We start from the raw sequence: 70,063 nt of genomic DNA on the forward strand, positions 1-70,063 counted from the left end.
TTGCAAGCAAAGAAAATTAATTGGTTGAAAGCAGGTTGGACCTCCCCGTCGCTCTTGCACACACGACAACTGACAACTCATAATTATTTTCGCTGTCGATTAATGCATCGATTTTTTTTCTCTCATTTAGTTTAAGTGTCAAAAATAATGGCAAATCATCATCAGAAATTACTGCACCCCAAAGTGATGTCTGTCTGCCAAAAAACTCAAAGTATTAATACGATAATGACATGAACAGAGAAAAGTAATAAATCTGAGCATCTTAGGGATGTTAGTGAAGCTGGAATCTGCAAATACTGGGCAATTTTACTTGACAAATGACAAATGATTGATTATCGAACTTATAATTGATGAGTTTTATGTTAACAGGCTGATCCTTTAGTCAGCGTATCCCTCCTGCACAACACAAATGCCTGTTTTATGTTGTGGTCGCTTTAATATTGGTGCCAAAGTAAGCAAGACGCAAACTAAAGGGACAAGAACTCTGTGTCCTTTCTGCAAAACTAAAGTGTTTTAACTCGACTTGGCCGCTCGTTTTTCGTGAAGGGGGATGACTCCTCGGAGTGTGATGTCATTGTTTCTTCAAGATAAGAATAGCATTTGCGTTTGCATTCAGCCTTGTGCCACGAAGGTGCTGCAGTATGCTTTCATGAGCGCTGCAGCTCAGATCTGCTGCCGCCAAGCGAGGCCCCTCTCTAAATCCCGACACCTAACCCTTGTGCGTGTTTACTCACACCACTGTTAAACATTTACATACCCTTCCAAACAGTGTCAGAAAGAAAACTGCATCACCCCGCTCTGTTTTACATTAGCATGCGGGCAAGTAGTTTGCCTCTTCCTCTAGGAGTCAGAAAAAGTCCCAAAACATCCATAGTAATCAATCTGATGAAACCAAACAGCAGTATACACCGAGGACATCGGGGTAAACAACTTTCAACTCTGCTCGGGTTGGAGTCTCATCTCTGTAACGTCAGCAAATCAGACGTGACTCCACGACTCACTAACTTTTTGTCTTTTATTTCACGCTTGGAACCGCAGACAACCGTGCGTCTCTTTTGCGATGAAAAAACAGAGGGATAATTCACGAAACGAAGCCCATATATGTCCAGTGAATGCGGCCTATTTACAATAACTGAACGCAGTCCAAACGCATGCACTTCTGTTTATAATCCATATAAGCTATGTACAGTACATGCTTGTACCACATAATCCATGTTTGCACAAGCAAGTGTGCAGACAAAAGCCAAAGTCACACGTGGCAATACAAGTCTCCCGGTCTCCACTTTAACAAGTCTCACTTTATTTAATGGACATATCCTGGTGTTAAATACCTGTAATGTGTTTTCCCTGGCTGTGACGGGCGCTGGGCATAAACATGCTATTCTTGCTCTACCTATAATTGTTCTATTAATAACACCTATAAGGTCTGACTCTCGCCGGCTGCGGTCTGGACGGAGGGGGTGCAGCAGTATTTATTGTGTGCAAACGCGACCTGTTTCCAGCTGCCACACGTTGTTAATCTCTGGCTACACCTCTGGCATTCAGAACTCATTTGGGTCAGATTCTCTTAGCGCTTGGCAGTCACAGGGCAAGCCGCTGCTGTGTTGCCACTGTTGACGTCCCTTGTGGTCGGGGGCACCGCTGCACATTTGGAGCCCCACCCTTTCGGACAAAACGTGACACCGGGCCCTGCACCGTGACACATAAGTCTGGTATCACCTCACTTCTTTGAATCCCCTCAACTTTAACCCAAAAAGTGCCCCCCAACCCCACCTTTACCCGTGTCTGATGGCGCCCCTGCTTGAGAACATGGCGAGAACATGGTTCCCACAGGCTTCAAACCCCTTTAAAGTTTGTGGATTTGAGAAAAAAAAACTCAGAAACTAGAGCCTTAAAAATGTGTGAAAATGAACGGTTGGCCTTGAAACGGGTTGATTTTTCACTAAAATATTGCACCCAAATTCACCATTATACCTCAGCTCTCTGGGCCTTTTTCCATTCTAGCATCAACGCTAGCATTAAACCCTGTGATGGAGATTTGTGTTGACACAGCAGCGATTTTAAAGCAGTTTCTCAAGGATTTCTTGACTTGATGAAACAATGAAGCAATGAAAAAAACACACCAGAGGCCTCAATGATCTCTAATTTTGTGTTGTACCAATTTCACTGGACAAGACCTTGAAAGTCAGGGAAAAAATCCTTGGGTTTCATGTACAAGTGAATGGAATAACCCAGTTAGGGAATCGTTCGGTGAACACAACAAACCCTGTCCAGGTATGACTCAGAAAATGATCCACAGATGCTCAAACTATCAACAAAATATCCACTTGGAAAACATTGATAAAGAACATCCAAGGGTAGGTTCAAGGTAAGGTGAAGATAGGTTCTGTCGGGACATTGTCTGACTCTCATCTCGTCTTTCTTCTAAAGGCCACAGCGAACTTGGAAACAATTTTCATGCGGAAACAAGTTTCATGCAGTTGGTCCAAAGAAAAGGACACGTTTGTGGAAAGACAAAGCGCTGCAGAGACATCAAATTCCACTTGCTTCAGGATATCTGCACCTCTATGATTTATGGAAACGCCACCAAATCCTCAATTTCCTCCTGCCACCACTGTTTTCAGAGTTTTTGTCACTGTCATTTCTCATCTCCCCAGGCTTCAGTTACTGTGTCTTTTTAATTGCCACGTGCTCCATCTGGTGCAGAGTGTAAATAAGCAAACAATGCAAATATACTGTATATGAGTGTTTTTGCATTTCAGGCACTTCAGGCACACCTTTATGCATATAGTAGGTCCACATGCTATTTAGCACAGGGGAGATTTTGTGTATTTCTAGAGGCCTAAGATACTTAACAGAGCCTCAAAAAATGGTGGAAATCTAGTCAAGTCAAATCAAGTCAAGTTTATTCAGAAAGCACATTTAAAAACAGCTACAGCTGACCAAAGTGCTGTACAAAGCCAAAAAATAGAATAAAATGATATAAAATAAGAATACAAAATAATAGCAAATCAGTAGTAAAATCGTAGTAAGTCACAAAAATCAAACACCAACATGAGAAATAAACAAAACATAGAAAATATATACAGAATATACAAGTAGCCAATCAGATCAGGAGGCTTGAACGCTCAAGGTGTGCTTTGAGCCAAGACTTGAAGGAGTCAACAGAGGGGGCGGATCTGATGGCGAAAAGCAAGCTGTACAGTTCTAGGGCCCGTGACGGCGAAAGTGTAGTTAACTCTGAGTTGATATTTATAACAAGGGACAGCTGAGTCAGACGACCTGAGGTACCTGGAGGCAGCATAAGGCCTTAAGAGGTCTGTGACATGTAGGAGGGAGCCAGTCCATTCAGGGCTTTAAAAAACAAACAGCAAGACCTCAAAATCAATGCTAAAGCAAACTGGAAGCCAGTGATGGGAGGCCAGGAGAGGACTGGAACCAGTCTGAAGCCTGGCTGTGGCATTTTGGACCAGCTGCAGGCGGGACAAAGACAACGGGCTGATCCCAGTCCACAGGGAATTAACATAATCAAGCTGGGAGGAGATGAAAGCATGGATAACATGTTTACAACAGTAATGCAAAATATTCAACTAAAGTTTTTTTTTGTCATAGATGTAGCAACATGTATCTCTAAACTCAGCATAACTTCCTCAACTGCAACCATAGTGTTATGCAACATCAGTCAAATGCATGGAGCTACATATCGCAGACTATACAGTTTAAATGATATTTGCTGTCCATAGTATGTCTTGAACTGATTTGGTCCCACTCTCCTTGTGCAATGTGTCTCAGTATTGAGTATGAAAATCAGTGTTTCTCTGTGCCAGTATCTCCACAACTCATTCGTGAGTATTTAAGGAAATGGGTCATTAGTGAAAGTGAAGTGATAAGTGATAAGTGTAGTGATTCTGCTCATCCAAGTCAGGATGTACCAATTTCTCAATGCGGGAACAATCAGTAGAGTTTCACTCTGGCCCAAACACCATGCTTGTTGTTTCCTCTGCATGCCAGCTGGTGGCTCCCTGTGAGGATTCATTGGCAGGGCAGCAAAAGAACATTCTCAGGTGCTTTCGCTCTTTTAGTGGTGTTGATTACAAGCTTTCAATAATAGACAATTACAGGAAAATGTGACCGAGTAACTGCACACATGTGATGCGCATGTGTCACAACAATAGAGACAGAAGCACATTGTGAAACAGCTGTGTGCGATTTACTCGTATATCATAAAGCAGTAGATTATTTTCAAGACAGGTAAACAATAGTTGCAGAGGAATATGCACTGCATGGTTTCGTACATATGTTTTTCCAAGATTTTATGGCTTTTCCATAATGAATGGGAAGCATGCCACCAAACTAACTACACACCAAGGCCCAGCCGTGATCCTCTGGTGGGAGGGGAACAAGGAGAGGAATCCAAGCTCCCATCCTCAAGGAGGTTTTTGGTGTCTGTCGATAGCGCTCCCTGTCTGAGAACAGAAAAATAAACTGAGGCTGAACATGACCAAAGACAATAAACATAAACCAGCTCAAAACCTACATAATTTACAGCGTGAAAAATGAATTCAGGAAAAATACAACCCTCTGCTTCTGTGTCTCACCACCAGTATGACGTTTTTATTTCTTCACATCTTAAGGGTCAAAATTATGTCTACAGGGTGTGAATCTGACATATATATAAATCACTATGAAACCGGTAATGTGTTTTATCATGGCTGCTTCCTCTATGTCTCCGGCAGTCCCTGTTCCTCCAGCTAAATTTCCTCTCTCTTTCTCTCTCTCAGCTTTGCAGAGACTGAAAAAAAGCCCACTCTGCATCATCTGCACTCAATCAGAATAATTATCCCAAGAAATGTACTGCAGAGCCTGTGAGAGGTGAGGGGAATGAAGCACAGAGGCTATTGGCAATCACCTCCCTCCAGTCATTATTAGTCATCTCTCTGCTGCTTTGGAAGAGCACCCGGACGGCTTGGGAGGAAGCCATGTACAGCCGACAGACAGAGAAAAGGCCTGATGTTACTCCAGTGCCCAAAAAGTATCAGCGGTCTCTGAAGGTTCTGGCAGTACACCAGCTCCTCTGGGGACTGGCAGCCATCCGCAAAGGAATATTAGCCCCATGTTCTGTCTGTCAAGCTTCCCCTATCCAGAGATTTAAAACACTGAAGTTGTCACCGTAAAGATAAGGGATCTTCTCAAATTTGAAGACAGACAATAGACAGACACTGCTGGACTCCTCACTAGAAAAATATTCCAAGAGGGTTCCTGGAAGACCCTCTATACGTTAAAGGTACCATCAGGATTCTCAGACCCTTCCTGAGTTTTTTTTTTTTCAAGGAACAGTCTCCTTTGATTGCAAAATGAATTGAAAACTGCAATCAAAAAAGTTTATCAAAGAATACACAGCAAACATACAGGGGGAAAACAATGATGAGACTCCGGTGCCCAAGTAGTTAAAAAAGTTTTCTGAAAGTTCTGGCAACACGACAACTCCACTAGGGACTGGCAACCATCCTCAGATGAATATTAGGCCTGTGTTTTGGATTTCTACTATTTCATCCCTGAGGTTTGAACTTGTCTCCGATCCAGAGATTTTAAACTACTGGACTGGCCACTCTAAAGATAGGAGGGTCTTTCTAAGAATCAGTAGAACCTTGGGGTAATATCACACAGCCAGCTGATCTTGCAAGATCACTTGCATTTGATGCCTGAAAACATGTGGGCACAGGCTCTAACCACAGAGTGACTGGAAGCCACCAAAGGGCTGAACCAATCACTGTCCTTTGAGGAGTTACAGGTGTGGTTAAGGTGATGACAACAGCAAAAAGAAACAAAAACAAGAACAGATTGTGTACCAACACACTAACAAGATTGCAATTACCGATATGCTTGCTCACTTTCACCATCACAGCTGCTGCTGTTTGTTTAATAATCAAAAAGGCTCTCATAGGGTCTGATCGGATGAGTTAGCTAATGATAGACAGATGTTTAATCCAATCACTTGAAAAGTATTTTTGTGGACACGCATTGATGTCATCCCAATTCAAAATGGTTTTAACCCAACAGTGTCTAGTGTCATGCAGTGGACAACGGAAATAAAATCAGAGTACAGCTGTGTGGAACTAAGGGGTTCCTCAGGGAACATTAAGGGGTTCCCCTATGATTGCAGACAGGCTGAGTGCAAGCTTTATTAGTTCTTCAAAGTTCTTTTACTTTTTCAAATATATAGCAGAAGGAAAGAGAAAAACACTGATGAGATTGCACTGTCCATTAAGTATCAGAGTTTTCTAAAAGTTCTGGCAGCACAACAACTCATATGGGGATTGGCAACCATCCTCAGATGAATATTGGCCCTGTGTTTTTAATTTCTACTATTTCACCTCTAAGATGTTCACTTGTCTCTGATCCCAAAATTTTAAAACCGAATGGGGTACTCTAAAAATATGGATGCATCCAGAAGTTCTTCTAAAATCTAGGATGAGCCAAAAAACATCTCACGTTTCACCACTAGAAAAGATATTCCTATAAGACAACATCTTTCTGAAGAAACCTCATACGCCAGAGGTTTGTGGAGGCACCGTCAGGGTCCATGAACCATTTATGAAGAGGTTCTTCAAAAAATCCACAGGGTTTTCATTACGGCTACAAAAGGTCTGTCAGCAACCCCTGCACTTTCCCTATCTTTTGGAGACGGCAGAAAGAGAAAACTCCGGTGCACAAGATGTATTCTCACTCTCTGCAGGTTTAGGCTGCACAACTCATCCTCTAGGGAGCTGGCAGCTGTCCATCTTCATTCTTCTGTAATGATTCTCCACTATTTCACTCCTGAGGTTTGCACTTGTCTCCTATCTCGAGATTTTGAAACACTGAACCAGTGAGCTCTAACATATAAGAGAAAAGATTTTGAGGAAGCCTTAGGGGTTCCTCAGACTGCAACTGAAAGATTCCTTAAAGAGTATTTTTTTTATGAAGAGTTTGAGAACTGGTCTTTAAACATATGGCCATCAAGGATACTTTTACATGTATAAATAGATAAATGGACAGACAAACAAAGACTAGATAGACAGATGGATACATAGATAGATACCTGGCTGAGGAGCTCCTCATAAAACTTGTTTGACTCATCCACCTCAGACTGCAGGTCAGCGATGTCGTCTGCATCCCACAAAGTAATCCTGTTTTAGGAAAGGCAAGTTAGTGTAGAAGTGCTGGAAAGCGTGAGGAAAAACACAGATAAATGATGGGAACTGTAGAGGAATTTTCTTTATTTCATGCCCAGTGGGAGAGTGCTTTTAAAACACTCCAGAGCTCATCTCTGGCAAAGGATGTGTAGCTCTGTCATGGCAGCAAGTAGTTTTATATTGTGTATATACTGTGTTTTTGTAATATTAAATTAAAGTTGGACATTTAAAATTGAATTTTATGTTAGATTGATTTGGTGCTATTGCCTGTTTATGATATATTTTTTGGACTGAGGAAGTATTTGATTATTTCCTGATGTGCCTCAGCTTGCTGCTATGTCTCTTATTGTTTTTGTTTCTTTTTTTGTACTTAGAAATTAGATGTCAGTCAGTCAAGCAAGCAAGCAATGAATCAAGCAGACAAACAATTTAGCATTTGTTTCATTCTTACAGAAACATAAAACTGAGAGAACACAGTGTTTGACTGTTTGACTTGTGTGCGGTCTTTCAGTAGCAATGCCACAGATCAATCACTGAATTCCTCAATCAATTAGTAACACAGTCAATCAACCAGTCAAATTAGCATATTCCCCTCCATTAATTTACCCTTTCTTTTTACAGCATTCGGTGTCCTGTAGGGGGCGATGGAGAGTCTGTGTGTGACCGTCACCAAGTGAACTCTCACTCAGCTCCGCAACCTTTTTCTCCAGCCTGTTGACCTGCTGCACCAGAGCCTCCTTCTCCTCTGTCAGGCAGTCTCTGAATCTGTAATAAGGAGTTTTTTGCATGTTCAAAACACTGACGAGGTGACTGATAAGAAGGTTAAGATAATTTATTAACAGAAAAGATGCCACTCACTAGGGTGATATTCCTCTAGTGGTTGATTCAGCAATGTTTCAAACTCAGCTGAGTGTATACCTGACAATGTCCAATTAAAGTCATGAACTGCCAAAAGTGTCCTTAGTTTTTTCTGTGTTTGCACATTTTGATCTATGCAAGTTCAGGGTCAGCACAAACTAGAAAGAGCAGTGGAAAAAAAATCTAAAAAATCCAAAGCTAAAATCAAACTCATAATGGATGACAAAAGCCATGCTCTACACAAAAGCCTGTGTAGGTTTGGTAAGACAGCGAGTGGGCGCTTGTTGAACCGCAGGATACGCAGTGAGCATTACAGTAACTCTTTTATATCTGCTGCTATTAGGCTCTGCAATTTATAGCTTCAAAGCGCTGAAGCACTTTATCTCAGCACCAGCACTTCAGCTCATGTCTTATGTTTTAGTGTCTTGTGAATACTTCTGTGTCTCACATGGCTTTTAGAATATGGATGCTATTTCTGCCAAATGAATTTCCCAGTGGAAGGGATAATAAAGGTAATCTGGAATCAAAATGTGTCCCCTGAAAGCTCCTTCAATCTCCCCAACATTTTCAATTCCCATGTTTTTACTCGTGGAGATGTGTCTAGCAATGTTGTTGCAACATTCACCTCTCGCTGAATTCATTTTACCGGTTCCATAGAGACAATCATGCACATTTGATAGTCAACTATGATCTCTGACGCTGAAGAGATGCTAAAATCAGAGGTAAGTTCCTCATAATGAGAAAAACTTTAATGCTTCATTGCTCTGTACGGGCTATGGTCATTCCCAGTGTGAGAGCTGCTCTTCTCTACACGGTTCACACCAACATGGCAGCGAATATGGAGTGGGACCCACATAAAATAGCTCATTCTAAACCTATAAAACACTTTGAATCTTTTATCCACTTTACACCTGGTATTAACATGCGTCTCGGATAATCGGACAGCGTTTGACCACATCAATATATAGGCGTAAAAGCGCCCAAGAGGCATTGAGGATGAATTGTAAGCTGGTCGCCAAAACCACCTCCGGAGGTGGTCAGGGATGTACTGTGACCACATTAAACAGAAGTATAAATGCAGATGCATCTCCAATCCATATCCAAAAAATACATAGGAGAAAATACATGAAAGTACAGACAGTCATCAGTTTTTTTTTTAAAGCCATGAAGTAGAGCATAGACTATGTAATGAAGGCAGTATAGTGTCATCCGAGTGCAATCAGATGTCATTGAGGACATTGGAGATGCATTTTTTTAGGTGGAAATTGTTAATTGTTGTTGGTAAAAGTAATGATATTACAGAAAATTATTCTCCGCCCTCATGTTGTGATGCATTTAGTGGCCAAACAGACCACCGCCATCTACAATGCAGGCTCCAGTTTTGCCTATTTATAGCAGCTGTTTTTTGTCAGAAACCCATGACTCTGCACTGCCCCCTAGTGTATTAATTGCTTAACATCCATGCCAACAGAAAGGACACATGAAAGCATGTGACAGTCACATCGTTTGAAATGGACATTTATTTTCATACATAAAAGGAGCATAAATGAGCCTTAATTCCCCTTTGAAGTACCAGCCACATCAGATTTTGTATAACAGATCCTTTGTTGTTGTGGTGGTGAAAGACAGTTCGAGGTAATGAGGTAACTTATAAATGTACCGTAGCCGGCAGAAACTGCTCACCTCTTGACACAACAAATCCAGTATCGCTGTTGCTCACACAGCCACTCAAACTGCTCCGCTGTCTCCTGCAGTTTTTTCAGACTTCCTTTATTCTCCCGCTGCAGCTCCCTTACCTCCGGGAGAAGACAAGAATACTTTATTGCCCCTTTAAGCCCCTTTAAAGAGGATGTGATCAAGACAACACACCGAAAAAAGCAGGAAATAATGGGGGAGGTTATGGTGGTCTGTGTGTCTCTGTTTAAATATATATCTGGATGAAAAAAGAAAGAAATTGCCTCATGCACCCGCTGCCATCATCTGGAATGATGAGCGAACCAAATGGATCTTAGACTCCCAGAACTTTTCACAATAATTCACTGGCATGATCCACCACAAAAAGACGTTCTCATTAGGTATTTCTGTTTTTTTGCACTGACATGGCAGCCTGTTGTTTTGTTCCCTTGGACTTCTGCACATGTCTCATAGGAAAGATAATTGTAGACCTGGATTGTTTTCCATTTGATGGACTGGTTGAGTCAGGAGCCAGTGGAGGGGGTTGTTTCTTTGAAGCCAAGTATAAATAACAAACCTTGACAGCGCAGAGGAACGTTTCAGCCATGCCCGGACCCAACGCACACACACACACAAATGCAAATCAAATGCCAGCGAAACTGTGAAATCATGCGCAAATCGTGATGGTTGTGGTTTTTAAAGTTTGGTTACAAAACATAAATTTGAGCCTACGTATTGAGGTTTCACGTTTCATTGTCTCATTAAATAATGCTATTTTTCAAAATGGACTGTAACTCACTGTTTTGCTGGCACACTGTCGTCTTGACCTAAGCTAGCTCGAGTGAGCATGAACAGCTGTGTTAAAGGACTACTTCACACAAAAACTCTGAATTTTGCATGATTTACTCGTTGTCTTGAATGTCCAACAGACAAAAATTTAAATCAGATGACACAAACGCTAAAAAATTGCTCACTAAGCCATTTTTGGAAAATGCTCTTGTGCACGAGCGCCAGCCTCCAGCTTGTCAGTGTAGCCAATGAGTGAGCAGGATTTCTGTCCAATCAGCAAGCTGGTGACAGGTCTTCAGTTTGGAGAAGGTGCAGGCCAGTCAGCACCCAAGCGCTCATGCATGAGGCATTTTCGAGAAATGGTTTACTTAACAGCTTTTTAGCTGAAGCACATTGGTTTGGGACACACTTCACATACGATTAGAGAGTCAATGTTTGGATTATACACTAAAAAAAGAGTTTGATGATTTGAAACAGACATTTTCAGATCCTTCCTGCTGCTGTTTGCAGAAGTCGCCGGCCAAGTCCATTCTAACAGAAATCTCTGCAGTTTTTGCAGTCTGTGAATAGTTTGAGTGAATAAATGATTGCTGGTTTTGGGTGATGTATTCCTTTAATACATTACTCCTGACTGGAAACGCTCTTTAGTTTGAGTTCCCTCACCTTTCTCCGATGGACGCTGCATAACTCCTCCAGCTCCTCTGCCAGTGTTTTGTTGCAGCTTTGGAGTTGCTCCAACTTCACCGTCTTCCTGTTAGTTACAAACACAAGACAACGAGCTACAATCTGCAATAAATAAGAAAGCAATGTGTCTGTGTTTTTACCAACAAGTTTCTTAAAAAAATAATCCTCCTGAAGAACCAGATGGGCGGGGTTTTGAGCATCAAGACGAATTAAAAGATAGAGGATCAGGTAAATAACTAGTCACAGAAATATAAGCTAAACTGGTTTTGATTGGCTTTCTGGAATGTTTTTTGACATCCTACTCTCAGTATTGTCCTCATTTGGTACTTAATTGACAAAAAACTGTATTGTAAAAACTGTACTGTAGTTCCTATAAATAACTTTCATTTCTTTAATTCACACAACTGAAAAGTGTCACACTCTATGATGAATGTTTTATTCTAGTGATGGTAAAAGCTACTGGAAAGACGCATGAAGGTTTTTCACTTGAAAGGTCAAAAGGCAAGAATAGACTGTTTATTTAGTGGTAGCATTGTCCCTAACCCAGATATGGATCTTCATTGTTTAGTGTTTGAACAGGTGCTTCTTCCACAGATCTGTTCATCAAGGTTTACATGTTCGACCCTCCTCGGTCCATGCTGCTCCATTACGCTCCATTCTGCTAAGTTTTGTTATTTCTTCACCTAATATTATTGTGTTATGCAGGACTATTCAAAGGAGTTATTACTGTTTTATGCATGATCAAGGACAGGGGAGTATTTGTGGGATCCGTTATCAGGCCGGCTTTCACCCGTGCTCTGCTCACTTTCAACGTATTGCGTTCTATTGCAAAGTATACACTGTGTATGGTTCTGGATAAGCGCCTCGGCTAAATGTAAAAATGTACGTTTTAAGCTCTCTCGATCAAATCTTCAGTCTTCATCGCCCTTATCGTCCCTGAGTGCTCCCAGAATCGTGATGCGATAACATTTTCTACACCACTCGACACTAAGCCAACTTCTACGTCTCCGCCGGGATTTGAAGTCAGCAGATTGAGGCGCGGCGCAGCTTGGAGGATAACTGCATTTCTGCTGACTTAAAATCACAGATCTGAACTCTGATGTTTTTATTCCGTCTTGAGGCGACCGTACGAGGTGGAGTTCTCTCCGCGTGTTTGCAGAGCAGCTGGTGACAGCTTCACTTCGCTGGAGTTTGCTGGAGATGGTAATCAAAAAGTTAGTGGTTTTCATTAATTTTAATGTTTCTTTGCATAGTACGTGCCCTTATCTGGGTTAATGTTCATTTTGACATTTTGTTCAGTTTGGACAGCTGGATGGGTTGCACAGGCATGTATTTAAATTAAACCACTGCCAATTTAATATGTCTCGACCCAACAGGGGGTATGACAGGTTAGCAGAATCATTTTTTTTTTCTTTCAGACACTTCCTCCACATCTCAAAGCTCTGACAGGCCGTGTTCTAATAAAGTGCAATATGGAGTCCTGTTGCAACCACAGTTTTAATATTGGGCAGCATCGTTTTGGCAACAACAACACTGATTTGAATTATAAAATGGGAGACACTGGAGTCCAACTCCAACGATGCTACAAGCACCAGTGTAGAAAAAGACTTAACATTTCAGATTATAATAATATTTAATTTCCCTAAAACAAAAACCCTTTATAATATGCACCAGAATTAAACTTCCCGCTATAACGTAGTGAATTTAGATCATAAAAATCTCAGCTCTAATAGTTCTATGTGTGTAGCACTTTCTGTTTTTCAAAATAAAGTAAAATGATTCCTGATTCCTGATTCGTGCCATAAAGCAATAACTCAGATGTGATGTAAAGCAGTTGAGGATATATTGGAAAAACTCAGTCCATGTAAAATTAAGTAGAAAGGCAGATTATATTCTCGATGGATTTCTCGGTTTGTGCATCAAAATTCTACTAATATCTCAAATGTGAAGAGATATAGTGGCACCATAAAACTTTATTTCAATATTAAAAAAGGTGGGGAAACTTTGAGTGTATTTTTTACCCTCCAGTACATTTCTGCCTCCTCATTAATTTCCAAAAAACTGATATAAATTTGCTGATGCAGAGGTGGCTGCTGCTGAGGGCCTACCTGCGCAGCTCTGCCTGCAGGCTCTCGGTCAGAGCGGTGCTGCGCTGGGCCTCAGAGTGCAGCTCGTCCACCAGGCCCTCCAGCTGCAGCTCCGAGCCCTGCAGACACTGCAGCTCCGAGCTGACCTGCTGCAGGAGCTCGGCGTCGCGGCAGCTCGCCTCCGCCAGCAGGACGACACGCTGCCGCAGGAAGTCCACCAGCTCCTGCAGGGGACGGACACACAGCTCAGATACTGACACACTTTCACAAACACACACACACACACATGACGAGAGTAAGTAAATCCATACATGTGAATAATCCAGACTCTATCCCAAACTCCTCATGTTGTAGTGTTGAAATTGTTGGCAGCATGAATTTACGTAACTGTTTATTTTCTAAAAGCAATAAAATAGAAAATAAACAATTGTGGGGTTATGTTACTGCTTTTAATGCTTTTTATGGTTCTTTTATTTTTCCCAATTTATTGCGTCTACTGTTTTTATTGCCTATTTTCCATTCTTTTTGCATGCTTATATTCTAGTTCTCCTTTTTTCCACGCTGAATACTAATGCTCTTGCTGCTGCAAAAGACTTAATTTGTCCACAGGCATCAATAAAAGTTTGATCTCATCTTATACACACATACTATGCTGAGTAGACACAACACACACACTGATGCATTTACGCTCACATGTAGCCAATATTGAACGTGTTGTTGCCTTTCTGTGCCTTTAAAAAAAAAAATGTAACCACACTTGAGATGGCTCGATCAAACCGCTATCACTCACAGTTTGTACAAACATATCTATCGGGTCATGGAGTTTGTGGCGAGTGCAAACATGAGTTTAGCCCAGATCAAATAAATCTAGAGTGGGGAAGTGAATGAGACGCTCTCTGCCATCATTCAGCAAATACCACTGAGGTGTCCCAGAGAACGGTACTTAATCAAAATCTGTTCCACTGGAGCTGATCAGTGGCCAGCAGAAGAAGACTGTGGTTGTTCTGGGCAGCCCCCAAGTTAAAAAGCGTGTTAAAGTATGAAGATGAAGCAAGACGATGCTGAAAGCAGTGTCATATATACAGTTTTGTTTTGTTTTTACTTACAAAAAAAAGCACTTCACTGGAACTTCTCAAGTCGTTTCAGAATATGGTCTAAAAGCGCATCTTCAAATTATAATCAAACAATGAAATCATCCAAATATAATGGTAATGAAAGTTGTCCATGTACACAGTGTTAACGCTGGCACTTATAACTGCAGTGTAATTGCAGTAATTGCGGCATAGGTGCCCCACTGGCATGGTCGTGCATGAATAGTTTGAAATAATGAGGCTAGAATGAGGTTGAACACAATTACACAAATGAAAATATCTTTCAAGACGGGGAGGGGCTGGCCACCCACATGTTGCCTAACAAGACGGCGATTACCACACCAAAGTGTTGGGGTTAAAAGTGAGCACTTGTGCTAGGAGTCATATGGCAGGGCTGATTACTAGAATAAAACATTATGATCTTTAAATATTCCCAAAGGCCAATTATGCTTCCAGGCAGCACAACAGAAGTAGTGTTATGAGGCTTGCACTCTTTTAATTGATAAAACAGTTCAAACTAGACCCGGTGACTGTCCGGGGTCGTGAGGGCCATGGTCATAAAATGAATGAAAACTGGAAGTCATCACCAATTTTTTTTTTTTTTTTTTTTTTTTTTTTTTTATTATTATTTCTCTTTGGACAGAGTGCCTACTTTACCATTCAAGTCAAGTCAAGTCAAACTTTATTATAGCCCAGTAGCACGTATGTCTCAACAGGCTGCACATATAATAAAACAATAATGAGCATATATATAAAAATGTATAAAAGTGAGATAAACTACATTCAAAGCTAACTTATGCCCACTGACTGGACTAATGAGATAATGCTGCGTTTATTACAGCTGGAAACAACTGGGAAAAATCCAAATGAACATTTTTTGAACTTGTAATTCTTAGTTTGACACTTGGGGCTTTGTCAGTGCTGCGAGGTTACTGCTTCACATCATATGACCAAAATAATGATGATACCGATATTTATAGTGAGCAGTAAGAATAGGAAATAGGGGCATTTTTAAGCATTTAAGCAGACTTTGAGTTCAAACTGTTTGTGTAGACGTGCATACGATTGAATAAATTACAGCAGAATATTGGAAGCTTTAGGGGTGCATTCTGTAGACTAATGGTAAAACTGTATGGCAAGTCTGGAAAATATGTCTAATTCATATAGCCTTGTGTAACATTTACACCATTATTTAGTCAGTTATTTATGAAAATGTAATTTTCAAGAAATTTAAGGTCAACTGCTGGCACGACAAGTCATGTTGCTAGTGCCAGGCTGAAATCACAAACATGCATGATCCACAACTCCCAAAAAGGACGTCCACCACTTGTAAAAATACAACTTTATTAGCAGAAAAAGCCTCTGTGTTTCAACAACGGTCCTCTTTAAAGCACCGTTGCACTTTTTGGCCAATAATATTGTAATTTTATGAGCGGTGGACCTTTTTGTTGGGAGTTATAGGCCATCCTGTAACATGTTCATGAAAATGTCATCTTTAATGTCAGTTCCAGTGCTGATATCAATACCTTATAACCTCATGGACCCTTTTCTCCTCTTGGAAGAGAGGTGTGAATCGTATTCCAAAGCTTTTGCTGTTATGAAAGCAGCCAATCAAACGCAGCTTTCCTTTTGGGCAACCATTTTGCTCTGACCTCACCTCAGCAACGTGCGGGCTCTGAGGTGGGAAGTCGGACATTTACTGGTTCCTGTTTGTGATTAAAATGGTGTTGTTTCCGCCTCTGTTAAATGCTTGTTTTACTGAAACTAGACTCTGTTTACCTTCTGCTGGTGCAGCACGCTGACAACTTGGTCGTGTTTGGTCCTCAGCTCCATGTTGAGCTGCTCCTGCTGCAGGAGGCGAGCAGCCACAGCTTCCAGATCGCCCTGCAGCCTCCTCTCCCTCTCCCTGGCCACCAGACACTCCCTGTCCAGCACCGCTGAGCCACACAGGAGAGGGGAACACAGCAAGGTAAAATATTTATGTAGGGGAGGATGTACTACCAGCCTTTACTGCAAAATAAACCCTGACAGATAGGAACCGCAGTGCAAATTAACAGTAGCTCTTCAAATAACTGTTGTTTTCTGTTTTTCCTCTTTTTTCTGTTGATAGTTCAGCCTCCAAGCAAACACTTCATGTTCCCTAAAGAGATTAAAAGTGATATCCATGTGTGACCTCTGGGCTCCAGCAGGTGTCGCTGTTAGCAAACTTGATTAAACTGTAGTAAACAGAGCATTCACATGATGGCTCAGGGGTTTCTATGTGGTTGTGTTGACGTTTTTCTTTTTTTAATTGCTGTGTGGAATGTATGAGGCATGATGGGTGTATGCATCACTGATTCAGTTTCTGCTGTTTACTCGTGGTTATATTCTTACACTATGTTGTGTTATTATGCAACTATGTACTCATGTTTATCATTTTGTCTTTCCATGCAAAGCACATTGAGCTTGCTTGCAATTAAATTTGTTATATAAATATAATTGCCTGTTACTCATAATGATGGTTTTTAGTCAGCATACTGGATCACAGAATGCAGCAGTTAACCAATCAAATTTTAGTACTGCACACAGCTCTGTGATAAATAATAACATATAGCAGCTATTTAGAGAATTGTTTAGGACAGATGTTTTGTTGATGCTGTTGTGATTCCCACTGTTCACCACTAGAGGGCATTAGAGGTTAAACATCACTTCATGCTCCTTTAAACTGGGCTATTCTCTGTATCTTCCCCTCCCTCATACCTTAAAACTCACTGTCTGTTACTTATTACAAAATATGAATATTATTGTTTAACTAAATGTGCTGCTGCTGCCCGCTCCAAGTTTCCCTCAGCACAGAGGATCTTTGATCTCACAGGGACTAAACTGGCAAAATAAAATCAAATAAATGTATCCTGCATGGCATCTGTGCAGCTGTCAGTGGTAAATGTGATTTAGATACAGTCTGGGGGCCGGAGGCGGTTGGCTACTCAGTCTGAGGACTGAAAAGGCCTTGATGTGTGACGGTGTGCCGCTCTCTTGATTACAAAATTCTTTGATAATTGATGTTTGTGTTTCATTCAGATGGTTGGCTCCATCTCTTGTTTTTATGATAGGAGCGTATTTGATAATGTAATCTGTTACACATGGGGATTATGTGCTTTAAATTGGAGCAGTGTTATTCACTCAGCTGCTCAGTGAAGTGCTCAGATTATTTTGGGTTCCTGTTGGAGTGCAAACTCTCTGACACTGAAAAACTGAACATTCATAAACATTTACAGAGAACTTCAGTCCTGTTTTGCTCAGCGGGTGGAACGAAGCGCTAACACTGCTCGGGTCAAAGATTCAGCTCCCATCTGGGCCAGCCATGCTCATAATATATGCACTGTGGATGAGGATCCATTTGCATCATCTTAAACTGTGATTAATCAATATTTAAAGATAATTAGATCAGGGGTGCTCATGATGTCAGTGAAAAAAAAAAAAAAAACTCTTATTCTTTTCATATATTTCTGATGAATCCAACAGGTCACTATCCAGCCATAACAAAACAGTTCGGTGCAGCTGTAATGGTCAAGGTGTAATTCAAATGATAATTTTGTTTAAAAATACAGCCAAATATGCAATTTTTCAGGCCTTTATGCACAGATTCACATTGTTTTTATGAACTTATTTTGAAATGTGAAGTCATTTTATGGCATGCAACTGGTATTCAACATCAATCTACTAAATACTAAGTAATAAACTTTAAGACACCCAGTCACTGTATTACATTTACCTGTATATATTATGCAAGTATATTACATTGCATTATATTACATTATGCCATTTAGCAGATACTTTTGTCCAAAGTGAATTACAGTAAATACATATTATGGAATATGAGCTTTGCACAAGTGTGTTGAGAAAAACTGCCACTTTCGATCATTGTCAGTCAAAATAATAGTGGAAATGAACCTTTAATCACAGTAATCAGTGGCTTCATTGAAGAGTGAACTTTACTGAATGTCATTTTGCTCTTTAGAGATCATGTATAATGTGATGATGTGGAAATTTTTGAGCAAACCAGCATGACAGATGAAAATAATAACACTAAATCAACATTAGACAGAACCAATGATGTGATAACTGATTTAAAATGTAAATGTTTCTTGTTATAAATAATCTGTATACCTTTCTCATACGCCAGGCGGCTGCATTTGGCCGTCAGGTACTGGATCTGACTGTAATCTTCATCCCTGTGGGCCCGGAAAAACCTCCTCATCCTCGCCTCAGCGTCGGCCGTCAGTGTCCTCTCTCTCTCTCTCTCAGTGGATCTCAGTGTCTCTAACTAACCCGTCCTCCGCCTTCCCATAATCCTCGGAGCGAGGTGTGTGTTTCCCATATGGACAGACAGATTGCACTGTGGTCTCTGCAATGTTTAACATGTCTTCTGCCATTTATCTTACAGTCACGTCTGGCAGAACACACCTACGGGGGCAAGTTTAAGCATTAATCCAAGCTGTTGTTTTCATAATACACAGGCATGGTGGTGGCGTGTGTGTGTGTGTGCCAGAGTGTGTTTGTGCAGGCCTAAGTTTGTTTTCATACCATGTGACTCACTTCTGATGTAAACAGGAAAATTACCAGTTGGTGTTCCTGCACAAATGGAAGGCGTGACCTTTAAACAGTATGTTTGATCTGGAGTTATATGCAAATCGTATCTGAGATTTGTCCCGCGAGGCTACAGGAGTCAGGCGTGTTGTGTCGAGCAGGCAGGCAAAAACGAGCTGGCATTTTTATAGCAAAGCCTCCAGGCAAGAACTTTGAACAATGCAGGACTGCAGCGCATTTTATGGAGGAAAATACCACGGACATGTTTTCACTGCACGTGTCTTTGTTGGAGTTTAGCTGAAAACAATCTTGCCCTTTTTGAGAAAATACAAATAAAGTGCCAAGTGCTTGAAAAGAGAAACAAGTACAATATGTTCCCCGATATGAAAGTGCAGAAGTAAAGTCCTTTCCAAGCGAAGTTTCCTTTTTTAACCGCGGCTAAAACCATGGTGTACGGCTGTCATGGTGGCAGAATGTAATCTAATTTCACGTTCATGCTCATTTCACAACATTTTCTGGGACTCTGTTGCTCTGTCTGTGGAGGAATTCTTGCAACAAATGATGAATGCATTCAAAATCCATCAGGAAACACACAGCTTTTTCTTTTTTTCCCCCTGAAATACCACAGGCTCTTTACAGCACGTGCTATGAAATCTAAATTGCAATCAGCATCAAACCGAAGAGCGTTATCCAGGGAGAAAAAAAGGACATTTTCCAAGGTTTGCTGCTACGCTCCCGCAGGGCTTCTCTGTGTGTCTGTGCTTCAAAATATTGATGCTGAACTTGTTAAAACTGAATGAGACTGAGAATCGCTCCCTCAGCAGGTTTTTCAGCACAGTGACTCTCAAAATGGGATCCGGCCAGAACAATGGGTCCTTGAGGGAGTTCAGGGAAGGTTCCCTCAGTAATGGGAGGCCTTGGTTTAATTTCACTGTTATTTCACTCTGTTTAAGTTATCACAAGAGGACGTGCAAAAACTGACTATTTTGACAGATTTCTTTAAAAATCTCCACTGCCACTGTAACAAGAAAACAGTTCCTAACAGCTAAATCTATCAAATGGGTGTCTATTGCCAGTCGCTGCAAATTAACCTTATCCTCTTCTTATATTATATTAAAATGTGTAATCATTAAGTAATGTTTCTGTAAATGTAATCATCGGAAGGAAGGATAATTACATCGTCAGCAGGTCTTTAATGCATTTGTGTTTGTGTGACAAAGAGGTCTGTCTTCAGTGTCTGCAGGATTTAGAGGATTAAATATAACACTTACTAATAATATAAGACCTTTTTGGATGAATTTAAACTAAATTCAAGACTTTATTTTGGACAGATAATATTTTTCTTGCACAAATCAGCATCTCAGGTGAGTGTAAAGATAAATCCTGTTTGTGATCGCGTGCAGAGGGAACTTTTAAACAATGAATGTGATCGTTATTAACTAGGTGGTTCTATGAATTTTTTATTAAAGTGTCCTTTAGGCGGTGTTGTAGTAAACCTACTTATTCCCACAGGACTTCACAGGTACAGCAGGTATCAGGATTTTCTAGGATTTCTCTCTGCTGCTGAGAATGACAGGTTTGAATGAAGTGAGTCAGATTGATCTTCAAGAAGGACACAGAAATACATGGAAAAATGAAATCAGATAAAATGCTTTAAGTTGAAATTAAGAGCTCACAAATTCACATTTATGATGATTTGATTACTCTTAAGGCCTGGAATTTTGTAAAATTGAATTTAAGACATTTTAAGACTTTTTAAGGACCTGCAGACACCCTGAAAATGGAAGTTTGTTACCACCTGGGCTGTTTTAATTAACTCACTTTCAGCTTTGTTTAGAGGTAAAAAGGTAAAAAAGTGAAAAGCAAACTGAGGATGTTGGAGATGCACTTGCTGCTTCCAACCAGCAGAGGGAGACAAACCAAAGCTGTTCTTATTGTTCAGGTTTGACTCAGGTGGCTTGTTGAGAAAGAGAGAAATTACTCCTTGTCTGCAGGCTACAATTATTTCACACATTCACAATTAACTCCATGGGAGGTTTATTTCTCCAGCCTTTGGATATTGCATGACATTACAGCGAATCTCTGTGATCCACTCATGTTTTCTTATAAATATTCATGACTGTCGGGAGCCTGCGAGTCACTGTGGACTCTGATCAGCACCTCTGACATGTTCATTATTAAAATGCATCGAGCAGAAAGTGCCAAAAACTCAACCTCTGAGCTCGTGTAACATGGATCCTGACATTTGAAACGGTGCATTAATTTTCCAAACGACAAATCCTCTCGGGACTCCAAAATATTCCTGTCACATCTCGTCCTCATGTTATTGGCCTTTTATTAAATCAGATATCGGCCGGCGTGTCCTTCATCTCCCTGGAAACAGCCTCATCAAAACAGCCTGTGAATGTTCTTTGCAAAGTCACTGATTTCTGTTTTTTGTGTGAATTAATTCAGTTTAAAGGTAGGGCTCTAATCCGAAGACATTTTATTGGTTGTGCCTTTTCATTTTATTGCTCAAATGTCGTTTTCCCCTACCACTGAAGAGATGGTGTGGGTCACTCTGCTAATAATCTGTTCTTTCTAATTACCCACTCTGTACCCCTGGCACTCCGGGCCGGCCTCTAAACATCTTTCCCATGATTTTTCCATTTTTTTCCTCCCATGTTGGTTTTCCTTGCGTGCCATGAGGGTCCAGGTCAGGCCGGTGTCATTTGGTTTCCTATAAACTGTTGGCCTGTAAAGCCTTTTGAGACTGTAAACATTGATTAATGGTTAGAGATAAACTTGAACTTGAACCCCGAATGCTTATAATTTTGGGGCATAAAACGGTCAAATGTAAAGATACTGTTTACTGGCAAACATATCGGCTACTGGCAGCTTCAATACAAAAATGTTGGCATCGGTGCGAGCCATCAAAAAAACTCATATATGGTGAGGTTTGGTCCTGTTTATTGTATTTCTGGGCTGTGGCCGACCAGTGGGCCTTGTGCACTTCCTACTGTGGTTCCCAGTGGTCAACGGCAAAAATCTTTTCATTTGAAAAACATGTAATTGAGTGAAATGGGGAGTCGTGGGTGGGTCAGTTAGATGTCAGAGTGTACCTCACGGAAAGTTTCAAATTTATTGTGTTTTCTCAAACGGAAAACCGATGATGGAGCTAATATTCCTCCGAAAGCTTCTAACATCATCTGCAGATTTAATTCGGGTTAAATTAAGAATGAATTTGCCAGGGGAAGAGATGATGCTGCTCACGGATGAAGCAATTTTATATTAATTTATTAATTATTTTATTATTTATTATTATATTATTTTATTAATGTTACAGGCAGAATGTGTAGGGGAAAAAAAAACATAATGTACCCTTAAAAAAATCATTACTAATGTGCCACTAGCAGTGTGTGTGGTTGGTGTGTGTGTGTGCAGAGACCCTGCCCTCTGCCTGGGTTCTCTTGTTTTGCTAAGCTCGGGACTCTTCTCGGCGTCGGCTTTTGGGCAACAGGTGTGTCGCTCCCAGCCAATCACAGCGCAGCACAGTGACAGATAGATAGCACCACATCCAATAGGAAGCTGCAAAGCTCGTTCCACAACAAGAGCGAATCTCGGCTTGGCTTTCACCTGCGGGCAAGCACCGAGGGAGAGGAGGAGGATGAAGAGCGACGTGCTGTTGGCCTGTTCTCCCAGGACGGCGACGTTACACTTTGGGCGGTCATTTCATTCCGTCGCCGTCCTAGGAAATTAAAACTCACTGCTGACGGTTATCTTGGCCAAGGAGGAGAGGCCAACTTTGAATGTTGTGTTTACAAACCACAACGACAAATCCTACTCATTCTGCCTGTAGAGAACAAATTATAACAGGCTTTTTTTCATTAAAGAGAAAATATTTGGTGGAAAATTCATCTTATGGGCCTCGACTCATTTCTGAGAGAAGACAGTGAGGCTTGAAGGTTCAGAAAACCTTGTTAGACTGTGATGCTGTCTCAAAAAACATGAGGTAATGGTAATGTGAAAAAAAAATTGGATAAAAACGTCCACGAACTGGTGTGTGACGTCAGTAAACGTACATCAACAGGATTCCCCTCTGTGGATGAAAAAAAAAATAAACGTTTGAACCAGATTGCTGAAAATCAGTGTGTGTGTGTGTGTGTGTGTAAAATCCCCACTTCTGACAGAAACGATGAGCCTCTCCAACTTCAGTTTCCCTCTCTCTGGTAACGGGCTGATTTCCCCCCGAGGGGCAGAGCGCCGCTTCGCAACACCAGCCAGCTCGGCTAAGTGGGGCACGCAGATTAATATCAGATAAGCTCGTTTTCCGTGAAGCCTTGAGAAAACCAGCGAGCCTAAGCCTGTTTGACGGTGCCTTCTGAACAAAGGAGGTGCATTTTAAAATCATTCAAAGGAGAGGATGTTCAAAAATGGCGTTTATTTAAAAAAAGAAAACCACCATGCGGACTTCTGCCTCTGTAACACAAAAGTTGTAGATAGAAAATGGCGTTGGACATCTACACAAAGCGTCCGATAAAAGAAATAAATAAAATAGTCTCCCGGATCTGTGAAAGAACATAATAATAACAATAATAATAATATTAATAATAATAATAATAATAATATCTCTCTGGAAAAGAAAACACAGACGAACCCATCCGACAACTACAGACCAGATTTTGTTTCGCTGGGGACTTTACATCGAGCTACAAAATGACATTTCTGAGATTTGACATATTCGTCTGGAAAAACTCTTGCAGTGTCAAAAGTTTCACACCAACATGGAGTCACTCCGCTCGCCGCCAACATGTACATCTGCAACCAGGAGTGTGTTGCTTTAGCTTCAAGCTGGTATTACACAATATGAAAGAAACATGTCAGTAGTTTAACATTATTTCGATACAACAAGGTAACAATGCTCATTTGCAGCTGGAGCCGTAAAAAAAAAAAAAAAAGGCGCTCTCGTCGTGGTGTTAATACAATCAGTAGCTTCTCGTGCTCTCTGGAAGAACTGGCCCAGAAAAATGAGCCAGACTATTAAAACTCATCAGTGCCTCCACTTCCTGTCAGGTTCTGGTCCAAAATGAGAAATCTGTCATCTGGGGAGGGGAGAAAAAAAAAAGAAGAGGGAGAACTACTGGTAAGAAAATGAACAAATGATGGTTCTTTCCTGCAAAGTGGAGAAGGTCTGAGCTGAGAAAATAATTATGTTAAGACTTAATCTGATGTATTTTAGATTCAGGTGTCCCACTCACTTCAGCAATTTGATTAAATTATTATTAATTTCTTTTATTCTGCAGGAGAATGTGGGCATAACATGAACACTGTGAAAAAGAAACAATATGTTTGGTAAATAACTGTTATTTTTTTAATTAATTAATTAATTTAATTTAATTGAGGCTGATTTAATTCCACTATTTGTCAGTCTCTTGTCCGATGAATCTATTCAATTTCCTGTCTGCAATTAAAATTTTTTAAAACATTTCAGAAAGTGCCTGACCTGTGGGAACCCTGCAGATTGTGAATCATATTGTATAATTGTTGGAAATGCGGTTTCTTCACTTAAATGCCAATAAAGTTTGTGGAAGTGAGATAAAGCGTGAACTTGAGGTAATGACTTGTGCCATTTAAGAGCAGAACCCTCAGTCTTGTCTCTGCGTCTTCCAGAGAGCACATATTCCAAGATAACTGTGCCATCCATAACAAACAAACAAAACAAAAACAAAACAACATCGGTAACAAACATCGGCTCAACACTCAGCCGTCCTTCCAACAGACCCACAGTGCACGGACACGGGAGCAGCAGACGCCTAATTCCTTGCTTATCTTGCACTTAATGCAGTTACATGTAACAGCAAACTGGAAGGAAGGCTGCACCTGACTTCTGACACACACATTTCCCTCACACAGGCCGAGAGCATGACAGCACAAACTTTCACTGAAAACAAGTTGAGAAAAAAAAACAAACAAACATGAAAGCATTTTCCTAATGTGAGAAGAAGTGATGGTGCGTGTGCTCAGTCTGGATCTGATGTGCTTTTAGGGAAACATTTCATAATGATGCCAAGCTTACATTCCAAAAAAAAAAAAAAAAACTGCTGGCTTTGTTTTCTTTGAGGGGGTTGGAGGTAAACAGTCACATTTTAATGCTTGAGGGCCATTAGAGCTTGACCAAGCCTTGGCCATAAGCAGCCCAGGTCTCAGCTTGGCTATGCTTCCCACCGGGCTAATCCCACACTAACCAGCTGCTGCTGGATTTTCACGCGTTCTCAGCCTCGCTCGCTGGATCGAGTCGAGGTCGAGCTCACAAAGCTTCACTTACAGCAAGGTGGAGAGCTGTCCTGTGCAAAACGCCGGGCAGGACGCGGCAAAAAAAAAAAAAAAAATTAATTAATAAATAAAAAAAAGCAGCCTGCCTCGAGTCGGCAAAAATGGCCAAGTCATTTTAATTTGATCCCTGGCCTGCGTGGTGAGGGACAAATGATCCGACTCCTCTGGGTGCCGTTTGTTCCTTCTCACCACATCGAGTTTGTTCCAACACAGAAGTGACAGCAGCATGCAGAGGAGACAAGCGCTCGCACTCAACAGCATCCCCAGAAATAACAGGCATGTGACAAGCAACAAAAAGCCAAAAAAAAAAAAAAGAGAGAGAGAAATAAATAAAGAAATCACATTGCTGCAAAACCAACTGCTCTGAATCACATTTACACAGGTGCAAGGGTGGAGAGGAAGTGTAGGGATTGTGGCAGTAACTGACTAAGTCCTTCACATATTGATCAGCACAAAATTAATGCCAAATTACACAGCTTTCTGATGGCGGCATTATTCAAAGAAAAAAAAAAAAGCAGAAATGTGACAAAATCTGCATGCAATTAGCTGAGGTTTCACCGTTTTACTGTGATAAAACAAAAGCAAAATGACTGTTTCCACCTGATCCGGCTCCTCATTAGAGCTTAGAAAGATCCTCGCTGAATGGAAACTCTGTTTTTTTTTTTTTTCCAAAGTGTGAGCGGTGAAACCGAAGCTAATACCGCGCAGGTTTTCAGTCAGTTTTCTGCTGATTCACACTCAGCACCTGGACGGGACGTGCACACTCATCTCTGCCGTCTGGCACGGAAGAAGCTCCCAGGCTTTTTCACAGAAAATCTACTGAACAGGAAATGGAGGTCAGGCAGCTGGGACCCTGTTCTTTTGGTCATATCAGGTCTTTTCTATTTTTTTTTTTTTTAAACATTCATTTGGATTTTTTTTTTTCTCTACACGTTTGCACAGATAACATGAGCAGTTTTGATCTACATTCATCAGCTTACAATATTCAAGATGTAAGCGGATGCACGGATCAAGAGAAACCAGGAAGCAGAAGAACATGGGAGTTAAATGAAAAAAAAACCCAACTGAGGGGCAGCATTTTCCATCCAACTTGTGTCAGTTTTTCTTTAAAAAAAAAAAAAGAAAAGAAAAAAAAAAGAAGAAGAAAAAATTAAAGTATTGCACTGGTTTTGTGTGAGTCTATGGATGGGCGGCCATATAAATAACAACAACAAGAACCAAACAGTAATACCAATAATAATTAGAATGCTAATAATAAAAACAGTTCAGACTAAAGTCCCCCGTCCCGCTGCGGTTTACCACTGCTGCCAACTGAAGTCGTCGTTGGATCCGAAGACCAGGAAGAAGCCCAGGATGGTCCCGAAGATCACTACGTTACCCGTTAGCACGAGGGCACACGCGCCCCAGGCGATCTGCAAATCAGAGTTAATTATTCATGTTAACAAATGCCGCTCCGTTCTGCCAGTCAGCAGCGCATATTTAGGCCAAAAACTAGTGGGATGTCAACAAGGCTATTTTACAGCATCATTTAAATACATTTCAGGATGCAGCAGCGTGGGGGGAGATCAGCACCAACCAGCAGCCAAATAAATACGGGTAAACTGTTCAAATCCTGTAGCTGCTGCATTTATCCACTCTGTCCGGTGGCAAAGCATCACTTTTTTGAATTTCACGATTTCTTAGATGATTATTGTATTGGGTTTCCCTCTCTAAGCGGCTGTGCGTTTATCTGATCTGCTTGTGATCCGTGTGAGGCTTCATGTCATCTGGAGCTTTTTAACCACAGAGAATCAAACCAGCCACTCGCCTCTGGAGCAGAGACAGAAGTTATAGGTGGTTTTTAAAAAAGGGAAAATCAAAAACACATCCTTTTTTTTTCAGCCATGCTATGCACTTGTGTTTTCTAAAATACCACAATCTTAAATTTGCATATTTTCAACAGTTTCACTTCTGTTTTCGTTTGGTTTGTGGAGCACTTTGTGTCCTTCCTTACCCTATAAAATGAACCTGACTTGACCTGGGTGAAAATGCTAAAGCCTATACTGCACATTTGGATCCACCAGCCACTGTCTCAAATAAGTAAATAACTTACAAGTCACAAGGAAGTGACGTTTTGAGGTGTCTTGCTGCTGTAATTGAACATTTTTCTGGTTGCAAGAGGATGCTTTAGTAAAACATAATGCAGGGAGGGACTGTTCAATAATGTGAGTGTTGGACCAGAATGCACATAATCTTGAGCGGGCAGAAATTCAATAATCTTATAAATGAATCTGTTCAATCTGCCCGGAAACAACTATGGCATCTTGGGAAAAAGAAACAGGGTTTTTGTGGATGAACACACCCAACAATGCCACGTGCACCATGCTGTCACTTTGACATTATTGGCTGGAATTGACTGGAAATTTTAAGTGCGTCTTGACGTGCACCATGATGTAACTGCAAAAAAACACCGCTTTCGAGAAGGTCAAATTAACGCCATGTTGATATAGAAACCTGGCATTTACTGCTGAATAGGTCTATGTTGTTAATATATGGATAATTACCTTTGTAGGTTTCCTATCATGAGGCAGCAGTCTACTACAACACCGTGCTGCTCTTTACAGTTCACTAAAGTGTGTTAAAAAGCTCGCTTACTACTTCAGCTCTAGCGAAGATGATGGGCAGGCCGAAGGCTGAGATGACGATGCCCGTCGTGAGGAATATGGCCAGCTCTTTGCAGGCGTTGCTGGCCGAGTCTGTGTCGTCCACCACCCTCCGCGAGATGCAGTAAGGGATGGGGGAGAGGATGTAGAAGAAGAGCAGGAACAAGGGCCAGTATTTGCTGCACAGGGACGGAGAGACAGAGACAAACCGTGAGCGGCGTTCCTCATAACGGCGAGGATGTACGTCAACTAACTGACTAACTTCACAGAGGCGAGAGATACGCCCCCGTGATGTTTTACTCTCACGCTGCCACTCTGTGGCGCCGTCGTGACGGCCGAGAGGGAAATGAGATCGGATAATGAGGGTCAGATCTGTCACATAATTCGGCTTCGAGTGACGCTGATACGTACTCGTACACGGGAAGGGCACATCCGAGCATGAGGAACATGAGGCCGATGGCTCCTCCGAAAGACAGGCTGATCAGAGCTGGAGGAGACAGAGGGGGGAGGGAAATTAGCACAGACAATGATTACTTGTAATTCTGTATGAGTGTGTGTGTGTGTGTGTGTGTGTGCGTGTGTGTGTGTGCGTGCGTGCTGGGTGAAATATAGCAATGCACAAACACAGCAGCAAGATCTGTGAGCTGTTTGTGACCGGAAAAGGGCGTGAAATGAAAGTCAACCACCAGGAAGTCTGTCAGTCACCTCTGTATTCCTGCACTGATCTCACACAGACATACTTACTGTACACACATACACAACAAATACCTTTAATGCACTGTTTGCATAGTTCCCACTTTTTTGTATTTATATACATTTTTTAATCTAGTTTTTAAATTGCAAGTCAAAATTCTTATCTTTTTTTCCTTTTAGTTATTTTTTTTCCACATATCCGTACATATGTGTGTGTTTATTTCTTATTTAGCAATGTAAACATATGTTTCCCAAGCCAATAAAGCCCAGGGCTGAATGATACATCAGTCATATTTTTTTTTCTCTAGATATGAACAATATTAATACCTCAAAAGGCAACAATATGGACGGTATCGTGTTTAGTAACTTCATTTTCTACACCCAATTGGCATTATTAAGCTGTTTTTTGAAGAATGCTTGATTTCCACTGTTGCTACACTTAACACTTCAAGTAAATGTGAACCCATAGTCTTGTCAGATATCGTATCGCTATCGAGATATCTGGCATAAATATCGCGGTATGAAATTTTGTCCATATCGTGCAGCCCTGCTTTGAACTTAACAGAGAGAGAGAGAGAGAGAGAGAGGAATCAAGGGATGTGTGTGTGTGTGTGTGTGTGTGTGTGTGTGTGTGTGTGTGTGTGTGTGTGTGTGTGCAGCCCCTCAGTAGTGTCTGTGGCAGCAGGGCCCCAGGCTCATGCTCGTGGCTGAGGAAAAGCATGTCACCATCATGTGATGAATCAGCCGATTTCACATGCAGCCTGATCAGTAACCTGCGTGGCTCTGCGGGGATTATGTGAAACCCGCTAACAGCATTGCGGTAGTACAGGCAGCAGGGGTGTCTCATATCCAAAAATCACATGTGACAGATTACCAGGCTCAGTAAACGTGCAATCCCAATCCTCAACATCAACCCAGTGATGCTGCGGCTAGCATAAGTTAGCTTAGTAACTACTGCGTTGTTGCAGCGCTGACAGGGACATTTGTCACCTCATTCGGTTTCATATGCGGGATTAAAAGGCTGAAACTATCTAAGTGGCTAACGATGGAGGTGGATATTTAATTGGCAGAGGCTGGTGGCCGCTAAGCTACCCAGCCTTCTGGCTACTCGGCTAATGCTCAGGACTGTGAGAGCTGGCCTTGCGGCTAGTTCACGTTCACGCTAGCTTGGCTAAGAGCACAGCAGGCACCATCTATCAGCGGACAAAAAATAAATATGTCACAGTTGAATGAGATGCAATGGGACTCAGTTCTGTTCTGCCGGGAAGAAAAGGAGACCGCCATTCGCTTACCTTTAATCCCGGCCATTTCTCCTGGACAAAAGCTTGACACACAAGCCCTCGAAAAACGACAACAATGCCCCCTCCTCCTCTGCTAGCTACCGCAAGCCCACAGCCTGCGTGCCCGCGCTGCCTTCATGGCCCGTCGCAATCCGGAACACCGCGAATCTACCTCACACGAACAAAATCAATCAATAAATTAAAAAGTGATGATTGAATGACCGAGTGTGCAGTGTTATCATTTGATGGTGAAATGTGGTAACGTTATACACACCGTGTTTGGTTAGTAAGTTCACTGAAAAAAAATAAATAAATAAACGTCTATTTTTTCGTTAGATAGATAGATAGATAGATAGATAGATAGATAGATAGATAGATAGATAGATAGATACTTTATTCATCCCGCAGGAAATTCACATTTTTTGCAGCAGTATCCACAGATTACAGATTAAGTAAATAAAAAAATAGAAATAAAGAATAAGATCTAAGTACAACAGAATAAGATCTGAGTACAACAGAATAACCTAAGTACATCCAGTGTGCAAAAAGCAATGTGCAACAACAACAACAACAAAAAAAAAAAAAAAACAGAAAAAAAAAAGAAAAAACCGTGTGCATGGGTGTATAAAATGTGCATAGAGGTAGGTCAATGTGCAAATTTAGAAGAAATATACAGTATACACATGATAAATAGCAGTAAGCAATAACACTATAAACAAGGATTATAAAAAGATAGGAATGTGAACAATTTCAACAGAAGTATTAACAGTTAAACAGAAGTAATAACAGTTAAACAGCAGTGGAAAATGCCTCTCCCAAATAAATATATACAAAAAAGAAAGAAAGAAATATGTAGTTTACTTTTTAAAGTAAGACATCTACGTCCACAGCCTGCTTTTGTTAGTGTCCGGACAATTTACACTGAAAACGTGCCTAGTTGTATTTAACACCTTGATAATCGAAAGTCCGCCTTTACGAGGAGACCTGAAGGCATCGCACTCACAGATAACCCGAGCCTGCGCTGCAACACAAGCGAAACAAAGTCAATTATTTTGTTGTGTTTAATCCCAGTCTTACACTAAATTACAACTGCAATGAGTTAGGATTAGTAGGATAATTCATCCTGCAAAAAAAAAAAACAAAAAAAAAAAAAACGGTTAAGCCGAGTTACATAAATCGATTTTTGTAGGTGATTGATGAAACTCAAAACGCTTTCATTTACATCCACAACACCCCTTAACTTAACTATTTACATTGGCACTAAATTAATTAATGGCGCGTTAATAATTTCATAGGGATTAAAGTTCAAGATTGGTTAGGTTATTTTCCACTGCTGTTTAAATTATTAATACTGCTGTTTAAATTGTTCATATTTCTATTTTTTTTTTTTATAATCCTTGTTTATAGTGTTTATATTGCTTCTGCTATTTATCATGTGTATACTGTATATTTCTTCTAAATTTATACACCCATGCACACGGTTTTTTCTGGGGTTTTTTTGTTGCACATTGCTTTTTGCACACTGGCTTGTACTTAGATCTTATTCTGTTGTACTTAGATCTTATTCTTTTTTTTTTTCATCTTTTTTATTTTATTTAATCTGTAATCTGTGGATACTGCTGAAAAACTGTGAATTTCCTGCGGGATGAATAAAGTATCTATCTATCTATCTATCTATCTATCTATCTAGATTTATCCTCCACCCGGAAGTGTAAACCTCCTCATCCTGATGTGCTTCCGCCAGCCTCAGGACCCATGCAGTGAAAATGGCGAGTGGAGGGGGCTCAGTCGCTTCACTGTGGACCGAAGTGAACCGCTGCGGGCAAAACGGAGACTTCACACGGGCGCTCAAAGCCCTGAACAAAAGTAGGAAAGCCACGCCGTCACTTTTAGGTCTAATATCGGCTGCTGTTGGATTAAAAAATCAGCCTGTAGCTCTGACCATCCGGATATAACGGGGCGGCTCGCAGGCTAGCCTAGCAACAGCTGTTAGCATGTTGCTAGGCTAACGGCAGTTGGCCGGAGAGTTGGCAAAATATTACAACCAGAGTTTTGACCACCGCCGTGTATCCTGGAGCAAAGACAGCGGATGACCTACTTGTGCCGTGATCCTGGGTTGATTTTGTAGATTAAGAATAAATAGAGAATATCTTGTGTCAGAAATGTGCCGTCCTTATTGACTAGTGACGTGTCCCTACCGGCTAACATTAACCTGGACGGGCCAGCCGGTCCCTCATCACTTCACTTGACCTGCTGGAAACCTGGCTTTAGTGAATCATATAAATTATGAGATAAATCAGTTATACTTTCAAGGGTATCGCGATTCTTTTTTGTACGAGTTTTTAGTCGATGTTTGCGATTTAAAGTAAAGATAATTGTGTTTAGAGGACCTAAAGAAACCGCTTGTATTTGTGTATTATTTGTGCATTTGCAAGTAAAACTCATTTTTCTATAAACACAGTAATAAGGACTGAGACCCACTGGTGGCTGCTGTCACTCAGGTACACTGGCAGTCTGTTACAGCTGCTGCAAAGAGTTTACATGGCAGATAACTTAAATTTAAAGCCTAATTAGATTAATTGGTTGTTATTAAATGTCAAACAGGACTGACTCTTAGTTCCTGACGAGCTGACAGCCAGGAGACAGGGGATTTTCACATGTCAGTGATGTGGGTGAATACATATGGCAAATTGTCCCGCTGAACTGACTCAGAGTTCTTTTTTTGCTTATTTATTTTGTTTTAATTTAGTCACAAATCAACAACTCAGCACAAACAAGTTTAATGTCAGTTTTTTGTAAGGGGTTTGCAATAGAAAGCTTTGTTTGCAGTGTAAGCTCGTACTGCTCCAACGGCCTGCTGCCGAGCCCAGCCAGTTTACTGTCTGTCAGAGGCTGTAGAGGGTGAAGATACTGTCATATGAAGACAGGTGACCCAGGGAGTCCGTTGGTGTAAAGCATGTCATGCCCAGTTGTCAGCAAGGCGACTAAATATCACTCCAAAGTTATATTGGCGAGCATGGCTATTTTCAGAGAGCTCCCTTGTCCTCTGACCTCCAGATGTGTGAATGAAAATGGGTTCTCTGGGCAGCCACGGCTCTCCCCTTTGCAGACATGCCCACCTTCTGCTAATCCCATGCAGTTTGGGACAAAAATCATGCAGTCCAAATGTGTTCTTGTGGCCTGTTGTAAAATGGTGTATTTGTGCAGACTGGGGCCTAAACAGTCTTGGAGTTGCATCAGCTGGCTTTGACTGGAAAGCTGAGACTCTTGTGGATTCAATGAGCCACATTTGATTCATGTGTTATGATGTTGGCCCCCATAGCAGCCATTTCACTGCAGTCAGAGCATTTTTTCAAACTTGACATCAGTGTATGAAATGACATTGTGGCCTTTGGGATATTGACAATTCGAAAAACTCACAATAAACTGTAATATTGAATCTCAGTACTTGTAGAATTGCAATACTCAAGAATCGCAAAACATATCGTCCCAGCCCTACTCCTTTTTCATGCAGTCCATGAAATCCCAGTGTTTGACATGTCTGCTGTTGGTACAAGTCATTAGTAATGGGTCCTGTCATGTAACATTGCATGTTTGTCTCTTTCTCTGTTGCAGTTTTGCACGAAGTCAAGGACGATGTGACGGCTCTTCACTGTAAAATCGTATGCCTTGTTCAAAATGGCAGCTTCAAAGAGGCGCTGAATGTTATGAACAGCCATTCAAAAGTGCTGGGCAGGTGTGTAGTGAGCTTTCTGGTTAATCACTGTGATATTTTGTGGCCACTTACAATTTAACAGTATCATAATCAGGGCATCATTCTTGCAGTGTTACTATGATCCCTTACCCAGTGTAGTAAACCTCTTCCTTTTGTCATGTCTGTTCTTTCCTCAGTGATGTTGTATTCGAGAAGGCGTACTGCGAGTACCGGCTGAACAGAGTAGAAAGTGCCCTGAAGACCATTGAAGGTGCTTCAGAGCAGACAGACAAGCTGAAGGAGCTCTACGGTCAAGTGGTGAGGCGGCTTGGCCAGAATTTGATTACAAGGAGCAGAGTTGCTGCCCACCAGCCTCACTGTTAATGTGAAATGTGAACGCACAAAATTTGTGTAATTGAGGTTTGACTGCCATGGATTTGAAGACCAATTACGATATTTGTTGGCTCAAAGTCGCTGATAGTCAGTATTTGTGCTGATATGCACTACTGTTAAAGCAGATGGTAATAGATAAACTGCCAGTATGCAGTGTTCATCTAACAGGTGTATTTTGTCAGGGTGGAAAACCCTGTCAAACAGCATGTAGATCATGACAAACTAAAGAAAAAGTCAACTGAAATTCTGGATGATATTACTACAAGTAATAATGATTATAGAAATAAAGATATTCATATGCACTTCATGAACTATGAACTTTGATCAAACGTTGCATTAGCATCTGTTCACATTAAAGGCTTGTCATAAACAACGAGAGTAATATTGCTAAATTATATATACAAATATGTAATCAATTAATATACATCTTATAGGGATCTCTATTATTTATATGCTGATAATGGCCCTGTATGTCAGCCGGATGATACAGCTGTGTAAAATGTAACAAGAGCCTGAGCCTGTGGCGTTTTCACTCTCTGTGTTGTGACAATCTAAAGACCCTTGCCTCTCTCTCTCTCTCTTTCTCTCTCTCTCTCGCTCCCTCTTTTCACCGGCCAGCTGTACAGACTGGAGCGCTACGACGAGTGCAAGGCCGTGTACACGGATCTGATCCGAAACTCCCAGGATGAGTACGAGGAGGAGAGGAAGACCAACCTCGCTGCTGTGGTGGCCGCGATGAGTCAGTGGGAGCAGGCCTCTCCGGTCAGTGCTGCTCAGCTCTGTGGCACTTTAACATTGTGTTGATGCAGAAGGCAGCTGCAGGGGTTTATGGGTAGAGGACGAATGTTGACATGTGATAACCAGCACTTCCTCATTCCGGGAAAGTCTGATATAAGAACATGAAGTGAGGGCAAAAGCACCACGTGGGCTGATGTGTTGTTGTTGTTGTACTGCAGGACAGTCTGGGCCTACCTGAGTCTACATACGAGCTGTGCTACAACGCGGCCTGCACTCTGATTGGCCAGGGCCAGCTGACAGAGGCCCTCAATAAACTTCGGCAAGCAGAAGGTCAGACGCATGTTACTGTGCCATGCTTCTGTGGTCGCTGATTTGTGCCTCTGTCATTTTTGTAAACTGATTGTTCCTTTCTCTTGTTTTTTCAGAGGTTTGCAGAGTTTCCCTGGCAGATGATTCTGTAAGTGCTGCATTCATTTTCTGAATATTTAAGTTTAAGTGGAAGCCAGCCAGGTTTCCTCCATTTCCTTGGAAGTCAGTAAATTGACTTGCATTATTTATTTTACCATATGTTTTTGTGGACAGATCAGGAAGATCAACAGCAGAGTAGTGAAGTATTTATAAATTACTGGGTTGCTGTACAAATATGTAAAGTCTGGAATTGTTTGGATAATATAATTTTGTCATTTCCAGCTTTTAGTCATTTGGAAATAGCACAAAGAAGTTTTGAAATATGAAACATACTGTTGTTTTATCCCAGTATACATCTGCCATCATCTGACATATTACACATTTTTTTGTGAGGAATAATACTCATGCACAGAGAGATAAATGTGTAGTGCTGGGCAGTTTATCAATATTATATCAATATTGTATAATATATGAGACTAGATATCGTCCAGGATTTTGGATATCATAATATAGTGATATAGTGTAAGTGTCGTCTTTTCCTAGTTTTAAAGGTTGCATTCCAATAAGGTGATGAACTCATTAGATTATTCTAGCTGTTCTATTATTTACTTTTACCTACGTAGTTATTATATTGGCATTACTGATGATTATTTATCAAAAATCGTATTGGGTAAATATTTTGTGAAAGCACCAGTAGTCACCCTCACAAGATCGATATCGAGGTATTTGGTCAAAAATATTGTGATATCTGATTTTGTCCATATTGCTCAGCCATAATACACTTTACTTGAGGCAGAATGACTGAAATGAATGAATGCAGATAATCCAGGTCATCACCCAAAATCTTGAAATAACCAGAAATTAAGGTCTGGAAAAACTCCAGAAGTTTGAATTAGGACTTGAATTCCTGAAACCGGTTTTTGAGATGCTGGCAGGGACGTGCCGGTCCGGCAGAAACACTGGCATGACAAGAATCAGCAGATGGAGCGCTCGGCTCTAGCTGAATGTTTCTCAGAAGCGGGCCCATGTGTTTTGTGTTTAGCCGATAGGAAACAGTGCCAGTGCATGTAATCAGCTCCCCATGTCTGGCTCCTGTGCTGATGACTCTCAGCTCTTTATTTTTCCAGAGATAACACTGACGTCCCTGGTTTGTTTCTCGCAGGATGTGACCGAGGAGGACATTGAGTCGGAGCTGGCCGTCATCCACTCTCAGATGGCCTACATCATGCAGTTACAAGGCCGGACAGAGGAGGCGTTGCAGCTCTACAACCAGGTCATCAAGCTCAAGTGAGTTCATGTCAGCTGTGCTCGTCACGTCCAAAGTCTTGTCTGATAAACACAAAGCAGACAAACAACAGCTGCTCTGAGTGCAGCCGAGGTTAAATTGGTGTTGCAGACCTTTGTTTTATGTCTGGAGCTAATGATTATTTTCATTGTTGATTAATCTGTAAGGTATTTTTTGAGAAACTGAATAACCATTTTGTCCATCAGATGGTAAAAAGCCAAATGCAAATCATAAGGCACTAGAGTTTAAACCAGCAGCCAAAGAGCCAAAAGGTTTCCTTTTGTAATGAGAAGAAACAGAGAGGAGCAAATTTCAGCATCTGTGAATCTGTAACCAGCAAATGTTTGGTCATTTTATGTGATAAATAACTAAAAAGAGTATTTTTGGGAGTTTTTTCTTGCATGCTATGAGGCCTAATTCAGGGAGTGTTGTTATCCTGTTTTGTCTGTTGTAAACTTGTGAGACTGCGAAGCTGTGAGGCTGCGAGGCTGTAAACTGTGATATGGGGCCCAAAATAAACTTGAACTTGACCTTGATTGTCAAAACTGAAATCGATTCATTTTCTGCTGATCAAGTAATGCATTGTGTCAGTGATACTTTGTTTTTTAAGAGTCCTCTCATTAAGGAAGGAGATGTGACGGAGTATTTGGATATCAGTCAGTGACTGAAAGTAGCAAAACAGGAACGTGTTTGTATGGAAATGCTGTGGCTTATTACTTCGAAATGCCCTCATGCTGTGATTGTTGTGGTTTGATTGCAGGCCATCAGATGTGGGGCTGCTTGCTGTGACAGCCAACAACATCATTACAATTAACAAGGTGGGTAGATGACAAACTGGGCAAAATAAACATCAGCATACTCACATAATTATAAGGTCTGCTTTATTTCCATATCCTGTTCAATCTCAAAATTCAATTGGCAGGGGAAAAGCTGTTTTGATGCTGCTGTTATGGAGATGAACCCTGTTTGTTCTTGCAGGACCAAAATGTGTTCGACTCGAAGAAGAAGGTGAAGCTGACAAACGCTGACGGCGTGGAATATAAACTAGCCAAGAAGCAGCTGCAGGCCATCGAGTTCAACAAAGCCCTCCTGGCCATGTACACCAACCAGGTAGAGCTGTAGCTGCACAGCCGAGTCAGTAAACACAGTTTGAAGTGAAGTTTGTGAGCTTATCACTGTGTTGTAATGATCACAGCGGATGATGAATCTTTGGTAGGTCGAGCATAGCAAAATAAACTTGTCCTCAGTCTGTCATGTTTATCCTCAGCCACTTTACTTGCTAATAATTTCAAAAAGCAGGTGGCCCGACACGCTTGCATCTGGCCATTATAGGAACAATCAGCAAACAGTGCTGCTTCCCAGCTCTCAAACATTTAACATTAAATATTCAAACATTCAGAATCCGGACAGCCCAGCTGGTGTGTTCCTGTCAGAATAACAACTTTTATACTGCTACTCTGTTTTCCCCATCGGTTGCTGTTGTTGTAAACACTCAGCTGCACACAAACCATGATACCCCACACTTTTTAAGTTTAAAAACATGTAATTACAACAAATTCAGCTATGTTTTTTGCACTTGGTGAACAAAGCGGTTCTGGTGAAGGGGGCACAGAGTTGCCTGGTGCTCAGAATCTTAAATTCCAGCTCTGATCATGATGATCATGATGACCAGGATCTCTCTCTGACTTGGTCTGCTGAGATTTCTTCCATAGTTTTTTTCCCTAGTGGAAAACCGATTAGCTTATATAAGATAGTTAGCTTATCTTATGTCCTTGCTGTTGTATTTCCTGTGCTTTGTTTTGTTTCTTCTGTGTTCTGGCTCACTAAATAGGCTCATTTTCCATCCTTAGAGACCTGTATGTGATGAAGAGCTATATAAATAAATCAAATTGATCTTTTCTGCCTCCAACAGGCCGACCAGTGCAGGAAACTGTCCTCCAACCTTCAGTCTCAGAACCCGGGTCACCCACGGCCGGTGCTCATCCAGGTCGCCCAGCTGTGCAGGGAGAAGCAGCACAGCAAGGCCATCGAGTTGCTGCAGGTACCATCAGCAGCCCTGATTTACTTCCCAAACAGTTTTAAATAAGCCCTCTGTGTTTTCCGCATCCTCATGTTTAAAGCAAGGCAGGAAGCTGCACAGCTCCTCTCTTTTACGGCTCTCTGTCTCCCTAAACATTTGCTTCCACAGAGTCGAGCCTGTTTAGTCTGTAAAATCAGACTTTGCAGAATCATTTGTTGTCCAGCTGGTGAAAAATGCTAGAATTATAATGATGGTGTTTTTTCCTTCTTTTTCAGCAATTCTCAGATCAACATCCAGAAAGTGCATCTGGTATCAAACTGACAATGGCACAACTGTATTTGACTCAAGGTATTGGTGTGTTTTATTTGTTTTATCCTCATAAAGAAGGATGTTGTCTTGGTGCAGGATCCTGCTGTCCTGTGTGGTATTTTACCCAAACCAAGTGCAACACCTTCTCTCCAGCTCCTTGAACTCCACCTGATGAAACCCTTCTCAGGTGAAAAATGTACTTGGTTTTGGTGAAATAAATACAAGGTGCAGCCGTACACTGTGCGGGCATCATTATTTAAAGACACATTCTGCGAGGGTTGGGCACAGTTTGAACGTTTGGATACTTGTTTCTGTTTCCATGACATTCTTTTAAATACTCTTTTATCAAATAGAAGCACATTTCTTTGCCTAAAAGCATATTTCTCTGTATTATTTGTACACCCAGTGAAATGAGAACACACTGAGCTGATTCCTTTAGCAAGAGGAATATGAGTTATAGTAAGACTTTAAGTTTAGAGGAATTTTGATACATTAGAATTAATATTGATACCAAAATTAGTGCTGATAGTATTTTATCCAGTCGTAATTTCTTGTTATTTCTTTTTAATAACCGTCTGGAACTATGTGCATGATAAAGACTGGCTTTGTCATATCAGATTGGCAGATTGGCAGGGAACTGGTTGTAAAGCTTCTCTTTGGTCTTCAGGTCATGTTACAAAAGCCTGTGACATCTTGAGGTCGATTGAAGATTTTAAGCACAAACCAGGAATGGTAAGCATCTGATATTACAGTATACACAATATTACACCCAAAGTTTTACAGATCTGGCACTTTAATTTGTATTTTCACCTGTTGTCATTTTTGTAGAATAGCACTATTGATTTTTTTCAGTGATTTACCACCTCGATAAAAGCGCATCACCTGTCATCTGCCTTGCTGGCTTCATGTGTCTGTGATTTCCTCAGGTATCAGCTCTGGTGACGATGTACTCCCATGAAGAAGACATCGATAGCGCAATCGACATTTTCAGCCAAGCTATTCAGCACTACCAGTCCAAACAGGTTGGTGTCTTGTTTATATATATATATATATATAATTTTTGAAATGGCATACCTGTTCAGCTAGAACTGCTTGTCACCGTATAAAGAGTAATAATCTGCAACATTTCCAAATGATTGGAGACAACAATGCATGTTGTGGATTATCACTTTAGAGTCAAGGCTTGCAGTGTCTCCTCGGAGGAAAGCACACGCCAACACGCAAGTTCAGGTATCTGAATGTGTTTTCCATTCCCTCCCGCTCATTAGCCCGGATCCGCTACACACTTGGCCCTCGTACGAGAGGCTGCCAACTTCAAGCTGAAGTACGGACGGAAAAAAGAAGCCATTAGTGATCTGGAGCAGCTGTGGAAGTGAGTACAGGCCCGCCAAACAACCCTGCACTTCAACATGTGTCAAATATGTGGAAAAACATGCAGCGCGCCCGGCCTCACGGACACTCTCGCTCACAGCTGGTGTGTCTGCTCTGTTTTTGAGAGCGTATCCGATGTGGATCATGTAGTTGAACTGTGGGACAGTCCAATCAAACTGATTTAGAAAACACATTAACTCAACTGACACTCTGTAAAACTCCTGGAAAAGAAGGCACAGCATACACATTTGATTACACAGCGGGAGAATAAACATCAAATAATGAGTGTGTGTGTGTCGTACAGATGTCTCTAGTTGTTACTGTGGTCAGGACCTTTAACCTTTCCATATTTTGTGTTGTTCCAGTGCAAGTAACAAGTACTTTTTTCCCTTCTGTAATTCAGGCAAAACCCGAGTGACATCCACACGCTGGCACAGCTCATCTCAGCCTATTCCCTGGTCGACACGGACAAAGCAAAATCGTATCCTTCCACATAATGAAATGGTTGAAATGGAGCAAATTAGGGGTGTGACGTTTTTGTACCAAAACCTAAAACTGTGCTTGTATGTTCTTTTTTTTTTTTTTTTTTTTGTATATGTTGTAATGTAAACTGCTTTTGACTAATAATTACATAAAGTCTGGCGTTAAGCTGCCAACAAGGCTTTCTGTTGCTATGTTGGAAAACCCATACAAAACATTGATGTTAAAGTTTTTGTGCTGAATTGTTGGTTTATGACGGCATTTAAAAAAAAAAAAAAAAAAAAACTTTAAGCCTGAGTCAGTTCAGTTTTTCAAAGTGACAGACCATTTGCCATGAGTATTTATCCTCATCAACCAAGTGAAAATCCCCTTTCTCCAGACTCTCAGCTTTTCAGGAACTAAGACAAACTTGTTTGACGCTTCATGATGATGCATCTTTCGGTGCATCTAAATTAGGTTTTGAATTTAGGTCATCTGCCATGTAAACTCATTCCAGCAGCTGTAACAAACTACCGATGCACCTCAGTGACAGCAGCCACTAGTGGGCCTAGATGTCTTTAATGCAGTGTGTACGGAAAACATGAATTTTACTTGCCAGTGCACGAGCGATGATAATGTGTCCTTAGCGGTTTTCTCCAGCCTCAGCAAGCACCTCCCCTCCCCGGACACCATGTCCTTCAACGTGGACGTGGACGAGCTGGAGAACTCCCACGGAGCGAACTACGTCAGGAAGAAGGCGGCCAAGGTCACCGGAGAAAACCTCCCCAAAGAGCAAGGGTAACCCGCCTCACAGCACGCAGAATGTTAGAGGAAGTTTCCTGAGTTTGTTGGTTAACGGCAGACTCAGAGAGGTGGAGGTGAATAAAGTTGATCCTCATCAGTGTGCTTTCTTTTCACAGCCAAGGTGAAATCAAAAAGAAGAGGAAGAAAAAGAAAGGTAAGAAACCGCTTTGACCGATGAATCTGCGGGATATCAAACTTACAGGTCGGAGGAGTTTTTGTTTCTTTGGCCACATGGAGGATCAAATTTAATTTTAAAGCCAGTAATCTCAGTGCCTGGCCAAGTAATATTGAGCCATTGCAACAATACATCATGCCACTGCAGATATATTATGTTCATTTTGTGCTTTGGGGCAATAAATCACTGTTATTGCCCCTTTAGGCAGGGAGTCTCTGTAAAATGTCTTATTATCAGGCCTTAAAAGCCATTAAAAAGTCTTACATTTGAATTTATGAGGTCTTCATTTCCACAAACTGTTTGATCAAATTTCATTCATCTTTCTTTTAATTTCTTTTTGTCAAAATGAGTCAAGCTGTACTGCACAAAACTCTAAACCTACCGCTGAACCTCATACTTTCTTTATACTCACATTCTCCACTTTGCCTGCTGGGAAAATGCCTGTTGTAGATGAACCTAAATCCACTTTTCACTCAGTCTCATATACATACGCATGCACATAAGAAACCAGATTATGCACTTTAAATTCTTGGACTTCCCTGTCTTTTTTTTTAAGTCCTGGTAAGATTGATTCCAGCAGTAGCCTCCTGTCTAAGCTAAAAGAGTCTACTAGAATCATGGACTCGGTAACCGTCGTCGTATTCCTACCTAAAACTGACCTCAGAACAAGACTGAATATGTAATACTTACCTTTACACTTACCTGCAGTGCTCATTTTTCCAGAAATCTGCCTTAAATTTGGGTAAAGTTTATCTTGAATAGGTTCTCAAGCATTTGACACCCAGTTAGGACAGAATCAACAGCCTCTTTGGAGTATTAATGAACTGAAGTTTCAAGTTTTCTTACCCATGGCTGCAGAAATTGTTGCATGTGGCCACAAATATCGTGATATTTGATATCGGATATGGGGTCAGCCTACTCTTCAGTGACTCATTGAGTTTCTCATTCTTTTCAGGCAAATTGCCCAAGAACTTTGACCCCAAGGTGGCCCCTGACCTGGAGCGATGGCTGCCCATGAGGGAGCGCTCCTACTACAGAGGCAAGAAGAAAGGAAAGAAGAAGGAGCAAATAGGCAAAGGCACACAGGGAGCAACAGCAGGAGCTGCCGCCGAGCTGTGAGTAAACTCTCCACGTCCAAGCTGTCAGTCACAATCACTCGCATGTGCACACGGCGCGTGAGAACAGCTATTTGGACACGTTTTCCCTCAGTTGTCTGTTACTGAAACCTGGTAATCAGCGCCGCTAATAGAGGAAAAGCACTGCGATGTCCTTTTGTTGCCCTGCCAATGAATCCTCGCTGGAAATCTCCAGCTGGTGAGCAGAGAAAGCAGCTCATGTTATTTTGGCCAAAATAAAAATTCTGCTCATTCTTAACCCCACTGAGAATTTCCCTCAGTTCGCTGCTGTTTTTTCAATTAAAATTTCAAAATGCCGATGCACGACTTTTTATTGACCCTTTTTGAGCTCTGTCGCTGTTGTCAGAGTTTCAAAACCACATAGCGAAAAAGTTACAGACTCTCTTCATGAAACTTGGATTCAATCTGGACCAATCACAAAAGACAATATATGAGGAGGAGCAGAGGAGTCAGGCTGGTCCTTTGAGGAAGTGTGGGTGTGTTTTCGGTGACGATGTCAGCGAGAAACAGCGGCGCAACAAACTGCAAAACAAAAAATACGCTTTCAGTCACTTCTGTTGGTTCAGCTCTGGCACTCTCATATTGTGATTATGTTTTATTTGTGTGACTGGAGTTAGCTAATGACAGATGGCTGATCCAGTCACCTGCAACATGCTGCTTTCCTTCCAAATGGTTCGAATCCAAACGGTTGTTTTGTGAAGTGAACAATGAAAAGTCAGATTAAGGCTGATTGAGGCTAAAATAACATGCAGACTGTGGAAAAACAGGCTGCATCTGTTTCAGGAAGATGTCTTAGAATATTTTGTTGAATCTTTTTTGCCCTCTTTTGACACCTTCAGTATCGACTGGCTTTTCTGGTTAATCATCAAAGACATTTTCCGTGTTAAGACTCGATTCTCAGAACTCAAAGCAACGTACAAAGAACAGAAGATCAAGAAATTCAAGACCCGCAGTGCATTTCATTGTTTCTCATTTTAAAGTTGCATGAGTTGTTAAATTGTCCATTATTTTGGGAACGAGCTCCTCGTGTGTCTCTCAGCTGTTGACAGATTCTCCACTCGGGACAATAAAATGTTTGTTGTTGTCTCTTGCAGGGATGCCAGTAAGACCGCCAGCAGCCCGCCCACGTCCCCCCGGCCCAGCTCCGCGACCGGATCGGCTCCGGCCGGCGGCGGCAACGTGATCCCCCCTCGCCAGCAGAAACCCGCAGCCTCGGGCGCCACCCGCAAGAAGGCACCACAGAAGAAGAAGAAGGGAGGCAAGGGAGGCTGGTAGTCGGAGGGAAGCGGCGCACGAGACAGAGGGGCCGTGGGATCCACAGGAAGTCACCAAGAAATCATGAGCTCATCTTTTCCTAGTTCCACGTTTGAGTTTCTGTTATTATTTTTTTTTTTTAAACCATCCGTTCAAATGTGTACAAATGTCTTATTTCTTTTCTACGTGTAGCGGTGAGAAACTGGCCTCCTCTGCCCCGCTGCCTCCCTGAGTCGAGGTGTTTTATTTTAAAAGGTACAGGAAGTAAAATGTTAAAACGCCCAAGCCCTCATCTGTGTTTCCTGTTTTTCAAAAGGAGAATTCCACTGAAATGAACCTTTAGGTTGTTCTGCAAAGGACGTTTTCCTATTTTGCCCCGTTTGTGTTTTTTTACTCGAGACTTTTTGAGATGAATGGAGATTAGAAATGCCTGATGTGGGACGTAGAGATTTTAATGGGCAGTCACAGCCACATATACCAATTTCAATTACATTTTCTTCTAATTGTTAAGAAATTGCATTTATAGGCATTCATGGATTACATTTTCCTTGATCTTGATATTTTGAAATTCTGGAAACAACAGAAATGTTTGTGGCTTTTTAGGAAAACAACAGCCTTTGCAAAATAACTTAAATAAGTCTTCACTTTCTGAGGAATTGCCCTTCGTTTTTTTTTCAGTCTGAGTATTAAAATGCCATACTCGGCCTGTGAGCATCAGTTTCCTCGATCTGCCCCTTTACTTTGAATCAGCCGAACTTGTTATTAACCAAAAATGGACAAGCAATGGATGCAAAGTTAAAGAATATTTATTTTTGGATCCCTGCGTTGGTCTCGAATAAACAAACGGATTTTAATTTGAAGTTTTGTCAGTTGCATGTTGTTTTAGGAACAGTAAATCATGAGGAAAGTGCCAGTTTTGGCCAAACACCTGTCCTGTTTTGTTATGTCTTAATAAATAGTGTTCCTGGACAACAGCAGCACTCGTCCCTCGTGTTGTTTGACTTCAGATTCAAGTGTGTGTGTGTGTGTGTGTGTGTGTGTGTGTGTGTGTGTGGAGTGTGATAAAGGAAGACCAAATGTTCAGAAAGGGGTATGAATTCACTTAGTCAAGATTTTTTTTTTACACTGGATTTGGTTGAATTTAGAGAATTGATGCTCATGTTTCTTATAATCTGTCAAAACAGCTTTTCATTACCACTTCTGTTAGGTCGCTTCCTGTCCCACAAAACCCTACCCTGCTGCCTTACTATAAAAATTCCTAATATTATACAGCTCTCACACCAAAACTGTAAGCTCCCCTGGGAATACTCCAGTGATTTCTTCTGGATAAGATAAGAAATATTATCAGAGAGGAGCATATAAACTGAAGTCTTTACAGGATTTTATGTTTGGTTAAGATGCCTTTTTATTTAAATCTGCACCAGACAAATCTAGTTTTGAAACTTTGAAGGACAAGACTCGATAATGTGTGTAACATCAGATCTCCAACCTAAATTGCTCTTCTCACTGGCTGGTTTGACCTGTCATTGACTGATGCTCCCTGCTGTGTGCTGTCAAAGATTTTAAGTGTATTTTAAGCTTTGATTCGTCGTTTCGTCTGTGCACCGAGAAGATTTCCTGCCGGTTTTATTTGGCTGCAGGAGACAAAACTTCAGAGTCACTTTCCATTCTCAAGTTCCCATTTGACGTTATCGATTTCCTTAGACTTTGTCGCCCTGTGGACACTGTGGGGATTCACTTGATTAGTTTCAAAAACATGGGGGTAAGAGAGGCAATTAAGAAATTATCAGATTACTTTAGAACGACTGAATTAATTAATTAATTAACTAATTAATGATAGAATTATTGAAATTGTGCATTTAAATGTCAGATGAGTGATACTGGATCAACTTCCGATTTCTTGTATTTAAACGCCTTTCACCATTAACATTTAAAGACTCCACGAAATAGACTCTTATTTTCTTGGTTTGATGTATTTCCTGTTGAAACAGGAAGTTTGTTTGGGACACAGTGCAGGGAAGGAACATTCACAAGTGCAAACCAACAGGATTTCAGTTTTTGGAGAGAAACACAAGTTCATTTGAAGGGATAAGGTGGGTGAGAGAGGATGTTTAAAGATTTGTACAGGTTTTTTTTAATGGAAATTTTAATTTACAGCCACTGGTGCAGGATGATGCCACTGTTTGAGACGCTCTGTTTTACAGGAAGTGGAGGTCATGTGAGGTCATTTCATGGGAACTTTAGTTGATTGATTATTCCTAGCAGTCTTCATTTTTCCATTTTTGCTTTGAATTTTAATAAATCATATGGAAGACTGTAAGTTACCCCAGCAAGTCAGTTTGCTGAGTTTTCCCTCATAAAGTTTTTGTCATCAGGCAGTGTTCATGTGAAGCATAAAGGTTTTTGTAAAAGTTTTGATTGACAGCTCTGCATCCTCCCATTTGACAGACTCCCCTTGGTTAATTTAACAACGAGCTTCACCTGCCGGCTGTGGGTTTGTTCCCAGCTCAGTGAGACCTGTGAGTGCAGTGCGAGCTCCGGGTTTGTTTTGGAGGCCAGAATGCCCCGCATGAAGGCGATTTACTCTGATTTCTTCTGGAAACCTCTGACAGAGGACGTGGAGGAGCTGCTGGCTCGCTTCCAGCACACCGACTCGGTGCGGTTTGAGCACTTCTCAGCCATCTGGAGGGAGATGGGCTTCTCGGACGTGTTCAGAGGCATTTTCGGCCTGACTGAAATGAAGAGGTTCTGCAGGGTGGCTTTGACCACAGCTGTCAAGTACTTCCTCCCTCCACACAGCTACCAGATTCAGGTTGGAGGCTTGTATTTGATGTATGCATTTTACCACACTCAACTTTCCATCCCTCCCATGAAGATCAGACTCGCCCTGAAGGACTGGGCCTATGTGCAGAAGTTCCTCAGAGACTCCATCCACGCCCAGCACTATGATGTGGTTTACATCCTGCAGAAGCTCTTTGCAACCAGAGCCATCCACTACACCGCCATGCCTCACTTTCTCTCCTTCCAGAAACTACGCAAGAAGGAGTCCACGGAGTCAGTGTGCACAGCATTTCTTGGCAGGAACAGCACCGTGCAGGAGCTGCTCAGCTCGGAGTTCCTGGAGGAGCTGGCCAACATCGAGAGCCACTATCAGGGGATGAAGAAGACCATGGTGGAGAAGAATGACAACATCAACATAGCCCATCCAGATTTTTCCCAACGCCTCTACAGCTGTGCAGGAGAGTTCACCTCTTGGCAGGAGAAGACCTTTTCAAACGTAAAACGAGAAGCAGACAAGTGCTCTGGTGACGAGGAGAAGCCGATGGAGGCTGAGTCCAGGGCTCGGCTCCTCTCCTCCATCAAGAACAAGAGCTACAGCTGCTACCAGGAGATGTCCAAGTCACGGAGGCACCGCCAGGTCGAGACGGTGGACTCCTGCACCTCAGAGGCAGAACAGAGCCAGGAGACGGCCGCCTCTCGCCGCAGGAGGCCCCTGTCCCTCCGGGCCCGCACCTGGAAGAAGCTCAGCGTGCCGGAGGACAAGAGCCAAATCCAGGCCTGGCTCCTCAGCTGCCCGGAGCACGAGAAGGTGCCGCTGAAGAGGACCGACCAGCCAGCACCCATCAAGTGGTGAGGGGAAGGATGGAGCAAATGTGAAATGTCTGGATGACTCTCCAGTTTAAATGTCTTATTTTGAAGAGATTCTGTCCTGATTGTTTTATCTCACCATGTTGCATCAAATTCATCTGGTTGTTAACTGAACACTTCATTTGAACAGCTAGAATCCTTGAGTTTCTGTTTACCTCCAGTGTTAATAAGCACAAAAAAGAGAGACTCTTTAATTTTGTTAATAAATTAAATGCATTAAAAATAATTGTGTGTGGCCTCACTATCTCTCTCAGCTGTCGTAACGGAGGCTTGTGTCATTTTTATCCTAAGAGTGGAAGCATCCAACTGTCCCTGCAGCTGCTGATGTAGAACAGCTATTTTTTCAGGTTGCTATTATAAGAAGGTGAACCTGGAAACTGCAAAACAAATCATTCCAGGGGGAAAAAAAGGGATTCGTGTTGGTGATGATGCTACAGACAGAAATAGAAGCTCACAGTCTGGGTGCATGAGGCACATGGTGAAATGACAGCAGCCAGAGATACAGTGTGTGCCCTTGAACCTGAAGAAATCCCATGACAATTTCACAGGGATACACAAATATCACAGCAAAACTGCGAGCTCTATGGGAATTTTTATATATCACAGCAAGAGCATGGAGGATAAAGTACATGAGGTACATTAAGATTATTATAAAGTCATTAAGTTTTTTTTTTTGTTTTTTTTTTACTTATACATTTTGTCATGTCAGTTTCCCTGTTTGTAATTTTTAGAAGAGGGGCAGTTAATTGTTGATCACTATAAATTCACAAATGAGAACCAAAGACAAAACTGCTCTACATTATCATGTAATAGTATTTTTATCCAGTCATCACACACGATACAAAAAGAATAAACAGTGCATGCAATATAGTCTATTTTACAATAAGTGTAAACAGTCTAGACATACTGCAAACAAAGAGATTAAGAGTGAAAGTTAAATAACTGAAAAGGCACAGGCAGCAGCATAATACATATATAAATATTTATAATACTTATATAAACCTGTCTTCACTTCTTATCAAGATCTACATTCCAGAAAAAAAAATAAATTAAAAAAAAAATCACACTTATAACTCTCTTTATAAAGCATTCTTTTGAAAGCCAAAAGTGCAAAATATCATCATAATATGGTGATATTAAATAAAATAATAAATAGTTCACTAAGATAAACTCACTATTGAGTAAAACCAATAGCACAAACACACTGTAAATCTCTGTAAGAATATTAATCGGATATTATCGGATTATAGTGATACCATGGGAGATAAAAACCCAACTTTAAGCACAAGTTCATTTTAAACTGTTTTGCAGTACAGACATAAGGCGCTTTAGGATTATTATTATTATAGTGATTATTACACTGTGCGCCTTCTGCCCTCTGGTGGTCAAACTGCGGTAATGCACGACCAAAATACCGCCACAGTCCAGCCCGGAAATACCGAGCAGAAGTTCCTCCTGCGCTTCCTGTCCGCTTAATCCACTTGTTGAGGAGAGCCGGAGGAGCCGCATGGTGGAAACAACTTTTAACCTTTTGGGCAAGACTCGGAAAATGACGCAAAGTGACGGGTGAGAGCGGGGTTTCTACAAGTTTCAAGCAGCGCCGCGGGAGTGTGAACGATGTCCGGGCTGAGGGGAGTCGGGCTGCTCGGCGCCTCGGTTGCACTCGCCGGAGGACTCGCCTATGCCATCTGGAGCTATGCATCCTCCACTCCGGGGGGGAGGAAGGAGGAGAAGGAGCCGGAGCCCGAAACAAAGCCGGAGGGAGACAACGGAGCAGAGCAGGAGGAAGGAGGAGGAGGAGGAGGAGGAGGAGAGACGGAGGGAGCAGAAAGTGTTGTGGCCGCTGCAGCCGCGCCTGTTGCCGCAGAGACGCCGAGAGACACTGAGGTAACAGCACCAGGTGTTTCTGTTGGGACAGGACACGCCCTCCTGACAACTGTTGCTGTGTGTGTGTGTGTGTGTGTGTGTGTGTGTGTGTGTGTGTGTGTGTGTGTGTGTGTGTGTGTGTCCTTGTTTTTTTTTTAATGCTTAAGAGGATCAGATGTTACCAGAAAGATAGAAACATGACAGAAACCCTCCAATCTGCCTTTTTATTCTTTTTTTTTTTTTTCTAAAGGGGTATTACAACACAGGCGTTGGACAGGATTAAAGGAAAATTCCACTCAAAAACACTTGGACACACAACTTAAAATAGCTATTGGCATTTCTGGGTTAGTCTTGTTGTTTTGGTGGTGTGGCTCGGCGATATGGACAAATTCAACTATCACAGTATTTTTTACTGAATATATCAATATTGTGATGATATTTTAGGGATGATTTTTGCTTTCACAAAATATTTACATGTTGAGATTTTTGATAAACAATCATGAATAATGCAGATATGATGATCAAGCAGGTGGAGGCCAATAACACAACATTTAAAGCAGTCTACTAATTTCAGGAAATTACATCATTTCACTTTAATAAAGCCTTTAAAACCAGGAAAGGACAACACGACAGTTATATAATGACTTAATGATATCCAAAATCCCAGATTTGATATGATATTGTTATATGGCCCAGCCCTAAGCGTGTATTCAACTTTCACTTCCAGCACCTCCTACAGTGTAGTGTGATGGCAGAAAATGTTGAAGCGATCCAGCGCATCAACAGTAAATGTCAGGTTTTGGGGTTCGTGGGTCTCACTAGACAGAAAACCACTGCAGCATCAAGGCATCTTGGTTTAGAGCTCAGGCACAGAAACGCCCCAGACCTTCACAAAGCAGGGAACTGAGATACTTCCTACTTGGAATTTCCCTCTTTCCACATCGGACTATTTAAAAGGATGAAGTGGAACAACATGGACACCCCGAGGAAAAAGTGCATTTATTCGGCTGTTTTCAGAGCAGAGCAGGTGTTACATCACTCGAAATGCAAAACAGTGTCAGGGCTAAAAGGCCACTGTGCAGTTTTAACATTGATGTTACACAGAACAACTCAGGCTTCCAGTTAGACAGTTATCCAGCAGATTAATGGATCTTGAGCGTCTGATTATGTTCCCTACAAGTATTGCCATGTTGGTTATTTTAGTTTGATGACGTCACACTAACCCTAACTCCTGGATTTCACTGAACATCACCAATTGATGAATTGATGATATGCAACAGCATGAAGGGATCAGAGGGCAGTTTAAGTCATAATTAAATATAAAATGACCTTTTCAACTTAATAGCCAATTCTCCATGCCAGACTGTTTCTCTTTATAACTGTGAATGCCTATGAATTCGCTAATTTTTATGTCCAAAATTTCCTGATTTGTGTTTCCCTGGAGACAGTATTTATGATGGAGACTTCATGCTGTATCTGAAGGCGTGAGCAAAATCGTCACCCAGTAAAACCGTCACATTTTTGAACATTTGTCACACCACTCCCATCCAATAAAACTGCCTTTCTCTCCCTTAACTGGCCTCCTGTTGGTTCAGACTTTTTGCATCATGTCTTCACCCCAAGATCCTGTTTCAGCTGCACAAACATCAGACTAAGGAGGCAAGACGCTCCCACAATGCCTTTCCATTGTGGCTTAAATATAGACAGTGAAGGTTTTGTGTTATGTTTAAAAAATCAGTTTGCACTGTTCTTGACCAGAAAACGTGGTTCTTCTGTGAGTTTGGATCGGTTACCGGTCTCTCTGTCTGTGCTGCAGTCCCGGCCTGTGGAGAGAGGGACGCAGGTCCTGGTTCTGGGTCTGGACGGAGCCGGGAAGACCAGCCTGCTGCACTGCTTCGCCACCGGCGTCCTGGAGCAGGACGTGCAGCCGACGCAGGGCTTCAACGCCGTGTCCATCCACCGAGAGGGCCTGCAGATCGAGTTCCTAGAAAGTAAATCTGAACTCTGGAAGTATCACGGTGTGGGTGGAGGGGATGTTGTTGGGTAGTAAAGATGCTATCGGCTGCATTTTCAGAGATAAGTATGTCACATTAGTTGTTGTACCACAATATAGTGCTGAAACAGCTAGATTACAAGGGTAGTAATCAGTCAGTCAATTGATAGGAAATGTGTTATTTAAATAATACACCAGTATCATTTATTTAACTAAAATTGATTCCAACTTCAAGATGCTACGATTTTTGTTTTTGGCTGCTGATCGAACTAAAGATGTGATTTGAAGGCACACCAACTTCCCATGAGCTTTTGCTATTTTTTGACTCATTAAAGGCTAAATTATCAAAAGATTAATTTAAAAATGATTTAGTAGATTAATTGCCGTTGAGAATAATCATTAGTTGTAGCTCTACTGCAGTGTAATTACAGCAAACAAATGAGATCATGCTCAAAACGATTGGTTCCCAACCCGGTCCTCAAGGGGCCCCTGTCCTGCTGGCTGTTGTTTTGTTTTGTTGATCCATTTAAAGGCTTCATGCTGATTGGTTGAAACAGATCTACCTGAACAAGGGGTGCATGAAGGCGCATGGGTGTTAATTGGATCAGGTGTGCAAGAGTAAAGCTGGAGGAAAAACCTGCAGGGCACGGGTTCCTCGAGGACCGGGTTGGGCAAAAACTTCAAATTCAGTCGAGAGATTCACTTTTTGCACGGGGAAAAATTTAGGAACCACGTTGACGCAGAACATTGAGGCGGCGAGGTCTCTGCGGCGTTCAAAGTGTTGAAGTGTCGTGTTCTCTGTGCTAGTTGGAGGCCGGGAGCACCTGCGGCCGTACTGGCAGCGCTACATGTCCAAAGCTCTGCTGCTGGTGTTCGTGGTGGACTCGTCCCGGGCCGAGCTCTTCCCCCTGGCCAAGACACATCTGCACGAGCTGCTGGCCTCCGACCCCCAGCTGCCTTTAGTGGTGCTGGCCAACAAACAGGTCAGAAACACAGAAAAACAACGTGCTGTGTGTGTGTGTGTGTGTGTAACAAGTCCCCAGTGTCCCGTCCTCTAAGGAGCTCACATACTGTTCTGTAAATTCCTGACCAGAACTGTAATAGTTTCACAATTTTCCTTCGCTTTTCCTTTGGTTTTATTCCATTTGATGCAGTTAGTTTTCATTTTTTTATGCTTACTAGTGCTCACACAACTATTCAGTTATATTATATTATTCAGAATTAGTCAGTCGCCAGAAATCAACATGTAATAGTTTTGATAATCAGATAATTATTTGTCATTTATTAAGTAACAATATTAACTTTTATTAGTTACAAGTTCACAACTGATCTTTTTTTTTCTTGCTTTTCTCCTTTTCCTATCGTTAAAAATTAATACTTGGGGATTTTTTTGGTGGCTCATCAGACCAAGGAGGCACTTTGTGGTGACTCTGATGGGCATTTGTAGTTGTTTTTAACATTTCACAGCAAACTGATAGATCGATTGATTGTTCCACCGGTCAGTGCGATGCCTCCTCCGGCCTAATCACGGTTTCCTTCGGTTTCCAGGACCTTCCGGGAGCCTGCAGCATCACCGACCTGCATGACGGCCTGTCGCTGGCCGAGGTGGGAGACCAGCGCAAGCTCTTCCTCATCGGCACCCACGTGAGGAGGGGCGACGCGGAGCTCAGCTCAGGCGTGCAGGACGCACGGGACCTGATCGCCCAGATCGTGTCTGACGGCAGATAAAACGTGCACGCCCTGGCCGAGTCCTCCGTTAAGACCTCGGCCTGTTGGTGATCGCCACTTAATTTGTATTTTTTGGTGTCGCTTCGTTAAGCACCTTTTCTGACTCTCCCGTGGGTTTCATTACATCTGGCGAAATCACACCGACCTCAGGTATTTGGCTACAAACGTAATATTTTATTCTCGTTCTGGTATCTTGAATAGAGCTTATATCATAGTTACAATTCTGAAAGTGCGAGCTCTCGGACTGAAGAGCATTCGATAAGCTACAGATCATTGTATCATGGTAAATATGGTACCATACATTTGACGTTCTGTTACTAAATGACCAAAGATTAAGTTCAGATTTTCAAACTCCTGGTCATTTTCGGTCTTAATGTACGACGGTGTATAAGGGCCATTGTAGGGGGGAAATTAAGGAATCATAACTTTATGAGAAAAAACTATAAAATCAAAATGTTTTTTTCTGAATAGGCCCGATTCATGACAGGATGCTGATGATGACATTGTGATTCTGGGTTAAAATCACCAGGAGCAGCAGCGTCTGCATTGTGCAAAAAAAAAAAAAAAAAAAAAAAAAAAAAAACCTGCAAAATGAGGCAATGTGGTTCCTTAACCAAAAAATTAAGGAAAAAAAAGTAGAAGAAAAACATTTTTTTCTCATAATTTTATCACTTTATAATCTTAAACTTTTCGAGTTTTTTTTTTTTTTTTTTCAATCAAACCTGGGAGTTTGTTTTTTTTTTCGTAAATTTATGACTTTAATCTTGGAAATTCTGTTTTTTTTCTCTGAATATTTCCCCCACGTCCCCTGCCTCGATCATTTTCCCCCCCTGCTGTGGCCCTGATATACCATCATATTTATTCCATCAGCCTCCAGTTTAATCTTAAAGACGTTTCTGTGATCAAGACAAACGCTTTGTTGTTACCAAAGATTTATTTTTCTTTTGTGTGTTTTTTTTTTTTTTTTTTTTTAATTTTAAATGCAGCCATATTTTTTCCCTGTTACCGTGTGCTTTATGATGCAGCTCCCGCGTTAGCAGAGTAAAGTGTCACAGCACTGTGGATAAAGAGCCATCTCTGAGGCCGTGGAGAAGCCTGCAGGTAGACGGCCGCGGGGCGCACAGTCAGAGTGGATTTGTATGAGGCTGCAGAAACACACATAGGCCATCTGTGTTCTGCTCACACACACCAGCCAAGCCACCAGTCTGCCTGTCAGCACCACAGATTTATCAATTTTAATGTGATTTAATGTGAATTTTAATGTCTGTTGACAGCAAACACAGCCAAACAGTGTGTGGAAAGATCCTACAGACTGGATTGACTTTTTTTTTTTTTTTTTTTTTGCTCATCTGCACGGCATCAAAACATTCAGTCCACAGGTGATAAATCAAAGGAAAAAACAAACGAAGTGTCTCAGTAAAGTATCGAACAGCTTCAAAGCTCCTTGGCAGAGATTTTCTGAGAGTCTGGGACTGTCCTGGAGGGATGGAGCTCCGTTCTTCCAAAAGATCCTGAACACACAGAGGGATGCTCTAGCAGGGCTGTAGGGCTGCAGCTCCCGTTTTAAAGACAAATGCACTTTGGAGAGTTGAGTGGCGCTGATCTGCAGCGATGTGGAACAAAGTGATGTGCTCGCATGAGTCATCCTTCACTTTCCACTCTGCAAATCAATACAAAGTTCTTCCGAGTGATCACCTTTATCTTAATCCTATCTCCTGATGGGGGAGCGGCCTTTTCCAGGGTGACCCCCCACCCCTCCACCCCGCCCCTCCATCCTCAGGGGTTGAGGGCTCACCGAATGCTTTGATGAGGATGAAGATGATTAAATTTAATTCGCTGTGGCCTTCGAAGTCACCAGATCTCAGCCCGGTTGAACATCCAGGGGAGATTTTGGACTCTCCACCGCCTCTCCATCGTAAAACCACCAAATGAGGGAATATGTTTTGGGAGAATGGAGCTCCATCCGTCCAGCGGAGTTCCACAGACTTCATGCCGAGGAGCACGGAAGCTGTTCTGGAGGCTTGTGGTGGCCCAGTGCCTTCCTAAGACACTATACATTGTTTTTTTTCTTTTGTCACCTGTCTGTAAATATTTAAAGCTGCACCAGGTGGGATTTTATGGAAGGAAAAAAAGATTTTATCAGTGGCTCTGCAGCAGAGAAGAGCGTCCCCTCCCTGCTAACTGCAACACTGCAGATTCAGTCAAATTCAGGTGTTACAGGTGGGAAATAGGGCCAATAAACATGTTTTTTTTTTTTCTTTTACATCTGGAGAATATGATTTGGAGGCTATGGCATCTCTATAGCACTACAATACTTCCTTCATAATGATATTCTGTCACATTTTACCTTCACCAAAATTAGAGAAAGTGACAAATTGCATGTTAAAAGTAAAAAAAAAAAAAAATAGCCTCACCTCTCTGTGGTGTGCAGTCTGCTGATGTTACGTTCAAGGATTTCTGGGTATCAGAGTTCAGGTTTTCCAAACAGTTACCGCTTGCCGCCTGTTGGGGCCGCCAGCGTGCCAGCGTCGCCTGGTGCAGCTTTAATAAAAAAGTCTAAATTAATGAGCTTTGAAGCCGTGTTGATGAGTTTTGTGCTCTCTAATTCAATCTGTGCTTTTTGTTTGGAGTAGATCTGAATTTCAACAGGACACTTAAACCTAAATAAAGTGGGTGTTTATTGAGGCGCAGTGTGCAGGCTGCTCAGCTCAGCTGTTTGCCCCAATAAATACCTGCTCAGTTTTTATTTTATTATTGATCTTTAGTGTCCAGTAATAATAGTCACCTAGCTACTTGACCTCAACACTAGTCAGTACCCTCGTCAGTACAGAGCCTCTTAATGTGATAATAATGTTGTTTCCAGACTGCAGCTTTAAAACTTAATGACCTGCATGGTACAAAGTTCATATTTATATATTTTGTCTTGTGGTGGGACTTTACAGTCTTATAAAAGGGAGAATAAAATGTGTACCTTTATGACATTTTTTGGTTGGATTAGCTTTAATGTTTTTCTTGCTTGAAGGACTTCAGGGAGACACCAGCAACTATCTGCCGCTTAATGTTTTTGGTATTATTTGTTTGGTTGGTGAAATTTGTGACACTCTGATGTTTTTAAATTGTTTTGTGCACTGAGAAATGAATGGAAACTCGGCTTTATAGACACAAGCCAGGCCTTCACACGCACGCACGGCTTCGAAAAGGTCAAAGTTCAACCAGCACCTTGTGTTTTTCTACATCCAAAACATTTAAATTGCTCTTGGTACCACTTTACAATAAAGCTACTGTAATTAAGGGTTTATCAGTGATTTATAATTAGGTTATTAATTAGGTTGTAAACACACGAAAGCATCAACAAACAAAGTTATAACAATTTTCATCCATCAATGCAGGCTCACTATTTGGCAAGATCAGTTTACTGCACTGCATCTGTGCTGTTTACGTTATCTTGCCAAATAGTGAACCTGCATTGATGCATGAAAGCTGTGTTATAAATTGTTTATGAATGAGCTAAGTGTTTACAGTTGTTTATTAATGATTTATTAATAAAGTGTTTACAAACTACTTAATGACCTAAATATAAACCATTCATAACTGCTTTGCAAAGGTAGTCATATTGTAAAGTATTACTTTGTTGTTAAATACCAAAAATCAAGCTGTTGTGTTAAAGTGCAGTTTTTTGTTTGTTTGTTTAGTTTTTTTTTTTTTTCTTTTTTGTGAGATCTGTGGTGAACTGATATAGTAGTGTAAACTGTTTTGTCATACATAAATAAACAACTTGTTTCCAGTGAGTTTGTTGACTTGTTATGTTTATTCGTGAGCAGTGTTTGGGGCAGACAGAGCCACCAGGTTTGTTTATTCAAGGGGACTGAACTCGCTCAACTTGTGACCTTCCAGATTGGGGACGGTCTCCCCAGCCAGCAGGCCACGCTGCGGCGCCAGGTTTATGGGCATAAAACTAATAATAATGTCATATCACCCGGGACCGCAGATTGATTTCTCATGCGAGGGAGAGGGCTCGTCTCAACATAGCTGCTGTCGTCACTCCGTCAAAGCACATTTATATCTGGAGTCTGTTCCAAACACAGCAGCTGTCCAGAAATACTCGAGCCGCCGCCCCCTGCGCTGACCTCAGGATATCACTTTCCATTCAACATCCTGCGGCGGAAGTCTGGTGACACGAGATGGATGGGTGGGACGGCAGACTCCAGTTTCAAGGAGTCCCTGTCTGGTTGTGGGACGGGTTGCTAAGGACTCTTGTCAGCACCCTAGCAACAGCAGGAGGGCAGCGAGCTGACCCGTCCGTCCTGCTGCTGCAGCTGCGAGGCGAGATGGTGTCTGGAAAACAGGGTGAGTTGAACAATTCGGTCCAAAGTGTTGAGTCTGATCAAATGTGACATAACCTGACTGTGCAAAGGCGCTTCTCATCTCTTGTATTCTCTTTTTGTCTTGCAGGGAGTCAGTCCAGATTTTGTCCATCCAACAGGTGAGCACCGCCTTCATGAACTCCTCCTTCTGTCTGATGAAATTAAATGAGCTTGGTTATAATGTGTGACCATAACTGCTTTTAGATAAGGAATGCAAAACTGAGCGCGTTTTTTCTCTTTCGAGCTGACTTGCAAAAAAAAAAAAAAACACAATGAAAAATTGATGACCACATAAAAAAAAAATGCTTTGACATTCATGTTGAGTTTGGTGTAATGTCCCCAATGAGGGCTGAGATTTCTAGCCAACTTTTGAATACTAAGTGAGGAGTTGATCAAAGTTTTTGGGGCATTGCAGCTCTGCTAGAAGGTAGAAAACTTTACAACAAGGACGGACCAAAACGCAGCGAGAAATTGCTCATCACCCCGGGGCCCGAACGTCCCCGAAATTCATCCGTATTTAATGTTGATTTCTATTTCTTGTGAATCTTATATGACCGTAGAATCTTGGAACTGGCGCAGCACAAAATCTCAAAGACAATCTGGGCCACAACTCCTTGGTGAGTAGCTTTATCAGGACCAACATCGCCGTTTAGATAAAAATTTGATTCAACTGTCAAAACACACACAGATCTTTCCTACACCTGAAGAGAGGGTTGTCAAACAGGAACGAGAAGGATGCCATGTTGGAACGTCTTACTTGCATTATTTATTGTGTCTTTAAGTGAACATTTCCAGCATTGCAAGGCAAGTCCTCTGTAAATTTTACACCATGTGCAATTCCACATATTTCACTGATCCAGTGTGAAATTGTCATTGAGAGTCCAGGAGCCTTTGTGGTCTGTGTTTCCTTGAATGCAAATTCCCCAAAGCAGATAATTAGAGGCAGATGTCTGGCACGCCGCGAATGTGCGGTTAAAGAGCAAAACAATGGAAAATGAAATGAGGAAGAGAGAGAGAGAGTCGAGTCGCCAGTGGGCAGCAGTCGACTGGAACAGAAGTCGCTTTTGACCCTGGAAGCGCGTCACGCTTTCCTTCTCTGCAATTACCTGCTTGGAAAATATTTGTGTTTGTTGCTCCACAAAACATTTCCAAGCCCTTTGTAAGTTTGATTATTTGAAAGTCTGTCTTCACTAATCAGGGAGAAGCTGACATGGGGCAACCAGGAGCCGATTTGGCCCGTGTCTGCCTCGGCGCTGGGAGCCGTCCCGTCCGACAGAATCCAATACCTGGCCAGGCACAAAAGAGACTTCTCAGCATGGGACGAAACCTGCAGGTAATTGTACCCACTAACAGCAACGCAACCATTATTGATGACTCCATCAAAAAGGCATGAGTGGGCCATTTGCAGAGGAGGGGAGCGCTCTCTGTGCACTCGCCTCAAACTGTAAAGAGACTTTTTTGCTTTGTGCTGCGTCGACACATCACCGAAAACGTTTGCAGAGGCTGAAGTTAATGACTCTGAGGTCTCGCCCCCGGATGCATTTTGGCACGGAGCTGATACGGAGCTGCTGTACTGGCTCAGGAAACGTAAACTGAAAAGTGATGCTCAGGCCGGCTGCCAGCTCTGTCCTCGTCTGAGGCGATCACCCCTGGGACCCGTCCGTCGCAATTAGTGAACAGCGCGGGCGTGATGGTAGTTACAGCTCCCGAGGCTTTTATTGTGATAAGACACTTATTGTTTTTTTTTTGTTTTTTTTTCCCCAGCTGTCAGATGCAGCGGATGCACAGTAAGGCACAGTGTAATTCAATCATAAACCCACACAGGAAGGATTTACTGCAACTGAAGATGACACTGATCACCTGCCGGGTTGGTTGGAGGCACAAAGAGAGGGGCTGTATGGAAAAGCTCTGAGAAGTTATTGGACTTAATTCAAAAGACACACACTTTGTCTCATATTCAGTGTTAAAATCGTGTTTTTCTTCAAACATGGTAAAAAATCTGCCAGTGGGATGAAATAATCCCACTTGTTTCCAATGCAGTTTCACTTGTTTCAGTACTTTAATTATAAATCTGTTGAAACAAGGCAGGATGAGGCACATCAGTCAGTAGGATCAAGAAAATGACACTTCATTCAAGAAAATTATGGAAACAAGTGGGATTATCTCATCCTACTAGATTTTTTCACACTTTAATTGTAGAAAAAGAGGTGCAGAAAAAGATTTTAAGGCGGAATATGAAGCTAAATGACCATCAAATGAAAGAAAAACACACTCGACGTGGGTTAAAAATAGCCCCAGCTCATTATGAGGTATGTTGGCTCTGAACAGCAGACTCCTGCTCCACATCTAATTATATCACAGCGCAATCAAGGGGTCCAGCCGGTTTAATTGATTTTGCAAAATCCAATTATGTGGCCACACCTTGTGCTGCAGACAGTCACGCTGGGCCATTCTTCTTTTTTTTTTTTTTTTTTTTTTTTTTCAGCCAGACGCTTGTCAATTTATTAAACATGTAATAAAATCATTTTACATGCATGTTTTGTGCCAAATGATTGATGGCTTTGGTGAGCAGCCTTGTCATGAGCAGAGAGGCGGTTATCAAGTTACCTCAGGGGGATTTGTTCACCCTGTTGAGGCTTATTTTGTACATTTTCCTTTAGGTTAGTTATTTGGATGTGTAGTAGTAGTAGTACAAGCAAATAGTGAGTCAAATTAAACGAGGTGGGGATAAAATGATCATCTAGGCTGAGTGAAAATTTGACCTTGGAAACGTTTCATCCCACGAGTCTCAATTAAGAGCTCAGTGCACACCAAATGTTTTTTCTGGATCCAGATGTTTTGTTTCTTTCCTCTCTTACCTTCGTCATTAGTGATGTACTGAAGCTCATCCATTGTTCTGCAATCGCCCCTGCCCCCGCTTTCTGGCATGAGACATCCTTTTGTCCCACACACACACACACACACACACACACACTGATACATACATAAAGGATGTAGTAATAGCTGCCGTTTCTTCCTGCAGGAAAGAGGAGGCGAGCTCCTTCAGGAAGAGCCGGCGTCCTTCCTCCAAGGCGTCGCAGTACGAGCTCTTTGTCCGCCTGTCAACGCCCAGAAGCAGGGCGAGCGGCTCCCAGGAAGCGGGGTAAAAGCCTCAGTCAGTCAGTCAAGTCAAACGGAGCCGAACAGAGAACTTGCCCAGGCTCATCGGTGTGTGTGGTGTTGAGGGCCATTCAAAGCCCCAGGAGCGGGTGAATGCCCGGGGCAGATGATGAAACCCCTCCTCTGGTAGCCACATTGGAGGTCTTCAGCTGAGGGGCTTGTGTGGCTTTAAAGGCAAACTGTGCAGCTTCCAATGGGAGGTCAGCACCCCACCTCGTGACGATGTGGTAAAGAACGATGAATGGCACTCAATTCTCAAAATAATATAACTGAAAAATACCTCAGGAGTTCAGGGCAACTCTTTAATCCCATCATAACCCAAAACATAAGGGCATTTTGCACGATTGTTTATGTTTTTATGGACGTTTGATCGGCATTTTAAAAGTGTAAAAGTAATTCTATGGGTTATCATCCTTAACATTAATTATCAAAGTGGTGTATGCTCCCATTTCAAACTTCACAGTCTGCGTTTAAACAGCTGATTCAGTCGCTAAAAGTATGATTCGACTCTCTACTTCTCTACTCTCTAGTCGACAGTTAATTTGTGTTTCTTTATTTTTTTGCCCAACAACTGATCATTTTGCCACTGCTAAATTTCTGAACCATCCTCTGTATTTACCCGGGGTCCCGAGTTGTGTGATCTTTTCCATGCGGTTATAAAACGATGACAGAACAGGCTTCAGACTGCATTCTTTTAAAGGGGCATTACGCAAAATTGAAGTGGGGACCCTGTAGACTCAAATGATAAATGTGGAATAAGCATGTGATGCATGTCTACTAAGTTCTCATCATCAGGCCAACTCCATGATATGGTTCCCCCTCTTTATCCCACTCTTATTCCACATTTTAAGTCTAAATGGTCCTTGCTGCAGTTTTTCATCGTTCAGCCTTTGTTGTGAAATTTGGAAAAAGTAGGACCAACACAGTAGAAGCAGGTTCCTTTTCTCATCTTTCCTCCTGAGCTTTTATTGTGAAAATTTCCACTATCTGTCATAGATCATTTGCTCCCCATAATGGATCCGATTTAAAATATCACCAAGTACAATACTCAAGCAAAAAAATGTCCTTAAGTAAAAGTAAAATTACTGACTTAGATAAAAAAATACAATATAAAAAAATACTCAGAAGTACACAAGTAGACAAAAAAGCTACTAACATGAATAAATAGTTACTTCCACGTCTGTCAATAACACACGGCAGATCCATCCTGTGGCATCCAGTATCACATGTATAATGGATGAAATTACTGGCGAATGGGAACCAGAAACCCTATTTAATTTTGCCGTACACAAAACAGCAAAGCAACCGGATGAGGAAGCCCCGACCGCTTCACTCTATTAAAATAATTATGTTAGTGCACGGCTCTGCAGACCCATCACAGCAGTCATTTTCAGGTATATGTCTTTTCCAGGGCTGTTTTTTTTTTTTTTTTGTGATTTAGTGCACAGAGTTAATGCTCCATTGGATCTCCATGTTAATGCTGCAGATTGTCTCTGGTATATTTGTGATGCAACTGCAAAATCTACTCCTCCTCGGGTCAACAGATAAGACAAAATCGAGCAGAACATAAGACATGATGATGTTCAGTGATGTGCAGTGCCAGCTGGAGGCCCGTGTCCTGAACGACTGTGTCGATGCAGTGGGAAGCCAACATTTGGACATGTGTTATTTCAGTATCGCTCTGCGGGAGAAGGAGGAGCGCAGACAATAGAGCGTATTGTCCAAACTGCAGGACCCCTGGGACGTTTGCACACAGCCGCGGAAGTCTTTTTATAAATCTTGAAAACAGCCGTGGCAGAAACAGCACAGAGAGAGAGACAGTCCCTGTCTGCTGAGTAATAAGCAAGAAAACGGACATTTGCTTTTTGTAATTAAATAGATCCAACTGATAGCTGCTCTTATGCCAAGACGAAAACACAAGTAAGAATCACCAGTAATCAAAACACAGCTCCCCCCTCTGCCTCATCTTGTTTCACCAAATCAAAAACCGCATACACAAAAAAAAAAAAAAAAAAAAACACAAACCAGACAAAACACGAGGCAGCACGAAGTGTAGCATGGCAGGGAGCAATTTAACATGTTCTTTCCAAAATGAGATATCTACCATTTGGGGTCAAAAAAAAATGTTTCTGCTCTGTCAAAATGATTGCTTGCATGAAAAGTAAACCACATTATGGGCTGCTATTAAAGCTTTGAGTTTTCTTAAGACGTTTCCTAACCAAAGAGTAATGTTTCAGAGGATTGAATTATCTTTTCAAAATGCAATCAGTATGTTGTTCCCCAGACGGGATATATGGGATTTTGAAAGTAAATGCCTTCTATTGGGGGCAAAAGTGTTGCATATGCTTTGATTTGTGGCTGCAAATATTCATCTAAACAAATCATTTGGTCTGGTATTGAGTTTCTAAAGCTTGTTTTTTTTATCAAAACAAGTAAAAAAAAAAACATCTGATCCATCTGATTTGGGATTTCTGGCGGCAAGTAGCAACATCTTAAAGGAATGCTCCAACGTTTTGGGAAATTCACCCCTTTTTCTGACTAAATACACTTGATGCACAGCTTTAGAGCGGCTATATGGTTGATTTTTTTCACTTTGACGGAGCTAGGCTAACGACTCCCATAGATTTTAAGTCTTTATGCTAAGCTAACCCAAAATGCTACCCATTGGAACCAAACCACTGGATATAAGAGGTGAAAATGGTATCAAACATCTTGTCTCGGTCTAGGGATGTCAGAAAAATTGTACTTTGCCCAAAATGTTGGAATAACCCATTAAACTATAGTGGATCACACCATTAGGTGGAAGATAAAATCTCTTGATTCAGGAGCAAAAAAATCAAAAATTGCATTGCTAACAGGTGGAATCAATGCCACATATTGATTATTCCTCATTTGTGAAGAAAAAAACTGGATAAAAAAAAATACATTTAAAATAGTCTTAGCAGATGAGTGTCATTTTGAAGTGTGTTTACAGTGTCTGTTTGGTGCAGGCTTCTTCACACTCCTCGGTGTGAGTACAACTGTCCCATCTGGCATGTTGATCCTCGAGTCAAATCTGCCAGGATCTCGCCTCGCCTGCTGAGGCTCGCCAACCCCAAACTGGACCACCCCGACTTCCAGAGCAACAGGCAGGTAAGTTACTCTAAGAGCTTTTTCACATGCATAGTCTTGAAAAAGTCTTTATGGTCCACTTAAATGGAGCGTCAAAGCTTGTTTAGTGGCGAAAACCTTTGGAAATTTGCATTTTGAACAACAGTAGGTGGCAGCAACACATGGATGCTGCATCTAGTTTTGATCTGTCAGAATGGAAAAATTGGCCCTGTTGTTGCTGATTCTGATTCTGATTCTGCAGAGCTGGCAAGAGATTCATAGAAATTTATGCCCCCACTATCCTCACAGTCCACTAATGTCCCGGTTTGGGTGATTCTTGCATGCCTTTTGGTTCTAAAATTAAGAAATGGTGTTCAGATGGGACTGGTGTTGTAACAGCAGCTTACTAGAAATTTTTTTGACAGCGAGCTCTCTGACATTTTTTTTGTTTGTTTTTTTCATTCTTAAAGTAATTGCTGATTGAAGGCTTCATCTTGACAGACCTAACAGCGCTTCCAATATGACTGAGAAGACAATTCCTCCTCCTGTTTGTCCCGCAGAGTGTGGAGTCCCTCGTCTCCTGCGCCTCCAAATCAGCCGGCAGCTCTCCGCGGCTGGATCAGCTGTCGCTGCCCAAGCTGAGGGAGAGCAACATCTGCTACGAGCTGGGCCGGCCGGAGGAATCGATCTGGACTGTAAGAGCAGCCTTTCCAGAGCTTTTTGTCCGTTTGCCAGAAACACTGTATGTCATTTTCTCATTGGTCAGAATCATTTTGTGCTCTTCCAGTGAAAACTCTTCGGATAAAACCAACTAAATAACAAATATTAAGTATGTCAAGTCGATACCTGTGTCCTTGTGGAGAACGACCTTCCCAAATTCTCACAAACTTCTCACAAACATGAAAACTGTTGACATGCTGACAGTTTGAGATGGACTGCGGTCTTGACATCACTCAGTTAAAGGCAGAATGGTTAAGATTTTCCAAAAAAAAAAAAAAAAATGTATAGACTCATACAAAAATAATCTCTCTCAATCTCATACTTTATTGATCCCTGAGGGGCAAAATGGGTAATTTGCAGTTGCTCAATTCTCACGAGAAGAATTAAATTATAAGAAAATAGAAAGAAATACAAAATATAAAAATATGTGCCTTACAAATTTTTAAAAAAGTATGTGTTGTGTATAAGTTGTATTGCAGGTATGTGCGAAATTATGTGCTTTAAGTCTTTATGAGTGCATTAATGCTACAAGTGTTACACCAATAAATACAGAGATAAGAAACTGAGCATATGTTAAAACGTCTACCAATACACACCATATATACACAGGGATATTACAGTGTTGAATTATTGTCAAGTCCTACAGGTATACACTATTGCACAGTTAAATGGTTAAATAAAGAGTTTAACTGGGACGATGATGAAGATGAAGAGCGAAGCAGCGTTGGCCTGTTTTATCTGTTTTCCTAGAGCAGTGATGGAATGTTTTAGATTTTGGGCGGTCATTTCATTCCATCACGGTCCTAGGAAACAAAAACCTGCTGCTTGTGGTCAGCTTAGCCAGGAAGGACAACTTTGAATGTTGTGTTTACACACCGCAGCTGACAGATCCTACTCACTCTGCCTTTAAGACACTCGGTTGTCAGTTTTCCCAGCTCTTTCAATTGGCCCTGTGCTGCAGACTGTCACACACAATTAATCTTTACAGTAATTAATCTCCCTGCCTATGCTCGCTGCCCAAGTCACTATTTGATACTTCCCCAGATTTTTATTCATCCTGTATTCTTTAGTCTTTTTGTTTTGTAACTGTATTATTGAATATACAGCAAACTACAAGCGTTTAACACATGATTTTGAGCCCTGTGCTTCCTGAGATTGAAGGTATTCTCTGCTGGAACTGAGTCTTTGTGCTGAAAATGCTATCACTGCCAGAGGTTTGTGATGTATGTCTTCTTTTTAAGCCTCTAAAATATTCATCAGGTTTCAAGAGCTGCAAAGAGATCCACAGCGAGTCCTCGTGTTGAAACCCTGGCAGCACCGAAGCAACTTTCCAGGGACTACATCCCTCCACGGGAGCCGGAGTGGAGCAGACGAAGCCTCCCGCCCGCCTGAGCTTCGCCTGACGTCGCGTCCAAGTCAGTGTCCGTCGAGCTCTGAAAAACGGCGACAGACAAAGCTGTCAAACTTTAAAAAAAAAACGGGCAAAATGTTTCGTGAGGAGTTGAGAAACATGTCATCTTGTGTTTGAGAAACTGTGTTTGGCAGGCGAGCGGCGTTGTGAAGCCTGGACTGTCTTTGTCCTTTCCCGGCGAGTGTTTGACAGATGGAGACGGGGAGGAAGTGGCCAAGTCTCGGCTGAAGATTCGGGACTTGCAGTTTGAGCCCAAACCCGCACATTATTTCACACACGGCAAACTCTGAGTGTCAAGTTGTTCTAGTCATAAATCTGTAATAAACGTTGTGTTTTGGTTTGACATGTATTCTTTTACATGTATATATTCTGTGTGTAAGTGCTAGAGCATTATGATGGAAGAATATGATGGCCATTCCCATGCATTTCCATGTGTCTTAAGTTTTGGGTTGAATTACACAGATTTGGATCATTTCTGACCACTCAACAATAAATAAACATGGTCAAAAATCCCCCCAAAATACCACATAAGGACACCAAGACCTTGAGGAACAGCATTGAGAAATTCATGCTTTGATTAGGTGACAAAAACTTTTGACATTTGGAGATTTCTGTGAGTAATTGCATTTTTCGACGACTGGATGATGAGGGTTCTGTCATGGAAATGTGTCAGAAACTCACCCTTATTTTTTTCTACCTGGAAAACCAGACCTCCTCTGAACGGCCTCGCTCTCTAGTTTGTGTCTGTAAAGTTTCATGAGACTGTGATTCTTCTAGAGGTCACTATAGGTCATTTTATACAGTGACATCAAGTTTCAAAAAATGCTCTCACTCTAATGAAATGGCTCCTGTGGGGGCGAACATCATCACACAGGAATCAAATGTGGCTCATTGAATCCACAAGAGTCTCAGCTTTCCAGTCAAAGCCAACTGATGCAGCTCCAAGACTGTTTAGGCCCCAGTCTGCACACACACACCATTTTAAAACAGGCCGCAAGAACACACGTGGACTGCAGGCTTTGTGGCCCAAACTGCATGGGATTAGCAGAAGGTGGGCGCGTCTGCAAAGGGGAGAGAACCCATTTTCATTCAGACTCCTGGAGGTCAGAGTTCAAGGGACCCCGCTGGAGATGACCACGCCAGTTTCTCCCTTGCCAAAATGTAACCGAATTTTGTGATATTTGGCGCACCTGCCATCAGTGTTTGGCATCAATTGATTTCTTGGGTCGTCTAGTTTCATATGATAACAGCATCTTCACTCCAACTTTAACCCAAAATGTTTGCTGGGGCTCTCATGTCATGAAGCTTTGTCTTGGAGCTCCGCCTGACGAAACGTAAAAATGATCTGAACCAGATTTAGTTTCCATGTTTTTAATATATTTGCAGAGAGCACATCAAAGCAAAGTAATTGAACAAGGATAAAAACCCAACTGAGGGAAACAGAAGTCTAACCTCTAACCTCAAGAAGCTGACAAACAAAGACACAAGAATCTGGTAACAGGATCTAAACGCCGACCAAACATGGCGGGCTGGAAAAACCCTGATAGGACAACAAGACGCAAAAAAAAAAAAAAAAAAAATGATGTGAAGTGAAGCTTGAACAAACAAAAACAAGCCCTCATGCAGAAAATGAAACCACACTGACTTTAGAAAACATGGTAACTGTAGCATGTAGTTATGTGGAAGTTGCCTGTTTGCAATTGGGCAAAGCTTTGCTTGGGAATGTGAATGCGAAGCCTCAAATTTGAAAAAGACCCGTGTTTGTATCCACTTTAATTGCTTTCTCTTTTCAAAACTAGCTCCGAAATAAGGTATGCGCCTTATTTCTCTCTCACTGCTGTTTTGGTTGTCTGCTGATATCATTACTGTGAGCATGAAACCTTGAATAGGAGGTTTGGACGGCGATCTAATGACTGGAAGATTGCTGGTTTAAATCCCGAAGCCTGCTGGGAAAATCGGTGCAGGGAGAGTGAATGATAAAGATTCCTCCGGCGTTTTCTTTCCTGAATATCTCCGATATCCTGAAGCTCTCCTCTGAACCTCCCACATGTGTTACTCTCATTTCACAGTCTCTTTTTTTATTTTATAACCATGTGTAAGAATTCTTAAATAACAAGACGTTGTTGCACACTCAAATATTTCCAAGCCCAGTGGTTGTTTTATGGACTATAAACTTCAGCGTAAAACATATAAAGGTGTGTTCTCTCTGTTTCTCACTGGAGTTCAGCCATTTTTCATGTTTGAGACAGATATCATCTTTTAATGAAGTCTAAAAAAGACAAAACCAGCACTATTTCAGCCCGGTGCACATGAGCGTCTGAAGAACTGGGAAGGCCTTTCAGAAGCTGCTCTCTCCGCCTTTTTGAAGGGTCACGCTTTGCTGAAACACCCCGCAATGTGGCCACAGTTTGATTTCCAAAGGGGCGCCGTGGGGCTCGGTTTGAAAATCCACGGTAATCCCACTTACGCTACCGGCACTTGTGACTGAGCGTTACATAAAGAGAGCTCACAGGCGAAGCTTTCAGACACGGAGGCCCCAAGTTGTACTGTAGTTTCATTTGGAGCGTTGCAAGGGGGCGAGTGGCCACGGCGGCCTTCAGAAGAGCGCAGGGAAGGCGGCCCGGCCCAGCCTCAGGCAGACATCAAAGCAGATTGAATCCACGTCCCGCTGCGGAGCTAATCTGGGATTATCTTGCTGCGACTGTGACTTGGGATTGAGGGGTAAAGGCGAGGCGGAGGGTGAAGAGAGGAAAGACGGAGAGCAAGAGCAGATTGACCTTTTAGCTGTAAAAACATTTCTTGGAGGCAGAGTCGCTCTTGGGGCAGAAATAATCTCATTGGTTGAGTTAAACCTCAAAGGGCGGAGTCAAAAACCAAGGAACAGAGTCTTGGCTGTTCACACCATTTTTTTTTCTCCTTTTTATGTGTTTACAAGGAAAATATGGGCGACAAAGTGACACTCAGTTTTGTGGTAAAGTAATATACATGCCACACTTTATAGCTCAAGCCCTAAAGTGCATTAAATTAAAGCAGTAATACCCAAGTTCTGAGGCCTGAGCAGACCTGACTAGACAAGAAATGAGTAAAAAGTCACAAGAAAATGACTTGGAAGTTAGCTGGAAAAAAAAAAAAATAAAAAAAATACAAAAGAAAGAAAATGACCTGAATATTGCCCAAAAGACAGAGAGAGAGAGAAAAAATTATTAGAAAATGATCCCCAGAAAAAGGAGGAAAAATGTCTAGAAAACTACATAATTAGAATTATATAAGAGGGATTTTTTTTCTTTTCAGGTCAGTTTCATGCTTCTGTTTTTGTGTGTGAGTGTTCGTCTGTTTTGAACTATTTTTGTTTTTTGCTATTTTATTAATTTACTTTTTTCCCTTAATTTTTGGATCATTTTCTTGTGATTTTTTTTAATGAATTTTTGAATAACTTCTTGTTGAGTTGCTTATTATTTTCTCTCCATGTTTTTGAAGGACATGAAATGAATCTGCTCAGGTTGTGAAGGGTTAAGCGTTGATTATGTGTGGCGTTTCTGCACCGTACACCCCCCCAAGATCACCTGTCAATCAATCACTGTGGGCGGGACTTGGATCATCTGCTGATTTGAGTTTGACTTTCTGTAGGTGGCGCTCTTTCTGTCTCTGTTCAGCCACGGTGGCTCTCACTGCTGATTTAACCGCAGGTCTTCTTCTTCTTCTTCTGTTTATGTTCAAGAATCCACTGCCTGAGTGAATTTAGAGGTTGTCTTCAGTCCAGAATCAGAATCAGTTGTTCAAATTCACAAAATTAAATTATGAGAATTAGCAAGAAACAAATACTAAATATACAAATATGTGCCTTACAAACTGCAAAGAGTATGTGCATTACGTATAAGTTGTACCAAAGTATGTGCATTAAATCTAAATATGTGCATTAATCCTACAAATTTGCAGCAATGTCTGCACAGTATTCCCTCATTTAAAGAGCCGTGGACTCATGGCCCACGGCGCTGGCTTGTTAAGTTCACCGTCTCATCGCTCGCCGGCCTGATGGTTTCACACTCACTCGGCTCACGTGGTTTGTGCCGACCGCAGGCGCAGCAACCCACAGCCACTTAGCAGAGGAAGCAGGCGATTCAAAACGCTCTCACGTCTTTATCCGGATCTGTCAGATAACACATGACTCAGAGAGCAACACAGGA

At 41.7% G+C, this 70,063-nt stretch overlaps 5 protein-coding genes and 1 long non-coding RNA gene across 8 annotated transcripts; 4 read left to right on the top strand and 2 right to left on the bottom strand.

Moving 5' to 3' along the window:
- Nucleotides 1-2,958: 2,958 nt before the first annotated feature.
- Nucleotides 2,959-18,811, bottom strand: LOC115366095 (protein Hook homolog 3). 2 transcript variants are annotated; one of them, XM_030061333.1, is made up of 8 exons: nt 18,508-18,811; nt 16,138-16,295; nt 13,289-13,491; nt 11,160-11,247; nt 9,717-9,829; nt 7,782-7,940; nt 7,082-7,169; nt 2,959-4,462 (listed from the first exon to the last, which is right to left on the bottom strand). In XM_030061333.1, exons 1-8 carry the CDS (start codon nt 18,596-18,598, stop codon nt 4,358-4,360), a joined length of 1,005 nt encoding a protein of 334 aa, XP_029917193.1. In that variant the 5' UTR covers nt 18,599-18,811; the 3' UTR covers nt 2,959-4,357. The 2 variants fall into 2 exon arrangements, with proteins under 2 accessions (XP_029917193.1, XP_029917194.1); XM_030061334.1 differs by having other exon boundaries at nt 2,959-4,466; nt 18,508-18,808.
- A 4,517-nt stretch (nt 18,812-23,328) lies between these two features.
- LOC115366789 (leptin receptor overlapping transcript-like 1) lies at nt 23,329-29,998 on the bottom strand. 2 transcript variants are annotated; one of them, XM_030062419.1, is made up of 5 exons: nt 29,867-29,998; nt 28,293-28,368; nt 27,874-28,060; nt 26,539-26,651; nt 23,329-24,008 (listed from the first exon to the last, which is right to left on the bottom strand). In XM_030062419.1, coding segments are annotated over exons 1-5 (393 nt in total). In that variant the 5' UTR covers nt 29,883-29,998; the 3' UTR covers nt 23,329-24,007. The 2 variants fall into 2 exon arrangements, with proteins under 2 accessions (XP_029918279.1, XP_029918278.1); XM_030062418.1 differs by having other exon boundaries at nt 23,331-26,651.
- Nucleotides 29,999-31,564: 1,566 nt separating this feature from the next.
- Nucleotides 31,565-44,877, top strand: srp72 (signal recognition particle 72). Its single transcript, XM_030062404.1, has 19 exons — nt 31,565-31,720; nt 33,470-33,590; nt 33,746-33,866; nt 34,560-34,703; nt 34,898-35,009; nt 35,105-35,136; nt 36,250-36,374; nt 37,133-37,190; nt 37,351-37,482; nt 38,285-38,413; nt 38,668-38,740; nt 39,369-39,433; nt 39,628-39,723; nt 39,970-40,073; nt 40,476-40,553; nt 41,192-41,329; nt 41,452-41,489; nt 42,466-42,625; nt 43,741-44,877. Exons 1-19 carry the CDS (start codon nt 31,621-31,623, stop codon nt 43,919-43,921), a joined length of 2,007 nt encoding a protein of 668 aa, XP_029918264.1. The 5' UTR covers nt 31,565-31,620; the 3' UTR covers nt 43,922-44,877.
- A 1,038-nt stretch (nt 44,878-45,915) lies between these two features.
- Nucleotides 45,916-47,774, top strand: LOC115366131 (snRNA-activating protein complex subunit 1-like). Its single transcript, XM_030061390.1, has 2 exons — nt 45,916-45,993; nt 46,349-47,774. The coding sequence occupies exon 2, from the start codon at nt 46,461-46,463 to the stop codon at nt 47,532-47,534; it is 1,074 nt and encodes a 357-aa protein (XP_029917250.1). The 5' UTR covers nt 45,916-45,993; nt 46,349-46,460; the 3' UTR covers nt 47,535-47,774.
- A 1,202-nt stretch (nt 47,775-48,976) lies between these two features.
- Nucleotides 48,977-53,718, top strand: arl9 (ADP-ribosylation factor-like 9). The gene is made up of 4 exons (XM_030062453.1): nt 48,977-49,435; nt 51,231-51,405; nt 52,215-52,390; nt 52,956-53,718. Exons 1-4 carry the CDS (start codon nt 49,166-49,168, stop codon nt 53,133-53,135), a joined length of 801 nt encoding a protein of 266 aa, XP_029918313.1. The 5' UTR covers nt 48,977-49,165; the 3' UTR covers nt 53,136-53,718.
- A 10,597-nt stretch (nt 53,719-64,315) lies between these two features.
- Nucleotides 64,316-66,222, top strand: LOC115366804 (uncharacterized). The gene is made up of 2 exons (XR_003928866.1): nt 64,316-64,443; nt 65,729-66,222. It is a non-coding gene; the product is annotated as an uncharacterized LOC115366804 (long non-coding RNA).
- The last annotated feature ends 3,841 nt before the right edge of the window (nt 66,223-70,063 follow it).

The sequence above is a fragment of the Myripristis murdjan genome, chromosome 10, assembly GCF_902150065.1.
Source record: "Myripristis murdjan chromosome 10, fMyrMur1.1, whole genome shotgun sequence".
Lineage (NCBI taxonomy): Eukaryota > Metazoa > Chordata > Actinopteri > Holocentriformes > Holocentridae > Myripristis > Myripristis murdjan.

Excerpts from the sequence above, each read along its gene's own strand:
- LOC115366095 (XM_030061333.1), bottom strand. The coding sequence starts at position 18,598 with ATGAGGAGGTTTTTCCGGGCCCACAGGGATGAAGATTACAGTCAGATC. Across the intron at positions 13,492-16,137 it reads GCGTGCTGCACCAGCAGAAG|GAGCTGGTGGACTTCCTGCG; the intron begins GTAAACAGAGTC and ends CGTCCCCTGCAG. Across the intron at positions 4,463-7,081 it reads ATGAGGAGCTCCTCAGCCAG|GGAGCGCTATCGACAGACAC; the intron begins GTATCTATCTAT and ends GTTCTCAGACAG.
- LOC115366789 (XM_030062418.1), bottom strand. Across the intron at positions 28,061-28,292 it reads TGTGCCCTTCCCGTGTACGA|CAAATACTGGCCCTTGTTCC; the intron begins GTACGTATCAGC and ends GTCCCTGTGCAG. Across the intron at positions 26,652-27,873 it reads TCTTCGCTAGAGCTGAAGTA|ATCGCCTGGGGCGCGTGTGC; the intron begins GTAAGCGAGCTT and ends TCTGATTTGCAG.
- srp72 (XM_030062404.1), top strand. The coding sequence starts at position 31,621 with ATGGCGAGTGGAGGGGGCTCAGTCGCTTCACTGTGGACCGAAGTGAAC. Across the intron at positions 41,490-42,465 it reads GAAGAGGAAGAAAAAGAAAG|GCAAATTGCCCAAGAACTTT; the intron begins GTAAGAAACCGC and ends CATTCTTTTCAG. Across the intron at positions 42,626-43,740 it reads GCAGGAGCTGCCGCCGAGCT|GGATGCCAGTAAGACCGCCA; the intron begins GTGAGTAAACTC and ends TGTCTCTTGCAG.
- LOC115366131 (XM_030061390.1), top strand. The coding sequence starts at position 46,461 with ATGCCCCGCATGAAGGCGATTTACTCTGATTTCTTCTGGAAACCTCTG.
- arl9 (XM_030062453.1), top strand. The coding sequence starts at position 49,166 with ATGTCCGGGCTGAGGGGAGTCGGGCTGCTCGGCGCCTCGGTTGCACTC. Across the intron at positions 49,436-51,230 it reads AGACGCCGAGAGACACTGAG|TCCCGGCCTGTGGAGAGAGG; the intron begins GTAACAGCACCA and ends TCTGTGCTGCAG. Across the intron at positions 52,391-52,955 it reads TGGTGCTGGCCAACAAACAG|GACCTTCCGGGAGCCTGCAG; the intron begins GTCAGAAACACA and ends TTCGGTTTCCAG.